The following is a 72,089-nucleotide window of genomic DNA, read 5'->3' as shown; positions in this document are numbered from 1 at the left end:
GGACAGGTGCCAAGTCCTGCTGGAAAATGAAATTTCCATCTCCATAAAGCTTGTAGGCAGAGGGAAGCATGAAGTGCTCTAAAATTTCCTGGTAGACGGCTGCACTGACTTTGGTCTTGATAAAACACAGTGGACCTACACCAGCAGATGACATGACTCCCCAAACCATCACTGATTGTGGAGACTTCACACTAGACCTCACACAGCTTGGATTGTGGCCTCTCCACTTTTCCTCCAGACTCTGGGACCGCGATTTCCAAATGAAGTGCAAAATTTACTTTCATCTGAAAACAACACCTTGGACCACTGAGCAATAGTCCAGATCTTTCTCTCCTCGGCACAGGTAAGACGCTTCGGGCATTGTCTATTGGTCATGAGTGGCCTAACATAAGGAATGTGACAGTTGTAGCCCATGTCCTGGATACGTCCATGTGTGGTGGCTCTTAAAGCACTGACTCCAGCAGCAGTCCACTCCTTGTGAATCTCCCCCACATTATTGAATGGCCTTTTCTTAACAATCCTATCAAGGCTGCGGTTATCCCGGTTGCTTGTGCACCTTTTTCTACCACACTTTTTCCTTCCACTCAACTTTCCATTAATATGCTTGGATACAGTACTCTATGAACAGCCAGCTTCTTTAGCAATGACCTTTTTGGGGCTTACCCTCCTTGTGGAGTGTGTCAATGACTGCCTTCTGGACATCTGCCAAGTCAGCAGTCTTCCCATGATTGTGTAGCCCACTGAACCATACTAAGGGACCATTTTAAATGCTTAGGAAGGCTTTGCAAGTATTTTGTGGTAATTATTCTAATTTTCTGAGAAAATCACTTTTGGGTTTTCATTGGCTTTAAGCCATAATCATCAACATTAATAGAAATAAACACTTCACTTGAAATAGATCCCTCTGTGTGTAATGACTAGAGATGAGCGAACCGGTCGTGGATCGGCTCGAGTTCGGTTCGCCGAATGGAGGTCTCGTTCGAGTTCGGTTCGGCGAACCGCTCGAACCGCATAGGAAACAACGGGAGGCAATCACAAACACATAACAACACCTAGAAAACACCCTCAAAGATGTCCAAAAGGTGACAAACCACTCACAACACAAAACAAACACATGGAAAAGTGACAAAAACAAATTCTCATGCTTAAACAAAACAGCGTTACAAGGAAAAGAGGATGAGACACAGATATAGGCATGGCATGCCCTTCTAAAATCATGTAAAACACCGCAAGGTGACTCCAAGCGGAGTCTCCCTTTTTTCCAAAAATTGGGCCACACAGACACCCCATCAGTGGCAGCAGTTGTGCCCCAGTTGTACACTTCACAGCTAGATTTGCATCAAGCACATTCAAAATTACGCCATCCTTAACCGTCCCCAGGATGACCCCGGGGTAGGTAGCAAAGTCTTTCCTGATCCCAGCTCTGATCATCTTGGATCATTTTTAAAAACACTGTAAGCAAGGGTTACTCCAAGCGGAGTCTCCCTTTTTTCCAAAAATTGGGCCACACAGACACCCACCCCTTCAGTGGCAGCACTTGTGCCCCAGTTGTACACTTCACAGGTAGATTTACATCAAGCACATTCAAAATTACGCCATCCTTAACCGTCCCCAGGATGACACCAGGGTAGGTAGCAAAGTCTTTGCTGAACCATGAATTGTTCATCTTGGCTCCTTTTAAAAAACACAGCAAGCAAGGGTTACTCCAAGCGGAGTCTCCCTTTTTTTCCAAAAATTGGGCCACACAGACACCCCATCAGTGGCAGCACTTGTGCCCTAGTTGCAAACATGATGTTTTGATTTGCATCAAGCACATTCCAAATCCACAAGCATTTACTCTCCCCAGAATGACACAGGGGTAGTAAATTCCTTGTGGATCCATGACTTGTTCATTTTGATGAACGTTAGTCTGTCCACATTGTCACTGGACAGACGCGTGCGCTTATCTGTCAGCACACGCCCAGCAGCACTGAATACACGTTCAGAGACAACGCTGGCAGCTGGACACGACAAAATCTCCAAGGCGTAAGTGGAAAGCTCTGGCCATTTTTCAAGATTTGAAGCCCAAAATGAGCAAGGCTCCATTTGCAAAGTCACCAGATACGGTCCTACTGGTACGGGTAGACTGTTGAAGAGGACGAGACCGTCCCATGTTTGTCAAGTTACAACTGGGAGATTCACTCCCTGCACCTGCACGGTTGTTTGGTGGAAAAGCGGATCTAAGATCGAGTAACAGCTTCTGCTGATACTCCTGCATACGTGCGTCCCTTTCTATGGCTAGAATTATGTCACAAAATTTGGACTTGTACTGGGGATCTAATAGTGTGGAAAGCCAGTACTCATCATCACTTCTAATTTTGACAATACGAGGGTAATGTTGGAGGTAGTGCAGCAAGAAGGCGCTCATGTGTCTTGCGCAGCCATGCGGACCAAGTCCACGCTGTGTTTGTGGCATAGAGGTGCTAACCGTTCTTTCTTCCTCTGACATCTTCCCCCAACCTCTTTCAACAGAAATTTGACCAAGGTCTCCCCATCCGCTGAGTCTTCCATGTCCATGGACAGTTCGTCCTCCATTTCTTCATGTTTTCCTGCACCTTCCTCAACATTTCGCCTGCTACCATGCGCCCTTGTTGATCCCTGTCCCCCATGGTCTCATGCCTGCCGCGTTGATGATGATGAACGTCTGGACCTTGGTGATGTTGTTGTCTCTTGCGCATATGAATCCTCCTGTAGTTCCTCCCCTTCCTGTTGTCCCACCCCCTGACTCCGAATAGTGTTTAGCGTGTGCTCCAGCATGCAAATGACTGGAATTGTCATGCTGATAATGGCATTGTCAGCGCTAAACATATTCGTCGCCATGTCGAAACTGTGCAGAAGGGTGCATAGGTCCTTGATCTGAGACCACTCCATCAGGGTGATCTGCCCCACCTCTGCATCTTGTTGGCCCAGGCGATACATCATGATGTATTGCACCAGGGCTCGACGGTGCTGCCACAGGCGCTGTAACATGTGGAGAGTCGAATTCCAGCGTGTCAGCACATCGCATTTCAGGCGATGAACCGGCAGGCCGAAAGACTTCTGAAGCGATGCAAGTCGCTCAGCTGCGGTGGTTGAACGGCGGAAGTGAGCAGACAGTTTTCTTGCCCTGTTCAGAAGGCCATCTAGGCCGGGATAGTGTGTTAAAAATGGCTGGACAACAAGGTTCAACACGTGAGCCATACAAGCCACGTGTGTCACCTTGCCCAGGCGAAGGGCCGCACCCAGGTTTGCAGCATTGTCGCACACGGCCTTACCAGGCTGCAGGTTGAGTGGAGACAACCATTTACCAAACTCAGTCTCCAGAGCTGCCCACAACTCAGCCGCTGTGTGACTCTTATTTCCAAGACATTTCAAGCTAAAAACCGCCTGATGCCGTTGCGCTCTGCTGCCACCATAGTAATGAGGGGTGCGTGATTCCTTCTGTGCAGTTAGAACGCTGGTGGCCTGACCAGGCAGGCTTGGGGCGGAGGTGGAGGACCCAGACGAGGTGGAGGAGGCAGAAGCAGTGGAGGAACTTGGACAGACAGAGGATTGACACACAAGTCGTGGGGACGGCAAGACGTGTGCAGCAGACCCTTCACCATCTATCACCATAGTTACCCAGTGCCCAGTCAGCGACATGTAACGTCCCTGTCCATGCTTACTGGTCCAAGTATCGGTGGTGAAATGCACCCGTTCACACACAGAGTTTCTCAAGGAAGCGGTGATGTTGTGTGCGATATGCTGGTGTAGCGCAGGCACACCTTTCTTAGAGAAGTAGTGGCGACTGGGCATCTGGTACTGGGGCACAGCGACAGACATAAGTGTTATGATCCGGAACCATGGAAGACCACCACAAATCATTGGCAAAAGGTGACAAGAGCATTGGCAACTAATCTGGCCGCCATCCCCTTACTAACCATCACAACTAGAAGTAGCCGAGGGGTGAACTAACATCCTGTGCACCGCGATCCCAGCCGGAGAACTAACTATCCTAAATGTAGGAAAGATGAATAACTATCTGCCTCAGAAAATAGACAAGAATAGCAAGCCCCCCACATTCAAAGACTGCGGTGATATAGGAAAAACACAATACACAGGTAGATGACAGGAATAGCAAAAGGTGAGGCCCCCCGCTGACTAAAATAGGAAAGGACAGGAAAGGGGACTGATGGTGACCAGAGAAAAACCCTGCAAAATACCAATTTCCTGATAGTACAAAAAGGCCCTCAGATCGCTCGATCTGAACTCCGTCCTATACCAGGTGCCCTTGTCATACCAATGAACAGAAAACAAGAATCATAACAAATTCAACAAGCCACAAACACATGGACCCAAAGGAGCTATACTCCACACAGAACTGCAGGGAGTTCCTCAACAATCCACTGAGGGGGAAAATCCCTGGAAGGAAATAAACTGAAACCAACCACAACAAATGACAAACCCAGATAAGCAAAAGAACCAGACAAAAAATAAAGAGCAAGCACTTATCTGGAGTAGATGTGGTGTAAAGCAGGATTAAGCAGGCTGGAGATACAAAGAACAACTGACATCCGGCAACAGCCTGCAATCAGACCACGACTTAAATAAGCAGAGAGTTAGCAAAGGAAACACCCACTGCACAACACACCTGGTCCAAGTCCAAACCATTCCTGGCCACCAGAGGGAGCCTCCCAGCAGCCAAAACATAACTAACATTCACAACACATAAGGTCTCTAAAATCCTGTGTGTCCACCAGGCGGAAAGGCAGTATTTCAGTAGCCAAGAGCTTACAGAGGGATAAAGTCAACCTCTTAGCTTTGTCAGGGGTCGCAGGAAATGGCCTTTTATTTGTCCACATCTGAGGGACAGAGATCTGGCTGCTGTGTGTAGACTGTGATGAGTAGGGTGTCCCTGAAAAAATGCAGGTTTGTGAGGAAAGTGCAGGCGTAGACATGATGTTACCTTCATCCAACGTTGATGCTATCGATGTCTGAGAAAGCTGTACACACGCACTTGTTTCCCCTTCCAAACCAACTGACGACCTACCAAGCAAACTGCCTGTTGCGGTTACACTGGTGGAAGTTGTGCGTGGAAAACCAGGTGTTACAGCTGTCCCCACAGTCCTAGAAGAGGAAGAGCGCGCAGATGCACTGGAAGGGGCAGGCGGTGGATGGTCCGCTCCGCTAGGCCGCATTGCAGCATGGTGAGCTTCCACTGGGACATATGATATTTATTCATGTGACGATTCATGGAAGAAGTTGTCAAACTGCTGAGGTTTTGCCCTCTACTAACAGAATCACGACAAATTTTACATATCACATGATTTGGGCGATCTTTTGCTATGTCAAAAAAGGACCAGGCTAGGCAAAGCTTAGAGGGCATTCGACCTGCTGAGCCCCCCCGACTAGTGCTCAGAGGCAGAGTGGTGGCTGAGGATGCAGTTGTAGACGTGCTACCAGTACTCCGACTCTGTCTAGGAAGGCGCAAGGTAACTTCGTCGTCAGTAGCATCCTCCTCCACCGCCTCTGTTGACCTCCTCGAGTGCCTGACTGTGGGTTGACAGTAGGTGGGATCTAGAAGTTCCTCATCAAGCGTTGTGTTTGCACTCCCCTCACCCTCAGACCGAGCCTCTTCCTGCCCTGAACAAATATTTAAGTTGTCATCCCAATCTGGTATCTGCGTCTCATCATCATCAGTATGTTCCTCATTGTCTATTACAACAGGTGTTTCAGTTTGTGAATAAGGGTCAACATTATGCTCATGAACTTGGTCATCACGGCCTGAATCTGAGTCACAAAGGTTCTGGGCATCACTGCAGACCATTTCCTGGTCTGCACTCACTGTAGCTTGGGAGCAGAGCTCAACTTTTGCTGCTAAACGCGATAACATTATTACCGGCTATGACAAAACAATATTTCGGCCGCAATTTTGTGTCAAAGTAGCTTGCAAAACGCCTCGCATAAAATTTATGCCAAACTTTGCCCATATATAACTCAAGACCAAAAACCAATAGGAACTGGTGCTTTACCCTGTACAACAAACATCTTCATGACTTTGCATTGCTGCAATATCACGGTCAAAGCATATGTATTTGTGGAAATATTCACACCCACATATGATGACAAACTTAAAAAAAACGAATTTTACCTATTTTTAGGTCAAATTTCCCAAAAAGGGTACCCCTAAAATATATTAATTCTGTTATCATTTGAAAGAGCACATTTTTCTCTACAAGAATCATTGGGGTTTTTTTTGGAGTCTCTCCATTTAAGAAAAGAAAAATGCCACTGAACATGGTGCTATGTATGCACGTAATGCATTGATTTTGTGTTTGATTTTCAGATTCTTATCACATGTTACAGAGTTGTATTGTTGCTAGCAATGTCTATTATAATCAAAAACCTATAAACCTATTGACTATTGTTACATTTTAAAGGGGTGGTTCACCCATTTTTTTTATTTTCTGTCGAAGTTCTACTTACAATTCTAGGTATTTTCTCCATTGGCTTGTGTTTCCATTTCTGGCACTGAGCGGCGCTATGCTGCACGCTCAGTGCCTGTCACATGACCCCCTGGAGCTGTGGCCGCCGGCATCCTCTGACGTCCCGGCATTTCCGGGCTCTCAAACAAGACGGGTACGTCACAGGATGCCGGCGCCACTCAGATTGAGTGACAGGGCTGTGGGCGGTGACTACCGCACGTCACAGCTCAGCATCGAGGGGAGGATCCGGAGGACGTCAGTGTGGAGCCGGCAAAGCGTCCTGCAGATGGTGAGACACGGGGCGCCAGTGTGCAGTGCAGGGGGGGGGGTCTTCAGCTGAATCCCCCCCTGCACGTAAGTATGTGATCACACTGTCCACCCGCCCGCTCTGCTGCGATGTCAGGAGAGCGGCCGGTGTCGGGCAGTGTGATCATCTGCTCCTCCCAGCATCAAGACACTGTCAGGCATGTCACCGCTGTGCTCTGCCATCTGTCCTGCTGCATGGGACCAACTGTCTGCACTCTGTCACCTGCACCACAAGTCACAGAGTGGAGACAGTTGGTGACAGAGCACCTCTGCCCCCCCCCCTCTTCTTTCCCCACTCCTCTCTCTCTTCTCCCCCCCCTCCCTCTCTCCCCCCTCCTTCTCTCTCCCCCCTCCCTCTCTTCTCCCCCCCCTCCCTCTCTTCTCCCCCCCTCCCTCTCTCCATCCCTCCCTCTCTCCCCCCTCCCTCTCTCTCCCCCCCTCCCTCTCTTCTCCCCCCCTCTCTCTCTTCTCCCCCCTCCCTCTCTTCTCCCCCCCTCTCTCTCTTCTCCCCCCTCCCTCTCTCTCCCCCTCCCTCTCTCTCCCCCCCTCCCTCTCTTCTCCCCCCCCTCTCTCTTCTCCCCCCTCCCTCTCTCCCCCCTCCCTCTCTTCTCCCCCCCTCCCTCTCTTCTCCCCCCCCTCTCTCTTCTCCCCCCTCCCTCTCTTCTCCCCCCCCTCTCTCTCTTCTCCCCCCCTCCCTCTCTCTCCCCCTCCCTCTCTCTCCCCCCCTCCCTCTCTCTCCCCCCCCCTCCCTCTCCCTCTCTTCTCCCCCCCTCTCTCTTCTCCCCCCCCTCTCTCTCTTCTCCCCCCCTCTCTCTTCTCCCCCCCCTCCCTCTCTCTCTCCCCCTCCCTCTCTCTCCTCCCCTCCCTCTCTCTCCCCCCCTCTCTCTCTTCTCCCCCCCTCTCTCTCTTCTCCCCCCTCCCTCTCTTCTCCCCCCCTCTCTCTCTTCTCCCCCCCCTCCCTCTCTCCCCCCCTCCCTCTCTCTACCCCCCTCCCTCTCTCCCCCCCCTCCCTCTCTCTCCCCCCCTCCCTCTCTCTCCCCCCCTCTCTCTCTTCTCCCCCCTCTCTCTTCTCCCCCCCTCCCTCTCTCCCCCCTCCCTCTCTCCCCTCTCCCTCTCTTCTCCCCCCCCTCTCTTCTCCCCCCCTCTCTTCTCCCCCCTCTCTCTCTTCTCCCCCCCTCTCTCTCTTCTCCCCCCTCTCTCTCTTCTCCCCCCTCTCTCTCTTCTCCCCCCCTCTCTCTCTTCTCCCCCCCCTCTCTCTTCTCCCCCCCTCTCTCTCTTCTCCACCCCTCTCTCTATTCTCCCCCCCTCTCTCTCTTCTCCCCCCCTCTCTCTCTTCTCCCCCCTCTCTCTCTTCTCCCCCCCCTCTCTCTCTTCTCCCCCTCTCTCTCTTCTCCCCCCCTCTCTCTCTTCTCCCCCCCTCTCTCTCTTCTCCCCCCCCTCTCTCTTCTCCCCCCTCTCTCTCTTCTCCCCCCCTCTCTCTCTCCTCTCCCCCTCTCTCTCTCTTCTCCCCCCCTCGCTCTCTTCTCCCCCCCCTCTCTCTTCTCCCCCCCTCTCTCTCTTCTCCCCCCCCTCTCTCTCTTCTCCCCCCCTCTCTCTTCTCCCCCCTCTCTCTCTTCTCCCCCTCTCTCTCTCCTCTCCCCCTCTCTCTCTCTTCTCCCCCCCTCGCTCTCTTCTCCCCCCCCTCTCTCTTCTCCCCCCCTCTCTCTCTTCTCCCCCCCTCTCTCTCTTCTCCCCCCCTCTCTCTCTTCTCCCCCCTCTCTCTCTTCTCCCCGCCTCTCTCTCCTCTCCCCCTCTCTCTCTCGTCTCCCCCTCCTCTCTCTTCTCCCCCCCCTCGCTCTCTTCTCCCCCCCCTCTCTCTCTTCCCCCCCTCTCTCTCTTTTCCCCCCCCTCTCTCTCTTCTCCCCCCCTCTCTCTTCTCCCCCCTCTCTCTCTTCTCTCCCCCCCCTCTTTCTCTTCTCCCCCCCTCTTTCTCTTCTCCCCCCCTCTCTCTCTTCTCCCCCCCTCTCTCTCTTCTCTCCCCCCTCTCTCTCTTCTCTCCCCCCTCTCTCTCTTCTCTCTCCCCTCTCTCTCCTCTCCCCCTCTCTCTCTCTTCTCCCCCCCCTCTCTCTTCTCCCCCCCTCGCTCTCTTCTCCCCTCCCTCTCTCTCTTCCCCCCCTCTCTCTTCTCCCCCCTCTCTCTCTTCTCCCCCTCCTCTCTCTCTTCTCCCCCCCTCTCTCTCTTCTCCCCCCCCCCTTTCTCTTCTCTCCCCCCCTCGCTCTCTTCCCCCCCGCTCGCTCTCTTCTCCCCCCCCGCTCGCTCTCTTTTCCTCGCTCTCTCCTGGCATGGTCAGTACAGAAATCTCTCCATCGTGGAGGGGTGAGAGGGAGTAATAAACATGGAGTCCCTACTGTGTCTGTGTATTTATTTCTAATAAAGTATTTTTCTCTGTGTGATGTCTTTTTTTTTTTTTTAAACCCTTTGTTGGAGATTCTTAATGGCCAGGTTAAACTTGGCCTGACATTAAGAATCTCGGGCTTTATACCAGCTGTTAAAACATAGCTGGTATTAACCCCTTATTACCCAGCGTGCCACCTGCCACCAGGACCACTGGAGGAGTTGGATACAGCGCCTGAAGATGGCGCTTCTATGAAAGCGCCATTTTCTGGGGCAGCTGTGGACTGCAATTCGCAGTGGGGGGCCCAGAAAGTTTGGGCACCCTGCACTGTGGATTCCAATCCCCAGCTGCCTAGTTGTACCTGGCTGGACTCAAAAATTTGGTGAAGCCCACATCATTTTTTTTTTTTAATTATTTCATGAAATTCATGAAAAAAAAAGGGCTTCTCTATATTTTTGGTTCCCAGCCGGGTACAACTAGGCAGCTGGGGGTTGGGGGCAGCCCGTAGCTGCCTGCTGTACCTGGCTAGCATACAAAAATATGGCGAAGCCCACGTCATTTTCTTAAAAACGTTTTCAGGGAAAAACCTTTATAAAAAAAAAAATGCTTCCCTGCATTTCTATTGCCAGTGAAAGTAACACCAAGCAGCGGGGGCTAGCAGCCAGTAGCTGCTTTGGTTACCCTTAGCAATAGAAAATGCAGCGGGAGCCCACAAAAAATGTGATTTTTTTTTTTTTTTATTTTTAATGAATTTTTTTTAAAAAACAATCGGCATGGGCTTCGCCCATCGAGCACCAGAGCATTTTACTGCTCAATTCATCCCAAGTAATCAGATGACTCCAGTGTCGGTCGATTACTTGTTCTGTGTCCCCCTGCATCCATCGCAGCGTGTACGGGCTGTGAGGTCAGCGGAGTGGAGACAGTGACATGCTCTGCTCTGACACATAGTGTGCTGCATGTCACTATCTTTCTCCACTCTGGCACTTGTTGTGCAGGTGACCGGATGCTACATGTCACTTAGGCTACTTTCACACATCCGGATTTTTGCTCTGCGGCACAATACGGCGTTCTGCAGAAAAACCGCAACCGGCTTTTGTAACGCCGGTTGCGTTTTTTTTTTGCATAGACTTACATTATTGCCGTATTGTGCCGCAGGGGCTTGCGTTCGGTTCGGTTTTGGCCGCATGCGGCAGATTTAGCCGATGCCGCGGCCGGATCGAACGTTCCCTGCAACGTTTTTTGCTCCGGCAAAAAACACCGCATCGCGCCGCATCCGGCCGCTGCGGCGCATTTTTCAATGCATACCTATGGAGGCCGGATGCGGCGCGATGCGGAAAAAACCGCATCCGCTCGCCGCATGCGGTTTTTCCCACTGCGCATGCTCAGTAGCATGACGCAACTGGAAAAAAACGGACGGGCCGCATGTAAAAACTTATGCAAAGGATGCGGTGTTTTCGCCGCATCCGTTGCATAGTTTTCACAGCCGGATTGAGCCGCAGTGCTCAAACCGGATGTGTGAAAGTAGCCTAACTGTCTCCACTCTGAGACTTGTTCAGGTGAGAGTGTATACAGTTGGTACTATGCAGCAGAAATCACAGAGTGGGGCAGTTAGTGACATGTATCATTAGGTCACCTGCACAACAAGTCCCAGAGTGGAGACAGTGACATGCTCTGCTCTGACACATAGTGTGCTGCATGTCACTATCTTTCACCACTCTGGGACTTGTTGTGCAGGTGACCGGATGATACATGTCACTAACTGCCCCACTCTGAGACTTGTTCAGGTGAGAGTGTATACAGTTGGAACAATGCAGCAGAAGTCACAGAGTGGAGCAAGTTAGTGACATGTATCATCCGGTCACCTGCACAACAAGTCCCAGAGTGGATACAGTGACATGCAGCACACTATGTGTCAGAGCAGAACATGTCACCAACTTGCTCTGCTCTGTCACCTGCGATGCTGCATGTCATGTTTTTGCCGCGATTTGGTGCCTTTTTTGCTGCGTTTTTGCTCACTGCGTTTTTAATCAGTGCACAATGCCATTAAAGATTGTTGATGAAAAAAAAAAAAGGTCTGATGTCATTTCCTTATTCAAAATGTTCATTGTATGCAGGAGAGCAGACAGCAGCTGCAGAACTACAAGTCTCAGCATCCTCCATCCAGGACTGTATGCAGTTTTTTACCCAAAAAGAAAAAAAAAATGACATGGGCTTCGCCATATTTTTGTATGCTAGCCGGGTACAGCAGGCAGGTACGGGCTGCCCCCAAACCCCAGCTGCCTATTTGTACCCGGCTGGGAACCAAAAATATAGAGAAGCCCTTTTTTTTTTTAATTATTTCATGAATTTCATGAAATAATTTTAAAAAAAAAATGACGTAAGCTTCGCCTAATTTTAGTGTCCAGCCGGGTACAACTAGGCAGCTGGGGATTGGAATCCACAGTGAAGGGTGCCCAAGCTTTCTGGGCACCCCCACTGCGAATTGCAATCCGCAGCCACCCCAGAAAATGGCGCTTTCATAGAAGCGCCATCTTCTGGCGCTGTATCCAACTCTTCCAGCTGCCCTGATGCCGGGTGGCTAGCTTGGGTAATAATGGAGTTAGGGCTAGCTGTATATTATCAGCTAGCCCTAAGCCCGAAATTCATGGTGTCACGCCAATATTAGACATGGCCACTATGAATTTCTAGTAATGATAAAAAAAAAAACCACAACACACAGAAAAATATTTTTATTAGAAATAAAACACAACACAATTAGTGACTCCATCTTTATTGAAATAAACCCCCCTCCGCAGTAATCCTGGGTTAGGGTCCCGCGCCGTCCAATCCGGATCCAATATCATCTGATCGGTTTTGCTGGAAGGCAAAGCGATCAGATGATGTGTCAGGTTAAACTACGTGAATCACATCATACATCAGCTGATTGTATAAAAGCCGATTATACAATCAGCTGATGCATCAGTAGAAAAAAAAATAAATAAATAAATACTCACGTCTGTGCTGATTAACGGCAGCTCCTGCAGCGGAGTCTGATCCTGGCCCATCACTGCAGGAGCTGCCGGTAATCAGCTAATGAAGTCCCCTGACGGCAGGATCAGCTGATAGCCGGCCGGGCGTGAAAAAGCCGGCGACACCACGAGAATCGATCAGCTGATGCGTCAGGTGACTGCATCAGGTGATCCACTGCCAGGTCCTGCAAGCTTCGTACGTGCCCCGGGGAGACTGCACACAGCCGAAGCGGCGGGACCGAGACAGGGGCTGGAAGCAGGCATGGCACCCGGACCCTGCAGACAGGTGAGTATGATATACACACACACTCACACACACACTGTATATACGCACACACACTGTATATACACACATACACTGTATATACACACAAACTGTATATACACACACACTGTATATACGCACACACACTGTATATACGCGCACACACACACACTGTATATACGCACACACACTGTATATACGCGCACACACTGCATATACGCGCACACACTGCATATACGCGCACACATACACTGTATATACGCGCACACACACTTTCTTCCCCTGGCTGTGTAGAGCTGCTGCTGTCTCTGTGTGATTGATCTCAGTGCATCCACTGGGAAGAGGCAGGGAGGAGGGTTTGGGTGGGAGCAGAGTGGGTGTATTAGACACAGTGGGTGTGTTAGATAAGCTAGACACCGCCCTAGAGCCACAAAGAATTCTGGGACTTGTAGGAACTGAACACAGGAAGTCAGAAGAGAGATTAACCCCATCAGAGCTGGAGCCAGCAATGACCGTGTGCTGCTAGTGCACAATAAAAGGTAATTTTGCTGAAAAAACATAATAGATGTGTTGAGGGGCACATATTAGCAAGATTTATCAGAAAAAAAAAAAATCAGTTTTGGTAACTGGACAACTTCTTTAATGCATATATTATTTATTTTTTAGTGATGGAGAATGAAATTGATGACAAAAAGATTTGCATTTCAAGGGTGTCAAATGACCCTTCATCTTTCATTCCCCATGTAGATGGATCTGTCAGATCAGAAATGCCTTTTGTGCCCGCGAGAACTGATCCGTGGGATCTTAGCATCTTAGCAGGCAATTGCGGAGCCCTATCCCCCTCGTTGGGCTTCAGTTTCACTCTCTGGGCTTGCTGGTGGGACAAGACGTGGAATCTTGTCCGCTGCTGGCTAATTGACAAGGGGCTTAAAGCAGTCCTTGCCCTAGGGTCCAGGCACCCAGACTGTGCACGGCCTCTGGACCGTATTCCCGCTGTCGGCACCGGCGAGCTACAACCCTGCCTCGGTCCACTTAAGCCATGGGTCCCCAATTCCAGTCCTCAAGGGCCGCCAACAGTGCAGGTTTTCAGGATTTCCTTAGTATTGCACATGTGATAATTTAATCACCTGCACAGTTGATGATTCCAACACCCATGCAATGCTAAGGAAATCCTGAAAACATGCACTGTTGGCGGCCCTCGAGGACTGGAGTTGGGGAACCCTGACTTAAGGTCTCCCGTGACTGGATCTCCATCGCCTGTGGCCCTGTCTGCCGACTGCCACCTAGTCAGTAGTCCGGAAGTCCAGGGCCTCCACTCCCCTCTCACTTTCTCCACCAGTACTCAACTCTGTTTTCAACTTCAACTGTCTTGTTCCCTCCCAGAACACCTCAGGACCCCTAGGTGGGCGTCGCCATCCGCAGGGCAATTGGTAAAAGCTGGGTAAAGCGCATCTAATGGATGCAACAATCTTGGGTGGCTGCAGTCTGCTATTTTTAGGCTGGGGAGGCCCAATAAGGATGGACATTCCCAGGCTGAGAATACCAGCCCCATTGTTTGGGCTTTATCATGGCTAGGTATCAAAATTGGGGGGGGGGCACATGCCGTTTTTTTAAATTTAAATAATTAAAAAAGCCACATATGGTTCCTTTTATTTTGATACACAGCCAAGATAAGAGCACGGTTGGGGGCTGCAGCCTTAGGTTTTATCTGTGCTGAGTATCATAATTGTATTATTTATTTTTATACCATGACAATACTGACCCGGAGACAGCACCTGTGAGTGGTTACAGTCAGACCTTGTCACACAAGCTGACTGCAACCAGTCACAGATGCTGGAACTGCCAGTGGGCGGGGAAAACAGTGCATATGCATGAGCAATAATGAGTGGCCCCGGAAGGAGAGGCTGCAGGCAGTTACAGCAGCTCAGAGGCCGGGTAAGTATGAAGAGTTTGCTTCATTCTGATTTTCTTTATTTTTTTTAGATTCCTGATCCGGATCAATATCAGAATCCCGGGTCCGCCATTCGGATACCTTTGAAATCTCACGGATCCGGACTTGTATAGTCCGGGTCCGCCCATCTCAGGAGCCCGGAGGACAAAGATGCCTATACTGACAATAGGCATGATGACGTATCGGTGACGTGTAATCGGTACTGACGTCACCCCGCCCGGTGAGCACTGGTCACCTCCACCGGCTACAACCAATCACACCTATGTTATCAGGGATCGCCCCATACAGGTTACCTGCTGGGGAACCAGGCATCGCAATTGGCTCTGGCATTTACGTCACTGCGCATAGAACGCTGCCGATTGGTTAGTCTTGCCCACGGGTTGTAGGTCTCGGCTTCTGATTGGATGCAGTCGCTGCCCATCACATACAGGTGTTAGCCGCATTGTAGGCGATGAGCAGTAGGTACCGATCCTGCGCTCCGGGTGATCTGGGCTCGGACGTCGCCGCGGTCCATTAGGCGGCCGGGCAGGAAAATGGGAGATGGCTGTACGAGCAGGGACGGCGTTGTGTCTGGCGGCCGCCTTTGTGCTGATACGTAGCTGTACGAGCCTGGACCAGAACCAGACGAGCGTCTACCCGGAAGATCTGAATGTGATCGCCACGGCACCGGCGTACGAGCCCAGGACGAGTGGCGACATCCGAGCGACATCGGCGAGTGCGACACAGCCTGGACCGGAGGCGCCGCCGATAGAGGAGGCCAGCACGATACAGCCGCCGATAGAGAAGGCCAGCACGATACAGCCGGGACTGGTGGCGCCGCCGATAGAGGAGGCCAGCACGATACAGCCGCCGATAGAGAAGGCCAGCACGATACAGCCGGGACTGGTGGCGCCGCCGATAGAGGAGGCCAGCACGATACAGCCGCCGATAGAGGAGGCCAGCACGATACAGCCGGGACTGGAGGCGCCGCCGATAGAGAAGGCCAGCACGATACAGCCGGGACTGGAGGCGCCGCCGATAGAGGAGGCCAGCACGATACAGCCGGGACTGGTGGCGCCGCCGATAGAGGAGGCCAGCACGATACAGCCGGGACTGGAGCCGACAGAAGCTCCCAGCACGACAAAACCGGGACCGGTACTGCCGAGACTGGCACCGACAGAAGCGGCCACAACCACAGAGCCGGGACTGGCACCGGCAGAAGCCCCCAGCACGACACAGCCGGGACCAGAGGCGCCTAGAGAGCCGGTCGCAACGACAGAGCAGGGACCGGTGGCGCCCACAGAAGCCCCCAGCACCGTGCCCGAGGAATTAGCACGGGACCCTGGGACGGTGCACAGCCACGGAGAACCCGTCCTCCCGAGCACCGGCCCCACCGAGACCCCGGGAGCGGCCCGACCCAGCACCGGAGGCCCCGGCAGCAGCACGACTGAAGGTGACTATCGCGATATATGAGCCCTCCCCTGTCCGTGCCTCTGCGCTTTGTTCCGGTGACGTCACAATGCCTGTTGTCAGTGTGCAGGCCGCCGCACCTGGAGCTGGAGGTGTCCCCAGCCCGTATAATGGGGGCAGTGGTGCAGGGAATGGGGGTCCAGGCCTCGGCTCTGCTTCCTGCTCCTCTCCGGACAGTATTAGCCCAGTGGCCAGTCCTGTGTGTCAGGAGCAGACCAGGCCTGGGCCATACTGGGAAACCGGGCCAGTCACACTGCGGAGCTGACCGCTGTGTGCACAGGTGTGGGATCTGTATCATTCATTATACACTGCGTCTTATACCTCCTCGTGCAGTGTCCGTGCGCTGTCCGCTGTGTGCACAGGTGTGATATCTGTATCATTCATTGCACGCTGCGTCTTATACCCCTTGTGCAGTGTCCGTGCGCTGTCCGCTGTGTGCACAGGTGTGATATCTGTATCATTCATTGCACGCTGCGTCTTATACCCCTCGTGCAGTGTCCGTGCGCTGTCCGCTGTGTGCACAGGTGTGGGATCTGTATCATTCATTGCACGCTGCATCTTATACCCCTCGTGCAGTGTCCGTGCGCTGTCCGCTGTGTGCACAGGTGTGATATCTGTATCATTCATTGCACGCTGCGTCTTATACCCCTCGTGCAGTGTCCGTGTACTGTCCGCTGTGAGGACAGGTGTAGGATCTGTATCATTCGGTAAACACTGTCTTATACCCTCTATTGCAGTGTCCGTGCGCTGTCCGCTGTGAGGACAGGTGTGAGAGCTGTATCATTCAGTGCACGCTGCATCTTATACCCCTCGTGCAGTGTCCGTGTGCCGTCCGGTGTGAGGACAGGTGTGAGAGCTGTATCATTCAGTGCACGCTGCATCTTATACCCCTCATGCAGTGTCCGTGTGCCGTCCGGTGTGAGGACAGGTGTAGGATCTGTATCATTCAGTGCACGCTGCATCTTATACCCTCTATTGCAGTGTCTGTGTGCTGTCTGCTGTGAGGACAGGTGTAGGATCTGTATCATTCAGTAAACACTGTCTTATACCCTCTATTGCAGTGTCTGTGTGCTGTCTGCTGTGAGGACAGGTGTAGGATCTGTCTCATTCAGTGCACGCTGCATCTTATACCCCTCGTGCAGTGTCCGTGTGCTGTCCGCTGTGAGGACAGGTGTAGGATCTGTATCATTCAGTAAACACTGTCTTATACCCTCTATTGCAGTGTCTGTGTGCTGTCTGCTGTGAGGACAGGTGTAGGATCTGTCTCATTCAGTGCTTGCTGCCTCTTACACCCCCTCGTGCAGTGCATTGGCTCTGTATATTGCCTATAATGGGCTCACGCTGCACTTGTGCCTGTTATACGCACACAAGCCCCAAGTGTCAGAAATGTGGCTGCAGGGGAAGGAGATTCCCTTTAATAGTCTATCGCCTGTTTTTTTGCTCCCTCCCCATCTGAGATCAAGCAGCATGATATAGGGGCAGAGACCCTCACTGCAGCCGTGTGTCACTTAGTTTTCTGGATGCTGCAGTTTTGATATAATTGATTCTTTTTAGATCTGAGCCTTGTATAGCACCATTTCACTATTGATTGGCAGCTTTGACCTTACACTGTGCATAGGCAGAAAGCTGCTAATCAGTGATGGGTGCGGAGTTATACAAAGCAGTAGGTCTAGGAAGGCATGACAACTAGTCTTGAGAACCTGATAAAACAATGATTTATTGATCCTACAGCACACAGCCTAATAAGTACCACATCCCTGGAATCAGGGTCTCTTTCCCCACATTATGCTGCTCTCTGATTTTAGCAAAAACCTGCTGACTGATTTCATCTAATTTTTAACTGGCCTGAACCTTCTACAGATTTTGGAGATGTCCTCTACTGGTTCAGATGTTTAATGGTCCCACTAGGGCTGTGTGCGCACGTTGCTGTTTTTTCCCCGCGTTTTGGCTGCGTTTCAAACTGCAGCGTGTCATGGTCAAAATGCATACGATCTGCTTCCCCAGCAAAGTCTGAGAAGTCAGCAAATTCCATGCGCACGTTGCTTTTTTAGGCAGCGTTTTAGATGCCAAATATTTGCCAAAATGGATACGTTTACAAAAGCAGAATGTTACTACTTCGCGTTTTGGTTGCATTTTCCACCCATTCAAATGAATGAGGTGTCAGAACGCAACCAAAATGTTTAGCTGTGCACTTGGACTGCATTTTTGTTCCGTTCTGCATGCTTTTTTTGACAAACAAAACGCAGGTCGGTCTCTCCCCCTTCCCCCCCCCCCCCCTCTCATACTCACCGATCACCCGCGCGGCGCTGCACGGCTGTCACACTGCTCCGGCGGCTTTTCCTCTTTTGAAGATGCCGGCCGCTCATTATTCCATCTCGTATTCCCTGCTTTCCCCGCCCACCAGTGCCTATGATTGGTTGCAGGCAGACATGCCCCCACGCTGAGTGACAGCTGTCTCACAGCCGCCGGTGGGCGAGTCTATATCATGCAGATAAATAAATTAAAAAAAAAGCGGCATGCGGTCCCCTCCAATTTTAATACCAGCCAAAGTAAAGCCACACGGCTGAAGGCTGTTATTCTCAGGATGGGGGAGCCCCCCAGCCTAAAAATATCAGCCAGCAGTTGCCCAGAATTGCCGCGTCCATTAGATGCAACAGTCCCAGGACTCTATCCAGCCTGGTGCGGTGGCAATTGGGGTATTAAGTAGTTAGTGGCAGCCCATAGCTGCCACTAAGTCCTAGGTTAATCATGGCAGGCGTCTATGAGACACCCCCAATGATTAACCTGTAAGTGAAAGTAAATAAACACAAACACCGAAAAATCCTTTATTTAGAATAAAAGATAAAAAAAACCACCCTCTTTCACCACGTTATTAAAATCCCCAAACACCCCTCCAGGTTTGGTGTAATCCACACGAGGTCACGCGACGCTTTCAGCTCTGCTACATCGGAAGATGACAGGAGCGGCCGTAGAACACCGCCGCTCCTGTGAACTCCGCAGCAACTGAAGTGAGCCGCGCAATCAGCGGTGACGTCACTCAGGTGATTTGCGGTCTCAGGTGGAGGGCTGCGGGTAACCTGAGTGACTGCACCGCTGATTACGCGGCTCACTTCAGTCACTCAGAGGACTTGCGGTCACCGGTGATCGCAAATCAGGCCGTGGCATACGCACAGAGCTGCGCGATGATAATAAAGTCGGGTGAAGTTCATCCTGATCGCGCGGCTCTATCTCGCAGACAGCCATGCTCTATGCGGATGTAGCAGAGCCGAGTGGGACTGCACTGTCAAATGCATTTTTTTTTTTTTTTGTTTTGTCAAACGCAGTGTTTACAGTTGTCCAGTCTGCCAGAGGGTGCATTTTTTTCTGCACTTGTCAGAACGCAGCGTGCGCACATACCCTAATAAGTCTTCTTCATGGCAAGCCTCCGCGAGCCTGCAGGGTAGGGTGAAATATGCTGCACCCTGGGCTGTCTGATCCTGGATACTCCCATGGCCAATGTTTGTACTGATGAGCGGAGGAAGAAATGGGCGCTGCCACCATCTGATATGGTGACGTCTGCAGCGTGAGCCGCGTGCCTGCCGGAGGGAGCACTGCTCCTTAGTTGTGAAATATCCACATGTTTCAGAGGCCTCAGGTCTTAGTCATCTGGAAGCCAAAGGCCGGCGTCAGCCCGTGGAATGCAATGTTGTCAGATCGCTCCTTGTCCTGGGATCTGTCACTTCTGCACCGTCTGACAAACACAAGATGGAAACTATTCCCAGTATTTAAGGCTCCAGCGATAGGGACTGCTGCAAAATCCACCACAAACTGGCGCCTTTTTTTTTTTTTTTTTTGGTTGCAGATCACATTGCACAAATCGTGTCGAGTATCTACAGCATAACTTTCTTACTGGGCTGCTTGCTGTAGTTTTGATAAAAAATCACTGACTTAGCAGATTATCACTAAAGCACTAGTAAACCTGCTGCAATTCAATCCTTCATATTCCTGATTGTCATCTTTCTGCCTATGCACAGTGTATACTGAAAGCTGCCAATCAGTAGTGTGGGTTGGGTTATACAGAGCCCGGCATTCAGAAAAGTGACAGATCTGCAGCAGATATAACAGGGATTTTATTAAAACTGCAGCAGGCAGCCCAGTAAGTGACACATCACTGGAATCAGGGTCTCTATCTCTACATTATAATGCTCACAGATTCCCCTTTAGGTTAATACATTCCCATATAAGTAATTTTTGGGGCCATCACATAGTGTTATGTTGGCCGACTGACGTCTGGACTTCTGGAGGGCATCTCGGGCAGCGATCTGTGCGCCTGGCATTGATTTCCAGGGGAGCCTCCAGAAGCGGTAACTATCCCATTTAGCCCCCTGGCATCATGAGAGCATGTGGCTGTCAGTGTGAGCATTCATGACTAACATGATCTGCCAAGGAATTATTGGGGTAGAAGATGACTAACCCTCCAAATTTATACCTGTCACATTCTATTTGTTCGCCCGTGGTGCTACAAAAGCTTGCAAATACTTGTTGGCAGGATTTGCTGGATGGCAAAAAAGAGAGGTTTTGTCTTCTTTTGACATCAAACTCACATCAAATAGTTTGTTTTTTTTCTACGTAACACTTTACCGCTTTATTCTTTGCTGTACATTGGTGTGAGAAGCAGCTAGTGCATTTTATCTGTGCTAAATATTGTGCCAGGCTTAGAGGGGTGGTCAGCTAACCCTTTCTTAAATGCTAAAGAAATGCGTATTATCTCTTAGTGGCCACTGATGGCTCTTAGTTGGCTCTAGCTGGCTCTTAGTTGGCTCTAGCTGGCTCTTAGTTGGCTCTAGCTGGCTCTTAGCTGGCTCTAGCTGGCTCTTAGTTGGCTCTAGCTGGCTCTTAGTTGGCTCTAGCTGGCTCTTAGTTGGCTCTAGCTGGCTCTTAGTTGGCTCTAGCTGGCTCTTAGTTGGCTCTAGCTGGCTCTTAGTTGGCTCTAGCTGGCTCTTAGTTGGCTCTAGCTGGCTCTTAGTTGGCTCTAGCTGGCTCTTAGTTGGCTCTAGCTGGCTCTTAAGGGGGCTTTAAACGCAACGACATCGCTAACGAGATGTGGTTGGGGTCACGGAATTTGTGACGCACATCCGGCCTCGTTAGCGACGTCGTTGCGTATGAAACGCAGGAACGACCGTTAACGATCAAAATTACTCACCTGATCGTTGACACGTTCTAATCTCAAATATCATTGCTGTTGCAGGACGCAGGTTGTTCGTCGTTCCTGCGGCAGCACACATCGCTATGTGTGACACCGCAGGAACGACGAACAACATCGTACCTGCGGCCGCCCGCAATAAGGAAGGAGGTGGGCGGGATGTTACGGCCGCTCATCTCCGCCCCTCTGCTTCTATTGGGCGGCTGCTTAGTGACGCCGCACGAACCGCCCCCTTAGAAAGGAGGCGGTTCGCTGGCCACAGCGCTGTCGCTAGGAAGGTAAGTCCGTGTGACTGGTCCCGTGACGCACAACTGACAGTGGCGGGTGCTTTCACCAGCGACATCACTAGCGATGTCGCTGCATGTAAAGCAGCCTTTAGTTGGCCTCGGCTGGCTCTTAGTTGGCCTCGGCTGGCTCTTAGTTGGCCTCGGCTGGCTCTTAGTTGGCCTCGGCTGGCTCTTAGTTGGCCACTGATTGGCCGCAGTTGTAACTGAACAGACGGAAAAGAACAGTTCTGTCTAAAGGCTGCAGCTGAACAATATCACATTATCCCTGGGAGACACCGCTCCGACATCCCTGGAACACAATCTGTCATGAGTATGTGGAGGTTTTTTTTGTTTTTTTTTTTTTCTCCTGTGGCTTTTTAGAATTTATAGAGGGTAGGTGCAGAAATGGACAGCTCCTTTAAATTTTACTCTGGCAGTGACACCCACTGATGACATCGCCATTTTTAGGGCCCATGAATGCATTATAAGTATCCTTCCACTTGAGGCCTGATCAGCGTGCTTGATTTGTACAGTAAGTGCCTAGAAGAAAACCAGTCTTTGTTTCCCATGGTAACCATGGTAACCATTTTCAGTTCAACTTTTACTTCTTAACCTGCTGAGGTAAAATGAAAGCTGCTCTCTGGTTGCTATGGACGACCAGGCCTAGTACATTTACGAGGCATGGTCTGATCATACCACATCTCCTGCGCAGGGGAGGATGCAAAAGAGAATATGCAGACATTACAGCTCGGGATCATAACTGATTCTTTCTGTGAGGTAAAACATTTTTCCTTCTGGTTTTAAAAAATGGTTTACCTCAAAGTAAGTATTATTTGCGATCCTGTGCTGTAATGTCTTTATATTCTTTTGAATCCTTCGCAGCCCAGGAGATGTGGAATGACCCTGTACGGTCAGACACAGCCATTACACAGTACATAGCAGATACACATATATAAGATTATCTCAGCACAGGAACATTTTTATATTACATCCAATTGTAAAAAATATTATTATACCAAGATCTATTGATTAAAATCAAGTTTGTTCTTTTGTGGAAAACCCCTTTAAGGCCCATTCAGGCCTGGTAATGAAGGGTTAATGATATTTGTAGACATTTTTCTTGTAATTACCCCATATCCAGATTACGGATCCGACCAGGATGCTTTGTATACAGAGCTTGTTATATTTGGCTGTGGACGTTGGTGACATCTGGTCATGATATCCGTAAATCCGGCTCTGCTGCAGCAACATGGAAACAGGAGATGACCGTAGTTACAAAGCGGCATTATGTCCTGTGACGGAAAGCGATGGGTCACGTCTGTGTACAAGTCCGATGCATTGTGGCTGTGCCGTAATGAGCCGCTAGCCCTGCTGCACACGCACGCGCACGCACGCACACGCACGCACGCACACGCACACACACGCACACACACGCACACACACGCACACACACGCACACACACACACACACACACACACCTGCTAAGGGTATCTAAGCATTGGTTTCATCCTAGGCTGTTTCTGTCTGTTAGTGGCGCCGATGTGTTTAAAGGGAACCTGTCACCGGATTTGGTGACTATAAGCTGCAGCCACTGACTCGCCCACCCCAGGGCTATAGGACACCCGGTGCCGGGCCGGACTAGTCCGGTGGTAGTCAGTGGTGGCTGGGCCCGGCTCCGTGGCCCTGGTGGGTGTCAGTTGAATATGTGGCTGATATTAAAGTCTTTGTGTTCGTGACGCCACCTGTGGTATGCGGCTATTAAGCCGCCGCTGCTGTGTAAGGCCTCCGGGGTGATGTTATGGCAGCAATGTTGGTACTGCTCCCCACAGGTGGAGCGGAGCCCCGGGGACACTGTTGGTGCTCGTGAAAGTCTATGGTGTTGTGTGGCTAACACGGTGCAAGGCCGACAGGCGGGGAAAGAACCAGGCACAAACAACAGTCTCTTTACCTTTTCCTCTTTTACTCTGGGAACAGTCCAGTCCTGGGAGACCGTTACAGGTGGTGATGGGAATCCGGTCGGCCTGGAAGTACTTGGGGTGATCTTTCTGGCCAGCTGAGTATGAGGCCTACTCCTGTGCTTTGCTTTGTTCTGATAGGACCCTGCTTCTCTAAATCCAGCAAGGGCCCTCTTTGCTGCTGGGACCGATGGTACGTCCCTTCCCTCTGTAGGTTGCTGCGCAGGCCCTCTCTCTGGTGCTTCTCTGCTGGAGCCCACACCGGGCCCTGCTGCTGCAGCTGTACCTTTGGGATGTTTATGGGCCAGGGGCTTGCAGCTCTCCTGCCCTTCGGATTCGGCTACCAGGGGCGGATTTTATACCCTGGTGGCCACAGACTCTGATGTCCGAGTCTCTACGCTGCCTCTCAGCTACTCCTGCTTCTCTGGGCCAAGCTGCTCCAGCTCTAGGCCCCAGATCCACAAGACAGCTCACTCTGCGTCTGTTCACTTCTACTGCTCCCTCCAGACTGAACACTACTTCCTCTCTCAGACCAGGCTTAAGGGGATCCTCCCTGGAATCCCAGGTTCAGAGCTCCCCCTGCTGGCCGGAGGGAGAATTGCGTTGGGTGTTAAACTTGCTGGCCAATGGATCTCCCAATTACCTCCAGGCTCAGCATTAACCCTTTGGAAGGGCAATGCTGTTGTGGCGACCAGGTCCTGGGGCGCCACACTCCCCCTTAGTTAAATTCAGTACTCCCGGACTGTGGAAACAAACATAACATGTTACAACATTTCATCCCATTATGGGAGGCGCAAATACTTTAACGTTACAAACTTAAACATTACTATAAGAGTCCAGTGTGGCTCCCTGCCGGGTGTCCATTACACTGCTCCATGGGGGACCCGCCGCGATCAAACCCCCAACGTAGGCTCTGGGCGTGCGTCAGAGCATTGATGACCCCACTCTATGCACGCCGGACGGGTTTTTCTTCAGGGGTGTTGAGCACACGGGTGCTAACTATGAACAATTTAGGTGTTGGCCACCCATAGTCCAGTGGCCCAATTGTCCATTTTCGCAATCAAAGAAAAAGAAAAACATTTTGTACACAACCTTACAGACATTTTGCATAACTATGTACATTCTAATAAATACTCCTTCTTTTTCCCTTATACAGTTGACTCTCTATACCTTGGAGGGGGTTGTCCCCGAGTGCTGCGTTGGGACCTGCGTAGCTCTGGTGTTTGCCCCTGACTACGTGGTGCGTCTTCTACCTCAGCACTACAGGTGGGCCTAACCCCGGTAGGTAAGCGTGATGGTTGCCTATGTGGTCTAAGAGTCGCCAAGGTTATGACAGGTTCACCACTGACAGGGGGTTGATCCTCCTGTTCCACTGCTGGCGTGTCATCTCGTGTTGGAGCGGACGGTTCTTTAGGTGGATCCGGAACCTTTTCTGTTTCTGGCTCGACCAACTGCGGAAACGTCAAAACTGGTACCACTATGGCATTGTTTATTTGGGTCCAAGTTTTGGGGAATTTTCCAAGGATGGTTTGAATCATCTCCCCTTCTTTCTCTTGACTTTGGGGACTTCCTTGTACTTCTTCCATTTCTCTTTGGATTCTGCACCGTTCAGGGCACGCTTTCAGGCGGTCTCGAGAAATTGCTTGATAGGTCTTGCCTTCATCCTTGCTTATGAGGCATACCTTACTATTGTCAAAGTTGGAGGGGATAATGGTGTAGGGCTCGTTTTCCCACTGATCATCCAATTTATGCGTCCTCCGCTTCTTCTTGAGGACTTGTTCTCCAGGTGCTAAGGGAGTTGCTGGGGCTGTTTGATTGTAATGCTGCTCTTGTCTCGTTCTTGCTTGAGACAGGCTCCTCTCTACGTACTCCTGGACCTTACGGTACCGCTGCTGCCGTTCTGTATCCCAATCCTCTATTTCTTGAACCGCCTCAGGCGACACAGTCCCCATCTCAAAGTCTACAGGCAACTTGCCAGGTCTGGCTCGCATCAGGTAAGCGGGGCTGCAGTTGGTCGAATTTACTGGGATATGGTTGTACAGGTCTACCAGATCTGGCAACTTCTCTGGCCATTGGTTCCTTTCTTCCAGCGGTAGGGTCTTCAGCATATCAATAACCACATGGTTCATTTTCTCGCACAGTCCATTGGTTTGGGGGTGGTACGGTGTGGTTCGGATTTTCTTACAGCCGTACATGTTACAGAACTCTTGGAACACTTCGGCCTCGAATGCAGGACCTTGATCAGTCAGTACCCTTTCCGGATAGCCGTGAGGTCGACAAAAGGATGCCTGGAACGCTCTAGCTGCTGTTCTGGCTGTCTGGTCCTTCACAGGCACTACTACCAGGAAACGAGAGTAATGGTCCACAATGGTGAGGGCGTACACATAGCCTGACCGGCTTGGTGTTAACTTCACGTGGTCCAGGGCCACCAACTCCAGGGGCTGCTTCGTGACAATTGGCTGTAGGGGAGACCTTTGGCTGGCATCATCCTTCCGCCTCAGGTTACACGGGCCACAGTCTCGGCACCACTTCTCGATTATCTTTCTCATGTGCACCCAATAGAACCGATCACGGAGTAGGGCCTCCAACTTCTTCCACCCGAAGTGTCCTGCGTTATCATGATACGCTGCTAGGACCATTGGAGCATCCCTCTGCGGAACCACTATCTGCCAGACAAGTTCATTTGTTCGCCAGTTGACATATCTCTTGCAGAGCTTGCCTTGGTAGGTGAACAGTCGTCCCCTCTCCTTCCACAGCTGCTGGGCTTCCTCTGGAGCGTCTGGGCCAAGATGGGTCTCAGCTTGCGCTAGCTTCTCTTTGACCAATCGCACGGCCGGGTCACCGTTCTGTGTCTCTTCCCAATTATGGTGGAGTAATGGGTTGACCGAGACCTCGTGCTGGCTTGAGCGCTTCACTCCCACAGCATGCTCACACTGGGAAACACCTTGGTGATGGAAAGCCGGTAACTCTATCTCTTCGAGTTCATCCAGGTCTTCTCCAGACTCGGGTAAGTGAGGCATTCTGGACAGCGCATCAGCATTGTTATTCTTCTTGCCAGCCCGATACTTGATGGTAAAGTCAAAGTTAGACAGCCGGGCCATCCATCGCTGTTCCATCGCACCTAACTTGGCTGTTGCCAGGTGTGTCAACGGATTGTTGTCCGTGAAGATGGTGAACTTGGCCGATGCCAGATAGTGCTTGAAGCGTTCAGTCACTGCCCAAACAATAGCGAGGAACTCCAGCTTGAAGGAACTGTAGTTTTCTGGATTCCTTTCTGTGGGCCGAAGCTTCCTACTGGCGTACGCTATCACCCTCTCTCTGCCTCCCTGTACCTGGGACAGAACTGCTCCCAGTCCCACGTTGCTGGCGTCTGTATACAGTACAAACGGTTGGCTGTAGTCAGGGTAGGCCAGAATTTCTTCTCCCGTGAGAGCCCCTTTCAGCCGGACAAAGGATGTTTCTAGTTGGCTGCTCCATTCAAATGGAGGGCTCTGCTTCTTAGCCTGCTTTGGCTGGCCCACCAGGAGATCTTGAAGGGGCGCTGCTATCTTGGTGAAACCATCAATGAACCTTCGGTAGTAGCCCACCAGTCCAAGGAACTGCCGCACCTCCTTCACTGTGGTGGGTCTTGGCCAGTCCTTGATTACAGTGACTTTCTCCGGATCAGGTGCCACACCTTCTGCGCTGACCACATGACCCAGGTACTGTACCTTTGGCTTCAAGAGGTGACATTTGGACGGCTTGATCTTCAGGCCATATTCCGACAAGGACTCAAACACTTCTGCTAAGTGCTTCAGGTGGTCCTCATAAGTCTTGGAGTAGACTATGACGTCATCCAGGTACAACAGCACGGTTTCAAAGTTGTGGTGGCCCAAGCAGCACTCCATCAACCTTTGGAATGTCCCTGGGGCGTTGCAGAGCCCGAATGGCATACAATTGAACTCACAGAGGCCCATTGGTGTCGTGAATGCAGTCTTCTCTTTGTCCGCCTCTGCCACGGGAACCTGCCAATACCCACTGGTGAGATCCAAGGTGGAGAAATAGTTAGCTGACTTTAAGGCTGTTAGTGACTCCTCTATTCTGGGCAGTGGATAAGCATCTTTATGTGTAATGCGGTTAATTTGCCTGTAATCTACACACATTCTAATTGTACCATCTTTTTTCTTTACGAGCACTAGTGGAGCTGCCCAGGGGCTACAACTATCTCTGATAACCCCAGCCTCCTTCATTTCTCGTAACATTTCCTTGGCACACTGATACTGTGCGGGGGGTACAGGGCGGTATCTCTCTTTAATGGGATGATGATCACCCGTGGGGATTTGATGTTTAACCCCTTTCACCTGCCCAAAATCTAGGGGGTGTTTGCTGAAGACCCGCTCATACTCCTGTACCACCCGGTAAACCCCACGCTTCTGGTGCGAGGGGGTGGAGTCGGTGCCTACATGTAATTTTTGGCACCAGTCTTCCAGCTGCCCCTTGGAGCCATTGTCTTCCGCCTGGTCGGACGGGATCAAGGGTTCCACTGCTTTAATGGTATTGTTGCTGACAGTGTACAGTTTTGCTACAGTGGCGTACCGGGGCAATTTGGCCTCCTCCTCCCCACAATTCAAGACACGGACGGGCACTCTCCCCTTGCGGACATCCGCTACCCCTCTGGCTATCAGGACTCCAGGCCTACTGTCTGAATACACCGGTTCTACCAAGGCATGGTAATCCTGACCCTTGAGGCCTATTGCTGCCCGACACCATATCAACATTTCACTTCTTGGGGGTATTGCAATGGGGAGGGGGTCACTTACCCTCACACTGCCAATTTCTCCTCCGGCCAGCTCTACCTGCTGCCTCCTCATCAGGGCTCTGATCTCCCTCTGTAGGGCACGCTGCTGCCCGGAGCTGGCAGTTTCAGACGCCTGTTGCAACAAAATTATCACTTCGGCAATACAATTTTCTATCACATTTGTACCAATGGTTAGCAGTGGGTCAGATTCTTTGCGATCAATATCTACAATTATCATCCCCTGACATGGCAATTCTACCCGCCCCACTTTAATGGTTACTTCTTTGTACCCAATTTGAGGTAAGGGCTGACCATTACTGGCCACAATTGTTAAATCATCATCTGGGCCATGGTCAATGTCTGAATCAGCCCAATATCTTTTGTACAGTTTGTGGGGGATGGTTGTTACCTGTGACCCCGTATCCAGGAGGGCATTCAAAGGGATCCCATCCAGCACAATGGGAAGGACCGGTCGTCCTCCCACATACTTGCTACGGCTGGGGTTTGAGCCGGGCTTCCTTACACCTGGGGGTTGGCTCCTGGCCCCAGGCTCAGCCCATTTAAAGGACAGCGTCGTGCAATGTGGCCCGCCTGGCTGCAGCGGCGGCAGATCGGTTGTCCTGTTGAATCATACCGGTCTGTGTCTCTGCCTCGGGTCGGCGGAATCCTCCTCTGTCGCATCCATGGGACGTCATCTGGGCTGGAGGCCAACTCGATTTTTGCAGGCGAGGGGGTCATTTGTAGAGACTGCACGGTCTTGGCAAGGGCAGCTACAGTCTTGGTCAGCTCCCGGACCTGCTGTCTGAGCTCTGCAGTGGGATCTTTATCCAGGGACTGCGCCTCAGCCCCTGCAGTGGCTCGTGTTGCAGGCACCACCCCGGGGTACATGATAGCAAGAGGCCGGAGGGGTACTGGGTCATTCGGTGTAGATTCTCTCAGTACCCTGATGGCCTGGTCCTTAAACTTTGCAAAGTCCAGAGCAGGGTTCTGCAGGACCAGGATACGCAGCTGGGTCCTGTGGGCATCTGACAGGAGCCCCTCTATGAACTGCTCAGTTAGGAGTTTGTCTTCTTCACGTACACTCTCTGGGTCCACCTGCTTAACTGCTTTCAGGGCCTCTTGCAGGTTTAAGGCATAGTCCCTTAGGCTGTCTGTGGCCCGCTGCTTGCACCCAAAGAATCTCATCTTTATCTCTGCTGCGGTGCGGGTGTCAAAAGTACTCTTTAGCTTGGCCAGTATCTGGGCTGCTGTCCCTTTATCTGTATCAGGCCAGGACTTCGCTTCACGCTGGGCTGCGCCGGCTAGCTGTCCCATTACTATGCCCACCTTCTGGCTCTCAGTCAGCGGATACACCCGGAATAAGCTGTGCAGGCTTTCTCTGAAGTCACTCAAGGTATGGGACTCCCCGGAGTACTGCGGTAGCCATTCTGCTCCCGGTATGTACGGCATTGTGATTGGCATTACCGGCGCTGCAGCGGGGGCCGGGACTGCTTCGGCTGGTGCTGCGGCGTCTCGGGCTATGGCAGCCACCTGCTCTCCCTCTGAGTCGGACATCTTCCTCCCCCTTAGTGAACCTTACCAGGCTCCGTTCACTTTTCAAATTTTCTTCTGGGTCGCGCGGGGTTAACAGCGCTCTGCTCTGATGGCGCGCTCCCTTCGCGCTCTTTGTCAGGCACGCCCCCCTTCTTCCTGCGCTCGGCGCGGCTAATGGCGGCGGCAATTTACAACCAGTACACAGTCTTTTAAGCACAATTCCTGCAGGCGCACAGTACCCGGTGGGACCGGGCACGAAATCCTGTTCACAGCGCCAAAAGTTGACTCGCCCACCCCAGGGCTATAGGACACCCGGTGCCGGGCCGGACTAGTCCGGTGGTAGTCAGTGGTGGCTGGGCCCGGCTCCGTGGCCCTGGTGGGTGTCAGTTGAATATGTGGCTGATATTAAAGTCTTTGTGTTCGTGACGCCACCTGTGGTATGCGGCTATTAAGCCGCCGCTGCTGTGTAAGGCCTCCGGGGTGATGTTATGGCAGCAATGTTGGTACTGCTCCCCACAGGTGGAGCGGAGCCCCGGGGACACTGTTGGTGCTCGTGAAAGTCTATGGTGTTGTGTGGCTAACACGGTGCAAGGCCGACAGGCGGGGAAAGAACCAGGCACAAACAACAGTCTCTTTACCTTTTCCTCTTTTACTCTGGGAACAGTCCAGTCCTGGGAGACCGTTACAGGTGGTGATGGGAATCCGGTCGGCCTGGAAGTACTTGGGGTGATCTTTCTGGCCAGCTGAGTATGAGGCCTACTCCTGTGCTTTGCTTTGTTCTGATAGGACCCTGCTTCTCTAAATCCAGCAAGGGCCCTCTTTGCTGCTGGGACCGATGGTACGTCCCTTCCCTCTGTAGGTTGCTGCGCAGGCCCTCTCTCTGGTGCTTCTCTGCTGGAGCCCACACCGGGCCCTGCTGCTGCAGCTGTACCTTTGGGATGTTTATGGGCCAGGGGCTTGCAGCTCTCCTGCCCTTCGGATTCGGCTACCAGGGGCGGATTTTATACCCTGGTGGCCACAGACTCTGATGTCCGAGTCTCTACGCTGCCTCTCAGCTACTCCTGCTTCTCTGGGCCAAGCTGCTCCAGCTCTAGGCCCCAGATCCACAAGACAGCTCACTCTGCGTCTGTTCACTTCTACTGCTCCCTCCAGACTGAACACTACTTCCTCTCTCAGACCAGGCTTAAGGGGATCCTCCCTGGAATCCCAGGTTCAGAGCTCCCCCTGCTGGCCGGAGGGAGAATTGCGTTGGGTGTTAAACTTGCTGGCCAATGGATCTCCCAATTACCTCCAGGCTCAGCATTAACCCTTTGGAAGGGCAATGCTGTTGTGGCGACCAGGTCCTGGGGCGCCACACCACCACCAGTGGGCTCTTATATACAGCATTCTAACATGGTGTATATAAGAGTCCAGGCCGCTGTGTAGACCATAAAAAAACACTTTTTATAATACTCACCTAAACCAGTCGCTGTGGTGGATGTGGCTCAGATGGGTGTCTTTGTCCTCCGGTGTCGGCGCCGCCTCTTTCGGCCATCTTTGTCGCCACTTCTGTTGTCCTTTTGAAGTTGCGGTGCATGATGCGTCCGACGTCACCACACTCACCGGCATTCCGGTCCTGAGCAGGCGCACTTTGATCTTTCTTGAGCAGGGCTGATCAAAGTATTGTAGTGCGCCTGCGCGGGACCGGTGAGTGTGTATGACGTAGGACGCGTTATGCACACAGGCTTCAGAAGGATAACGAAGATAGCCGAAAGAGGAGGCGACGGCACCGGAGGATGAAGACGCCCATCTGAGCCACATCACTGCAGCAACCAGTTTAGGTGAGCATTATATAGTGATTATTATGTTCTGACAGTGGCCTGGGCTCTTATATACAGCATGTTAGAATGTTGTATATAAGAGCACACTGGTGGTGGCCACAGCTTATAGGCCGAAAAAACGGTGACAGGTTCCCTTTAAAGATACAACTAGGGCTAGATGGAAAAAACATATGAAGCTCTCCTATGTAGATAGATTGGACCCTATAATGGATAGCTATGCATAGAAGAGAGCAACACAAGGAAATATATATGAGTGTCAGACTACCAATAGATCACTAGTGATCACACATATGGAGACAGAAGAAACCAGCCTGTGAACACTCCCCTATACAGAGTCAGGGTGAAGAAGGTGCTTGCCGGAATGGCGTCCACCCCAACGTCAGTTTCTGCTGTGAAGCCTTTGTCACTGGGAGTGACCGTCATCCATACTGGGCTGGGTAGAAGGAGGATGACGATCACTGCAGAGAGGAGGCGCCGGACCGGAGAGCAGCAACACCCATCGGACCGCCCTTAGGTGAGGTATAATAAAGGTGTTTTTTTATATTATACAGAGCGGCCTGGGCTCTTATATACAGAATTCCAGAATATTGTATATAAGAGATCACTGGTGGTGGCTGTAGTTTGTAGTCTCCAAATCTGGTGACAGGTTCCCTTTAATCTCGCATTGTTGGCCGCCAAATTCTGGAAAGCTTTTGGTGTCTGCATGTAACCTGCATTTAGGGAATGGCAGGGTGTGCTGCATTGTTTAGTGCATCAGACAGCCATTCCTGCTCATCAATCCATTTTTTTGCCCAGACACGAGCAGCAGGTAGGACAATATACAGCAGTACTGAGCGCTGGAGTGAGGTAAATGACTTGGTAGAAAGCTCCGCACGCTACTTCTGTCATCCTTTGCCTGTTCCTCCCTCTGCTCCTCTGTCCCTTCACAATCCTCCGACCATAAGAGTTAAATGGTTATATCAAATGACTCCACAATGAGCCTGCAGTCAGTTTTATCCAAACAAGGTGGATTTAAGCTATTTTATCAGTCTAAATGACAAGTTTAAGAGGCATGTGTCATGGCGGCATCTGACTCTGTTCACACCACAGAGTCTGACAATCAACCTGAGATCTATTAGTTGTTCACCCTGTCACAGGCATCGGCGGTGTTTGGCTTCACTGCTCTCCAGTACAGCAGGAGTTAATTCCTGCTGGCTTGTGAATGGTTGCCAGGAGCTCAGGGTACTAATGACCATTCACAGCCGCCTTCACACTTTATAAGGTTCTGGATCCTGTTGCTGGGCGCCAGATATAGCTTCAGCATTGCTCCTATGTATCTGTCCTTATTGCTGTGATCTAGAGCTTGGTGGCATATTGTGTGCTGTGGAAATATCCCTGTTTGTATTGTCGGGGTTGTATTGTTGGGTTTGTATTGTCTCTCCCTTGTGTCTGGTTGCAGTGTGCATGAGTCTTGGTTCTTCTCCCTGTCTGTGCTATTTGTGGGGTTTCCTTCTCCAGTCCCAGCTCTCTCCTGGGGTGGGGGAGATGGGGTGTAAGATCAGGGATCAAACAGGAGTTAGGGACATGCTGAGGGCCCAGACCTAGTTACCATCCAGCTTACCTCTGGGATAAGGGACAGCTTAGGGTCCCTAGTTTGTGTCTCAGCTTAGAGGTCCATCTTCTGTACAGAGTAACATAATTCAGCAGATACCAAGAGGAGTAAGGGCCCTGCACGAAATCTTACAATCTAGGAGGAAATAAGGGAGGCACAAAAGGTAAATGGTAAAAAAAAAAAAAAATGCCTGTCATATATGGTCCAGCCACCGATATAATTGGGGATTCAAATACATCTGCATGAACTGGTCGCCATCCAGAATATGTACAAGTACAGATACAGAGTGGTCCCCTGTATCATTGGTGGCATATCCTCCATGTACTTTCTTACAGAGTTGGAAGAAAATTTTTGTAGAGAGCAGAATGGGACTAGTTAGATAAGTGAGGTGATAGGCTAGTCTAAAGAAATGCGGTTTTAGGGCCCGCTTGTAAGTGTGGATGTTGGGAATTACTCAAATTCTTCTTGCTAGAACGTTTCAGACTATTGGCGCAGCTCACAAGAAGTCTTGGAGACGGGAGTGGGAGGTTCTAATTACTGAGGATGTCAATCTTAGGTCATTACTGGAGCAGAGGGCATCAGTAGGGTGATAGGGATGAGGGAGGAGATGTAGGGCGGTGCGGAACTCTGAAGCACTTTGTGGTGATGAGTTTATATAGGACTCTGTAGTTGATGGGCAACCAGTGCAATGACTGGTACAGGATGGATACAGCAGTGTAGTGGTTGGAGAGGAAAATGATCCGGGATGGATTGGAGAGGGAGAGCGATTAGTAGAGAATTGCAGTAATCCAGTCGAGCATGAATCCGAGTGACGGTAAGAGCATTTCCACAGTCAATGGTAAGAAAAGGTTGAATTTTAGAGAGGTTTTTGAGGTGGAGATGACATGAGATGCGAATGATCGGATGTAGGGGAGAGATCGGAGTCAAATATAACCCCAAGACAGCGGGCGTGCTGCTGGGAGTAATGGAAGGACCACACACACAGAAATGGTAATATTGGGTTTGGGAAGGTTGGGAGAGGGAGGAAACATGAGATGTTCAGTTTTTGACATGTTCAGTTTTACATAGAGGGAATATATGATGTTGGAGACAGTGGATAGACAATCATTTTGTAGTAATACAGGGGTCATGTCTGGAGATGATGTGTATAATCGGGTGTCATCAGAATACAGATGGATCTGGAAACCAAATCTGCTGATTTTGTCCAATAGGAGCAGTGTATAGAGAAAAGGAGGGGGCCTAGGACTGAACCCTGGGGAACCCAGACAGTAATGGGAAGAGGAGCCGGCAAAAAATAGTGAAGGAGCAGTCAGAGAGGTAGGAGGAGAACCAGGAGAGAGTGGTGTCCTTGAGCACAATAGAGCCGAGCATAGAGGGGGCGCTGGTGATCCACAGTATCAAATGCAGCAGAGAGATCCAGGAGGATCAGCAGGGAGTAGTGACCATTAGATTTAGCGGTTAGTAGATCATTGGAGACAATAGTGGGAGCACTTTGCAATTTTAAAGGGGTAGTCTGGTCTAATTCCACAAGCCTGCAGTCACACTAGATAAGTGGGCCCATTGAAATTCAGTTCTGCAGGTTCAGACGGACTTTACAAAAGGCTCGGTTCTGGAACCAGACTTGACCTAAACCCCAATGCAAGTCACTGACTTGGTGGTTCGGCCCTCTGCCCACATATAGCCAGCCATAAATGGAGCATTTCCAGGTACTATGATGCTCGCTCGAGTGGTCCGCATACGTCAATCATTCAAACACTGTTTTTTTTGTAAAGTCTGTGTTTGGTATATATTACCGAACTTCACTTTTCAGGTTCATTCATCTCCATGTGCGAGTCTTCACTGTCTGCTGTGAGGAATTGCCATTTTTGAAGCCGGAAGCAGCGGTCACGTGACCACAAGCGTGCGATATACAGACTCCTGGCCACATTCCAACTAGCAGGGTGCGGCCTGTATTGTGCAAGACTGCGCCTATCAGTCGGCTTCTGGCTGGGAGTATAGATATCACATGCTTGTGACATTGACAGATCTGACATTGGCAAGGTGACTGCAGACTTGTGGACAACCCCTTTTAATGGTCGATCTGATATCTAAGTATAGGCAATATCTATGTGATAACTTTTCTGGTACCAAGGTTGAGGTATGGATGTGAGTTTTTAGTTAAGAGGAGCCCAGGAATACGTTTTTCTAGGGTTGTCTTGGGCAAATTTGTTAACCTTTTGTGATACAGTCAAGATGCAAGAATTGTGGTGATTTACACATTTCCATTATTGTTTTTGTCTCTTTAGATCTAGTTACCGAGAGTCCTGCAAGGCCGACACCGACGTTGGATGGCCATGTCCCCACCAGTACGAGACATGTCCCCACGAGTACGAGACATGTCCCCACCAGTCCAAGCACACCAGCCTCAACGACAACAGCGGAAGTCCTTCTATCAAGCAAAACTTTCCTAACTACAACCTTACAAACCTTTTATATCACAAGTTCCCCCGATAACAGTACGTCCGCCGTAGCGGATATGTCATGGACCCAATTCAATATCATCATCCTGACAGTCATTATAATCGTAGTGGTTCTTTTAATGGGATTTGTGGGGGCCGTGTATACGTATAGAGAATATCAGAGCCGGAAGCTGAACGCTCCTTTTTGGACCATCGAACTGAAGGAGGACAACATCAGTTTTAGCAGTTACCACGATAGCATTCCCAACGCGGATATCTCTGGTCTCCTGGAAGATAACGCCAACGAAATCGCTCCAAACGGCCAACTCGCATTGTCTGCCCCTTTACACAGCTATAAACCCTAAACACAACCTTGTATACCTGGTATCGCTAGGTCAACACGACTTGAGGATTTCAATTTAATATCTTCAAGAACTGTATGAATTTAGCAACTAACTCAATGTTCAATATTGGACGTGGCATTTTGGATTTTTCCCTTAATAAAACCAAGGCTTGGATTTCATTTAAGGGAAAAGATTAAGCCAAATGGTGTTCTTTTGGCTTAGGATTAATTAATGGGTTTTTTTTTCATTTTTTGTCCATTCCATGTTCTATACTGTCTTCCACCCTTATTTTCAGGAAAACCATCTTTCAAGACTAGAAGTAACCCAACAATTGTCCATATAGAAAATTATTAACCCTTTTCTGATTTTAGAAGCGAGAGTACATGCTGAATTTGGTGTTACGTACAGCAGTGGTTATGTTTCAGTGACAGCAAGATCACAATTTTGGTTGGGACTAGAGCTGGTTTCAATAGCTGCACATTAACCCCCTTAGATGCCACTGTTATTAGTGACAGCGGCATGTGAGGAGTTTGACAGAGGGAGAATGCTCCTTCTGTAAGTCCATCTGCACCCCAGCAGTGTAATATCACGGCGCTGATGGGTTGCTCTGGCAACCAGAAGTATAAAAATAGGCTATAATATATTGCAGACCCATCAGATCTGAGGACTAATGGGCCACAATATTAGCAGGATCAAGTTGTGCTGCGCAGATCCTGTGTGTGCTGGGTCTGGAGTTGCTTTGATCTCTGCACATTAACTCCCTTAGATGCCACTGTCCTTAATGACAGCGGAATGTGAGGCGTTTGACAGAGGGAGAGCACTCCTTGTAAGTCCATCTGCACCCCCGCAATGTGGTCACATGGTGCTGATGGGTTGCTCTGGCAGCCAGAAGCATAAAAATAGGTTGTAATATATGGCACACCTATCAGATCTAGGGTCCAATGGGCCACAATTTTGGCAGGATTAGGTTGTCCTGAGCAGATCCTGTGTGTGCTGTGACTGGAGCTGGCTGTGATCTGTACACATTACCCCCTTAGATGCCATTGTTAGTGTCATTGGCATGTGAGGATTTTGACGGAGAACGCTCCCTCTATACGTCTATCTGCACCCCTGCAATGTAGTCACATGGTCATGATGGGTTGCTCTGGCAACCAGAAGCATAAAAATAGGCTGTGATATATGGCAGGCCCCTCAGATCTGAGGTCTAATGGGCCACAATTTTGGCAGGATCAGGTTGTGCTGAGACTGGAGCTGGCTTCGATCTCCGCACATTAACCCCCTTAAATGCCATTGTCTTTAGTGACAGCGGGCATGTGAGGAGTTTGACAGAGGGAGAGCTCTCCTTCTGTAAATTCCTCTGCACCCCTGCAATGCGGTCACACGGTGCTGACAGGTTGCTCTGGCAACCAGAAGCCTAATAATAGCCTGTAATATATGGCAGATCCATTCGATTCGGGGTCTAGGGCTACCTGTCCAAGGATACAGTTACGTGACATGGAAATCACAGTGACACATCTAATGCTCTAGCTCCCTTGTGGGACTAATAAGTATTGGAAAAAAATGTAGAAAAATAGAAAAAAAATATTTAAAAAATCCCCCAGTTTTAGTAGTAAAGTTTTATTTGAGAAAAAAAATTATACTTTTTTTTTTTTTTTTTTTTTTAACGTTGCATTTGTACTGTAAAACTATTAATTATCCCATATGTTAACTAAAACTGTCGGGTTTTCTTTTTATCTCATCCTACAAAAAAAAAAAAAAAAGTCGTATCCAAAAATAGTGCCAATAAAAAACTACAGGTTGTTACAAATACACCAGCTGTCATACAGAAAAATGAAAAAGTTTTATAGCTCTCAAAACTAGGAAAAAAAAAATGTTCTTTTGCATAAAAAAAAAACCAAATGCATATGTTACAAAAAGGTACCAATGACAACTACACAAGAATAAGCCGTCACACCGCTCCATCGATGGAAAATCGGAAACTTCTGGCTGTCAGGATATAGTGACATGAGTAAATTATTATTTTTTTTTTGTTAAATATATATTTTTGGTAACTGTATTTATTGTACAAAAGTAAAACTTTTATTTGCGCAGCACAGCGAACGATGTAAAATTTATACCTCCAAAAAAAGGGAAAAAAAAAATTCCAGAATTGCTGTGTTGCTTACATTCCTGCCCAAAAAGGGTTAATAAGTTATAGGTGCCGCAAAATGCGGTCACCAACAAATACAACTTTTTTTTCGGAAAAATAAAAAGTGGAAAAATAACTAATGGTTCGGTGGAAAGGGGTTAAGGAAGGTTTAATTGTTAGGGTTAATTATCTAAATGGGAATGCATCCCAGAAGGAGGCGATTTTGTGGAAGGAACGATCCATTGTTCTGTCCGTTGTAGGGAACGAAGGGTTGCGCGGGACTCAAGGTTTCAAAAAGCAAATTGAGAACAGTCATGTCTTGTCTCCTCGGGCCCTGCATCGGACATAGCATTGTGTTGCAGCCTAAAGGATTCCTTTTAAATTCTCGGAAAATGGACAACTATAATGTCGTATGCAAATTCCATACTAATTTCTTCCTTCTAATCCTTTAAAGGGAATCAGTCAGCAGGTTTTTGCTATCTCATCTGTAGACATAGAAATTCTGAATCCAATGATGCATCACTTAGATTACTGGCTGCAGCTGTTCTGACACAGAATTATTAGGTTTAGTCATGTAGCTGAGCCCAGGGAGCTTTCCTGCCCCCTCAATGTCAATGGACAATCACAGCAGCTAGCCTTAGCAATGATAATCACCAAGTGATAAAGCCTTTAATTTAAGTAAGCAACAGCACACAGCCTGATAAGAAAGGCATAGTTGATTTTTGGTTTTCAACCCCTACAGCATGCTGGCTTCAGCTTACATAGCAAAAACCTGCTGACAGATTCCCTTTAAGGCAACGTCCAGAGCCACTCACCTCCACATAGGAAGTAGTGAGCTTTGCCGATGACTAGTGATGAGCGCGCACTAGGGTGCGTGGTACTCGAAATGAGCTGGTTGGACGGGATCAGCTTGAGTACTGAGTTTAATGGAAGTCAATGGGAAATGCAATCTTGCGTAAAATTTTTTGCATTTTCCATTGACTCCCATTATACTCTACACTGGTTGAGCCCATCTGATTTGCTCAGTTTGAGTGCCGAGCATCTTAGTGCTCGCTCATCACTACCAATGACATTATGATTTGCATATCTACAAAGACATGTACCTGCGTCTCATAAGGAACAGGACATACCTGCTTATTGTGCACGTGCCTTGGCAGGTATGCAGGTCATAACAGCGGCGTCAGTCACTATTGCTGCATAAGTGAGCAGTTGTGGATATTGCCACCTAAACCCTTTAAAGGGAATCTGTCACCAGATTTTTGCCAGATAATTTGAGAGCTGCATGATGCAGGGACAGAGACCCTGATTCCAGTGATGTCACTTACTTGGCTGCTTGCTATTAATTTGATAATCTGTTCCTTTATAAAAGTGATTTTATCAATAGAGGACTAGTAAATCTGCTGCCATGTAGTTCAACCCTGCCCCCACCACTGATTGGCGGCTTTATGTCACACTGTACATTTAGATTTCTGCCTATCAGTGGTGTGGGCCGGGTTATACAGAAGTCCGCATTCAGAGAACTGGTTGATCTGCAGCAAGTAAGTGACACATCGCTGGAATCAGGGTCTCTGCTCTCAGATTGGGTCTCAAAAACCTGGTGACAGATTCCCTGTCTGGACATAACCAATCTTGACCTTTAGACTCAGCCTAATATATATCTGAAATCTGACGTGTCACTTTCTGTTGTAATACCTTTGGAATGCTTCTACTTACCCAAGTGATTTCCAATTATCTCATGACGCATTGTACTTTCTATAAATAGCAAATTTAGGTCATGTTTTGTGTTTATTTATTAAATAAATCAAATTTACATAAAATTTGGAAACATTTTGAGCTCTCAAACTTTTTTTCTGACTTAAAACTGATAATTATTTTACGTAATATGACCAAGAATTCTCTTACCAGGTTTCTACATTGGCATCGCTATTTCCTATTACGGTATATATATATGTATGTATATATATATATATATATATATATATATATATATATATATATATATATATATATATATATATATATATATATATATATATATATATATATATATATATATAATATAAAATATATTATACACGCACACATACATACATACATATATATATATATATATATATATATATATATATATATATATATATATATATATATATATATATATATATATATATATATATATATATATATATATATATATATATATATAAATAAATATGTAATATTTCTTTGTCGCTCCATTGGGAGACCCAGACAATTGGGTGTATAGCTTCTGCCTCCGGAGGCCACACGAAGTATTACACTTAAAAGTGTAAACCCCTACCCTCTGCCTATACACCCCCCCGTGCATCACGGGCTCCTCAGTTTTTATGCTTTGTGTTGAAGGAGGCACACATGCACGCAAGCTCCACAATTTGGTCAGCAGCAGCTGCTGACTATATCGGATGGAAGAAAAGAGGGCCCATAACAGGGCCCCCGGCATGCTCCCTTCTCACCCCACTCTGGTCGGCGGTGTTGTTAAGGTTGAGGTACCCATTGCGGGTACAAAGGCTGGAGCCACATGCTGTTTTCCTTCCCCATCCCTTAGGGGCTCTGGGTGAAGTGGGATCCTAATCGGTCACCAGGCACTGGGACCGTGCTCCCTCCGCAGCCCCTGGGGGAATCTGCTGGACAGGAGACCGGGTATCGTCAGGGACAGGCCCTACTCCTCTGAGGTACTCTGTGTCCCCTTGGGGACGGCGCATACAGCGCCTGTCTAATGGACGCTGCAGCAGCTGCTGGTTGTGTTGGTGCGCCGGGACTACCGCGCTGACCGCGCTTGTTTGCCGGCCGCGCTTATAACTTTAGTCCCCGGCTTTTGCGGCCTAGTACCGCATATTCCCGCCCCCGGGCCTGCCAGTCAGTGGTAAGGGCGGGACGCTGCACTGGACGTCAGCGCTGAGGGCTGGAGCATACTTTGTATCCTCCTCCCCCCTCACTGAGCACCGTGGGGCACCAGATTCCCGCACTTTCTAAGGCACGCCCACGACTCCCTCCTCCTCTCAGAACGCTGGCAGCCATTCCTATCAGCACTTCTGACGCTGGAGAACTTCAGAGACGAGCTCCACAGCTCTGGGAGGCACAGGCAGGGAATCTGGTGGTCACACAAACGCTGAGGGCGGTCGGTAAGCAGCACCTGTTACTAGGTGCTTGCCCCACTGGGTGCCGAAGTGTATATTTATATGCTTATATTGTATACATTTACTCTGTACGGCCGCACTAGTGCTTTGGCTATATACCCTCTCTGATTGCTCTAAGAGGAGACAACAGCATGTCGTCCGCAAAAAGCAAGGGTGCCAAGGCACAGGCTTACTTTGCAACCTGTACCTCATGTGCGGCTATGCTACCTGCAGGTTCCACCTACCCTCATTGTGTGCAATGCTCGGCCCCTGTGACACTCACTCAGCCGGAGCCTCTGCCACTGGTGGGACCCTCGGCCCAGATGGAACCACCTGCTGCCACTGTCCAGGTGACAGGGACAGAGTTTGCAGTATTCGCTGACAAACTTTCTGAGTCTATGGATAGATGGTCTGCTAAGATACTAGAAGCTTTGCAGTCCAGACCTGTAACACAGGCCCCGGGCACTGTTGAATCATTGCCCTCAGTCCCCCCTCGGTCGGCGCAGCAAAGTGCTCCTGGGGCGACTCATAGGTCCCACGGTGAGGACTCTGACACAGACCGCAGTCCCAGACCGGCTAAGCGGGCTCGCCGGGAGCTTCCCTCGACTTCATCACAGTGTTCAGGGTCTCAGCATGAGGACTCTCTGGAGGACGAGGCGGACGTCGCAGCTCAGGGCTCTGATTCTGACGCCGCTCTCAACCTTGATACACCTGAAGGGGACGCCATAGTAAACGACCTTATAGCGTCCATCAATCAGGTGTTGGATCTTTCTCCCCCAACTCCTCAGATTGAGGAGTCAGCTTCTCAGCAGGAGAAATTCCATTTTAGGTTTCCCAAACGTACACGGAGTGCGTTTCTTGATCACTCCGACTTCAGAGATACAGTCCAGAAACACCGAGCTTTTCCAGATAAGCGCTTTACTAAGCGCCTTAATGACACACGTTATCCCTTCCCCCCTGACGTTGTCAAGGGTTGGACTCAGTGTCCCAAGGTGGATCCTCCAGTCTCTAGACTGGCGGCTAGATCCATAGTTGCAGTGGCAGACGGTGCATCACTCAAGGATGCCACTGACAGGCAGATAGAGCTCCTGATGAAATCCATCTATGAAGCTATCGGCGCGTCCTTTGCTCCGGCATTCGCAGCCGTATGGGCACTCCAAGCTATCTCAGCTTGTCAGTCTGAGATTAATGCAGTCACACGTGCCTCTACTCCGCAGGTTGTGTCCTTAACCTCTCAGGCGTCGGCGTTTGCGTCCTACGCCATGAATGCTGTCCTGGACTCTGCGAGCCGTACGGCGGTAGCATCCGCCAATTCGGTGGCAGTCCGCAGGGCCATGTGGCTACATGAATGGAAGGCAGACTCTGCTTCCAAAAAGTTCTTAACCGGTTTGCCATTTTCTGGCGAACGCCTATTTGGCGAGCAATTGGATGAAATAATTAAACAATCCTAGGGAAAGGACTCGTCCTTACCCCAGTCCAAACCAAACAGACCTCAACAACTGAAGGTACAATCGAGATTTCGGTCCTTTCGGCCCTCAGCCAGGTCTCAATTCTCCTCGTCCAACAGGCCACAGAAGGGTCAGAGGAACTCTGATTCATGGCGGTCTAAGTCACGTCCTAAAAAGACCGCCGGAGGAACCGCTCCCAAAGCGGCCTCCTCATGACTTTCGGCCTCCCCAAACCGCATCCTCGGTCGGTGGCAGGCTCTCCCGCTTTTGCGACGCCTGGTTGCCACATGTCCAAGACCGATGGGTGAGAGACATTCTGTCTCACGGTTACAGGATAGAGTTCCGCTCTCGTCCTCCGACTCGTTTCTTCAGAACATCTCCGCCCCCCGAGCGAGCCGACGCTCTTCTTCAGGCGGTGAGCACTCTGAAGGCAGAAGGAGTGGTGATCCCTGTTCCCCTTCAGCAATTGGGTCACGGTTTTTACTCCAACTTGTTTGTGGTGCCGAAAAAGGACGGATCTTTCCGTCCCGTTCTCGACCTCAAACTGCTCAACAAACACGTGAAAACCAGGCGGTTCCGGATGGAATCTCTCCGCTCCGTCATCGCCTCGATGTCCCAAGGAGACTTCCTAGCATCAATCGACATCAGGGATGCTTATCTCCACGTACCGATTGCAGCAGAGCATCAGCGCTTCCTGCGTTTCGCCATCGGGGACGAACACCTTCAGTTCGTGGCGCTGCCTTTCGGCCTGGCGACAGCCCCACGGGTCTTCACCAAGGTCATGGCAACAGTGGTAGCAGTCCTACACTCTCAGGGACACTCGGTGATCCCTTACTTAGACGATCTCCTTGTCAAGGCCCCCTCTCGGGTGGCATGCCAACACAGCCTGAACATTGCTCTGGAGACTCTCCAGAGATTCGGGTGGATCATCAATTTCCCAAAGTCAAAATTGACACCGACCCAATCGCTGACATATCTCGGGATGGAGTTTCATACTCTCTCAGCGATCGTGAAACTTCCGCTGGACAAACAGCGTTCACTACGGACAGGGGTGCAATCTCTCCTTCGAGCCCAGTCGCACCCCTTGAGGCGCCTCATGCACTTCCTAGGGAAGATGGTGGCAGCAATGGAGGCAGTTCCATTTGCGCAGTTTCATCTGCGTCCACTTCAATGGGACATTCTCCGCAAATGGGACAGGAAGTCGACGTGCCTCGACAGGAACGTCTCCCTTTCTCGGGCAGCCAAGGCCTCCCTTCAGTGGTGGCTTCTTCCCACTTCTTTGTCGAAGGGGAAATCATTCCTACCCCCATCCTGGGCTGTGGTCACGACGGACGCGAGTCTGTCAGGGTGGGGAGCGGTCTTCCTCCACCACAGGGCTCAGGGTACCTGGACTCAGCCAGAGTCCTCCCTTCAGATCAATGTTCTGGAGATAAGGGCAGTGTATCTAGCCCTAAAGGCGTTCCAGCCGTGGCTGGAAGGCAGGCAGATCCGAATTCAGTCGGACAACGCCACGGCGGTGGCATACATCAACCACCAAGGCGGCACACGCAGTCGGCAAGCCTTCCAGGAAGTTCGGCGGATTCTGCTGTGGGTGGAAGCCACAGCCTCCACCATCTCCGCAGTTCACATCCCGGGCGTAGAAAACTGGGAAGCAGACTTTCTCAGTCGCCAGGGCATGGACGCAGGGGAATGGTCTCTTCACCCGGACGTGTTTCAAGAGATCTGTTGCCGCTTGGGGAAGCCGGACGTCGACCTAATGGCGTCCCGGCACAACAACAAGGTCCCGGCATTCATGGCACGGTCTCAAGATCACAGAGCGCTGGCGGCAGACGCATTAGTTCAGGATTGGTCGCAGTTTCGGCTGCCGTATGTATTCCCTCCTCTGGCACTACTGCCCAGAGTATTACGCAAGATCAGGTCCGACTGCCGCCGCGCCATCCTCATCGCCCCAGACTGGCCAAGGAGGTCGTGGTATCCGGATCTGTGGCATCTCACGGTGGGTCAACCGTGGGCACTACCAGACCGTCCAGACTTACTGTCTCAAGGGCCATTTTTCCATCTGAATTCTGCGGCCCTCAACCTGACTGTGTGGCCATTGAGTCCTGGATCCTAGCGTCTTCAGGGTTATCTCAAGAGGTCATTGCCACTATGAGACAGGCCAGGAAACCAAGTCCGCCAAGATCTACCACAGGACGTGGAGGATCTTCTTATCCTGGTGCTCTGATCAGGGTTTTACTCCCTGGCCATTTGCATTGCCCACTTTTCTGTCCTTCCTTCAATCCGGAATGGAAAAGGGTTTGTCTCTCGGTTCTATTAAGGGACAAGTCTCGGCGCTCTCTGTGTTTTTTCAAAAGCGTCTAGCCAGGCTTCCGCAGGTCCGCACGTTCCTGCAGGGAGTTTGCCACATAGTCCCTCCTTACAAGCGTCCGCTAGAACCCTGGGATCTGAACAGGGTGCTAACGGCTCTTCAGAAACCACCTTTCGAGCCAATGAGAGATATTTCTCTTTCACGCCTTTCGCAGAAGGTGGTCTTCCTAGTGGCAGTCACATCACTTCGGAGAGTGTCTGAGCTAGCTGCATTGTCATGCAAAGCCCCCTTCCTGGTGTTTCACCAGGACAAGGTGGTTCTGCGTCCGGTTCCGGAATTTCTCCCTAAGGTGGTATCCCCTTTTCATCTCAATCAGGATATCTCCTTACCTTCTTTTTGCCCTCATCCAGTTCACCAATGTGAAAAGGATTTGCACTTGTTAGATCTTGTGAGAGCACTTAGACTCTACATTTCTCGTACGGCGCCCCTGCGCCGCTCGGATGCGCTCTTTGTCCTTGTCGCTGGCCAGCGTAAAGGGTCGCAGGCTTCCAAGTCAACCTTGGCTCGGTGGATCAAGGAACCAATTCTTGAAGCCTACCGTTCTTCTGGGCTTCAGGTTCCTTCAGGGCTGAAAGCCCATTCTACCAGAGCCGTGGGTGCGTCCTGGGCATTGCGGCACCAGGCTACGGCTCAGCAGGTGTGTCAGGCGGCTACCTGGTCGAGTCTGCACACTTTCACGAAACACTATCAGGTGCATACCTACGCTTCGGCAGATGCCAGCCTAGGTAGGCGAGTCCTTCAGGCGGCGGTTGCCCACCTGTAGGAAGGGGCCGTTTTACGGCTCTATTACCGAGGTATTCTTTTACCCACCCAGGGACTGCTTTTGGACGTCCCAATTGTCTGGGTCTCCCAATGGAGCGACAAAGAAGAAGGGAATTTTGTTTACTTACCGTAAATTCCTTTTCTTCTAGCTCCTATTGGGAGACCCAGCACCCGCCCCTGTTCCCTTCGGGCTGTTGTTCTTTTGTGTACACATGTTGTTCATGTTGAATTGTTCTGGGTTCATGGTTTCAGTTCTCCGAACATCCTTCGGATTGAAATTACCTTAGACCAATTTATAAGTTTCCTCCTTCCTGCTTTTGCACCAAAACTGAGGAGCCCGTGATGCACGGGGGGGTGTATAGGCAGAGGGGAGGGGTTTACACTTTTAAGTGTAATACTTTGTGTGGCCTCCGGAGGCAGAAGCTATACACCCAATTGTCTGGGTCTCCCAATAGGAGCTAGAAGAAAAGGAATTTACGGTAAGTAAACAAAATTCCCTTCATATACGCACATACACATATATAGATGTATGTATATATATGTGTGTGTGCGTGCATGTATGTGTGTGTATAATATATATACACGTATTATTTATATAATATATTTTTTTTTTTTTTTTTTTTTAAGGACTCTCAGAAACTTTATGTTTTGCAGTAATTGTTCTACACCTTTTAAAATTATTTTAATTTGGGGGTGGAAGGGAGACTACACCTATATACTGTAATATACAGCGGGTGACAATTATTGAACACGTCACCAATTTTCTAAGTAAATGTATTTCTAAAGGTGCTATTGATATGAATTTCCCACAAGATGTCGGTAACAACCAATCCAATCCACACAGGCAAGGAAATCAAACCATAGATGTCCATAAATTACGTGATGTTACATCCTCGCCAGGGGTAATAGGAGAAAAAGCACAAGAACAATCAGCCGATAAAGGCAGAAACCTTGTTCTGAATAGAGATTTTTTTATTATAAAATATATATATACCGTATTTTCCGGCGTATATGACGACTTTTTAACCTCTGAAAATCTCAAAAGTCAGGGGTTGTCATATACTCTAGGTATCGTCTTTAGGGGGGAAATTATTAGGTACCATTCCATATTTTTTGGATTATAAGTGTCTGGCGGCTGTCTGTGCGGGTGGCTCTCTGTACGGCTGGCTGCATCGCCGTGCGGTCGACCGGGTGGCTAGCTGTGCTGGTAGCAGAAGCTGCGGTGGCTGTGCAGCGGGTGTCCCAGATGCTCTGGCTTCAAATCATGGTGCCGGAGTCAGTGTGTGCGCAGATGGAGGTCTCAGCTGAGAGCTCCATCTGCGCACACACAGTTCCGGGCACTATTTCTTTGAAGCCTGGACCACCAACAGAGCATCTGGGACACCACACAGCAAGCACAGCTTCTGCTGCCAGCACAGACCCACCGCTGCCAGGCACAGACCCCACCAGCACCGCCCCTGCCTCCTGTGACCCCGCTCCACCACCGCTGCCAGGCACAGACCCCACCAGCACCGCCCCTGCCTCCCGTGACCCCGCTCCACCACCGCTGCCAGGCACAGACCCCACCAGCACCACCCCTGCCTCCTGTGACCCCGCTCCACCAACGCTGCCAGGCACAGACCCCACCAGCACCGCCCCTGCCTCCTGTGACCCCGCTCCACCACCGCTGCCAGGCACAGACCCCACCAGCACCGCCCCTGCCTCCTGTGACCCCGCTCCACCACCGCTGCCAGGTACAGACCCCACCAGCACCGCCCCTGCCTCCTGTGACCCCGCTCCACCACCGATGCCAGGCACAGACCCCACCAGCACCGCCCCTGCCTCCTGTGACCCCGCTCCACCACCGCTGCCAGGCACAGACCCCACCAGCACCGCCCCTGCCTCCTGTGACCCCGCTCCACCACCGCTGCCAGGCACAGACCCCACCAGCTCCGCCCCTGCCTCCTGTGACCCTGCTCCACCACCGCTGCCAGGCACAGACCCCACCAGCACCGCCCCTGCCTCCTGTGACCCCGCTCCACCACCGCTGCCAGGCACAGACCCCACCAGCACCTCCCCTGTCTCCTGTGACCCCGCTCCACCACCACTGCCAGGCACAGACCCCACCAGCACCTCCCCTGTCTCCTGTGACCCCGCTCCACCACCACTGTCAGGCACAGACCCCACCGGCACCTCCCCTGCCTCCTGTGACCCCGCTTCATCGCTGCTTTCCCCCCACGGCAAGACAACACCAGAGTATAAGATGGACCCCATTTTTTTATTTATTTATTTATTTTTTACCTTTTTTTTCATCTCTAAATTTGGGGGTCGTCTTATACGCTGGAAAATACGGTGTGTATGTATGCGTGTGTATATATTAATGAAAATGCTTTAATGCTTTTAGCTGATGGAAAAAAAGTATTGCAGACAGTGAGGAGGAATGCAAATGTGTGTATATGTAGAGTATGTCACAAAAGTGAGTACACCCCTCATTTTTGTGAATATTTTATTATATATTTTCATGGGACAACAATGACACTTTTTTATACAATGTAGAGTAGTCAGTGTGCAGCTTGTATAACAGTATAGAATGACTGCTCAAGTACAGGCGCTCGGTGCATCATGGCATGGCCAAACAATTAAAGGGAACCTGTCATCAGATTTGACGACTATAAGCTGCGGCCAGCACCAGTGAGCCCTTATATACAGAATACTGTATATAAGAGCCTACGCCGCTCTGTAGAACCTAAAAATCACTTTTAGAATACCTACGGGGGAGGTCCGGTCCGATGGGTGTCACTGCTCTCTGGTCTGGCACCACCTCTCTACAGTCCGGCGCCTTCTCTCTGCTGCGATCTCTGTCCACTTTCTACCTAGCCCAGATGGATGATGTGTCCTACGTCATCCACACAGGCCAGCATTGAGGTCCTGCACAGGCGCACTTTGATCTGTCTTGATGAGAGCAGATCCAAGTACTGTGATGTGCAGACGCGAGGAAAGGTCAAAGACTTCCTGCGCATGCGCACTACACTACTTTAATTTACACGTCATCCATACTGGGCTAGGTAGAAGGAAGACGGCAATCACAGCAGAGAAGTGATGCCGGACTGGAGAGCAGCAACACCCCTCAGACCGGTCCACCCCCTAGGTGAGCATTATAAAGGTGATTTTTACATTCTACACAGCGGCCTGGGCTCTTATATACTGCATTCCAGAATGTTGTTTATAAGAGCCCACTGGTGGTGGCCACAGCTTATAGGCCCCAAATCTGGTGACAGGTTCCCTTTAAAGAGCACCTTCCCACCTGCTTGTTTTCCCTCCATCTTCACTCCCACTCTTCTTTGACAGCTTTGGGCTTTATAAAGACAGAAGGGTAGAGACAGGGAAAACCAGCAGGTTTGGCCCTGCCATAATGCACCAAACGCCTGTACTTGGTTTGACAGTCATTCTGTGCTAACAGTCCCTTTAACTGGGAAAAATTTTTTTGCATGCCATTTGATGACAACATACAGGTTCCTAAACTCTACCATACACATTAGATGTCTGTCTGCTAAATGATGGCTTGTGCTGATCGGTCATCTGACACCCATCTCGTCCGACTCTCCCATACGCAGGAGCACTTGTTAGGTCAAGCACTCCTATGTTCTTCATGAGAAAGCTGCCGACAGAGAAGTCTAGCTACTAGTGTTGAGCGAGTAGTTGACTAGTCGTACTCGCTATGTGTTAGGGCCAGGTGGACGGGCAGACCCAGGAGGTGGATCCACTGGGCTGAACACCTCACCGAGGGCAAGGTGCTCGGTAGCCGGAACACTAGCAGGACAGTCCGTTTAGAGGAGTGGAGTAAAGAAATCCCTGGGACCACGGGGTCTCTGATGGTAGTCCGGGTGACGGAGCTCTGGTTCGGAGGCCGAGATGTCGTCAGGCAGAGTCCGGAACCAATGGAGCGAGAAGACGGGTCACCACAGGGATCGCAGATGGCAGGAGCTGACCGGATGGCAGGCTGTCAGCGTTCGGGGTTCAGGAATCGTCAGGACCGGTTGGCGAGACAGGATCGGCTCTAGGAGAGAGATATGTGAGTATATCACAGACACAAGGAGACCTGACTCCTAGCTTAGGAAACACGAAGAACAGGCCCCGCCCACTTGGACATTAACCCCCTTTATACCCTGCACCTGTGTGTTCAATATCCTGTCAGTGGATGCTGGCCCTTTAAGAGAGGGTAAATGACCGCGCACGCGCCCTAATGCGCATGCGCGAGGCCCGGGTGCCAGAAGCCAGGGCAGGGAGCGGTGAACAGGAGGCAGGGGAGCCGGCCTGGAGTAAAGCTGCCGACGGGCGACGGGAGCGGGGACCGGGCCGCCTGGGGAGTGCAGGTGATGGGGGCTGGAGGCTGTGGAGCGACGGACGCCTGACAGAGGAGCCGGGGAGCGAGGCAGGGAAGCCGGGGAGCATGGCAGATGAGCCGGGAAGCGTGGCAGGTTAGCCGGGAAGCGAGGCAGGGGACCCGGGGAGCGTGACACTATGCTGTTAGCGAGTACTGTCCGCTACTCCCATATTTGTTACGAGTAGCGGGTGCAATATAAGTCAATGGGAAATACTCGCTAAGTAGCGAGTAACACAAAAGTCGTACTACTAGTTACTTGCACGAAAAGTATGGCCTTCAGGTTACTCGCTACTTAGTGAGTATTTCCTATTGACTTACATTGCGCCCACTACTCGTAACGAATATGCAAGTAGCGGACAGTACTCGCTAACAGCATAACGATTACGAATAGTCAACTACTCGCTCAACACTACTGGCTACGTCTTATCTCTGAAAAAAGAAAATATCCAATTGACATCTTCTCGGCAATTGGTTGGCCACAACCCCCGTACACAGAGTGTCGGTCAAAGGTGTCGCGATTGACAGGTTCTGCGGACATTAGTCTAATATGAATGGGAGATTTCATAAGTGATCTAGATTGGTATGATTATGGGAGAGTCCTCCTTTAGATACTTGGGAATGTAAATTTTTTTTAGTTCTAAACCTCAATTGTGTGCGGCGGCAATAGGTGGTTCTGCAGTCATCACTGTGAGAATACAATCCGTTTTGTTCTTATAGAAACCATCTTGTCTTATAACTGAATGATGTCATAGGGCTCATCTAACACTGATGGGTGGGGAAGTTTCACATTTCTATACACACCCCTGCAGCTCTTATTGGTGCATAGTTCTTACAGGTTATTTCTTTGTTTGGGGTACTATATAAACTGGTCACATGATGTAATAAAGCAGAAATGTTCAGTTCACCACAGAACGTTTGTGCTGCAATGATTTCCCAAGCGCTTGTTAAACAAATCTTATTAATTTGGAGTTCCATTGGTATAGAAGGAGTGTATTTCGCTCAAATTACCATCCTGGACTTTGGTGATCCAAGTACTCTCTGGTAGACCCTGGGTCATGCAGTGGACATATTGTTGGGGTACCATCCATACACAGAAACCCAAGAATACCCTATCACCTAGGTCACAGCAGACTCTGTGACGTAGCATGTCACCAAGTAGTCAAAGTTAAAAGGCTTTTTCAAACTTGGAAGTTATCCCCTATCCACAAGATAAGGAATAACTTCCGATCATTGTGGGTCTGACTGCTGTGAGCCCCAACCACCCCAAGAATCAGGGCTCTGAGCAGCTCTGTGTGATTGGAGCACTGGTTGATCAATGTCCAATGTTGCTCCATTCATTGTTAATAGGACCGCCAGAGATGGCCTAGCATACGCTTGGTTGTTTATTTTTCTCTCCCACCAGAATAAATTCACGTGGTCTACTAGTGTTCAATTCACAAGGGGGTAGAGCCCCAGGCTCCATATAAATGGGACGCCAGAGATCGGGAAGTAGAGAATAACTCTTAAAGTCACTTATATGTGATACTGGGAAGAGACTTCCCACTATTTTGGAGATTATGCTAGGTAAGAAATGTAACCTATACTGAAAATGTTACTAATGATAACACTGGGGAACAATTTGAAAAAAAAAAATTTCTGTTGAGTTAGGTTTTTGAGCAGATTATACTAAAATTGGCATGCTGATTCCAAAAATGCAGTCAGTTTTTTTCTATCACGTCAAGTTTTTCCTCCTCAACTTACCTGCCATAGAAGCACAATTGCACTGATTTCTGTCATAAGACTTGTTATCTGAGTACAATTCGACTCATATAGAGCTACGTGGCAACTTGTAAGAGTAGTCACAACTGAGACAGTGTGGTGAGAGGTGTGTGCAGCTCCCAATACGTCATAATTATCAATATCTTTACACAAAAAATGTATCATAGTAGGAATAAGTAGGATTTGTGATAGCTTTTCTCTTTACATTGGGCGCTTAGTTGTAATTTATATATCTTTTATGATTTTTTTCTTTGTTAGTTTTCAAAGCTTGTAACTTTCCATCTCAGTGTTTTATTTACTTATGTACAGATTTCCTTTGTTTCAGATCATGTCTGCTCCTTCTTCCTCTCGTTGTAAATGCCTAAACAACCCTGACTCCTTCTGCTATATTTGTGGTGTTTTCACCATTCCAGTTCAAAGGGCAAACATCAGTGCATTTGTCAAACAAGCATATTTTGCATATTTTAAAGTAAAACTCGGTGATCAAGATAAGCCATGGGCCCCTCACATAGTGTGCAAGCAGTGTGTCGAGAGTTTACGGATGTGGACCAAAGGAACACGTGAAAAGTTGGGATTTGGTATCCTCATGGTGTGGAGAGAGCAAAAAAGTCATTCCACAGACTGTTACTTCTGTTTAGTGAAAACATCAGGATTTAACAGGAAAAATAAAAGTAAAATAGAATATCCAAATCTACCGTCAGCTATCAGACCAATGCCTCATTCAGCTGAAATTTCAGTGCCAGTTTTCGAAAAGCTACCATCTCTAGAAGTTCTGAGTGATGTTGACGAACACAGTGACAGCAATGATGCAGAATTTGAAATCCACAAGGATTCAGTTCATAAGGGATTTGATCAGCACGAGTTAAATGATTTAGCATGTGAATTGGGCTTATCAAAAAAAGCTTCAGAATTACTAGCATCAAGGCTGAATGAGAAACAGTTACTTGAACAAGGAGCGAAGGTATCATACTTTCGTACTAGAGAAAGTACATTTTTGCAGTACTTTCGGTGTGACAGCGGTTTTGTGTTTTGCCATAATGTTCCTGGTTTACTACAATAATTAGGGCTTTCAATGTACAATCCCAATGAATGGCGACTGTTTATTGATAGCTCAAAGCGGAGTCTTAAGTGTGTCCTTCTACACAATGGCAATTTATTTGGTGCAGTCCCTATTGGGCATTCTGTCTCTGTTCGTGAAGAACATGGAGATGTAAAGAGAGTTATTGAAATATGACACACACAATTGGATCATCTGTGTTGACCTTAAAATGGTTTGCTTCCTTCTTGGTCAGCAACGTGGGTACACAAAGTATCCCTGCTTTCTCTGTATGTGGGATAGCAGAGCTCGAGAAAAGCATTGGGTTGAGTCGAATTGGCCTCCAAGATCTGGTCTTAAACCTGGAGATCCTAACATTCTACATCAGCCACTTGTTGACAGGAAGAATATACTATTGCCACCTCTGCACATAAAACTAGGTCTCATGAAGCAATTTGTAAAAGCATTGCCAACTGACGGCGACTGTTTTAAGTACATCATGTTGACACTTCCTGGACTGTCCATTGAAAAAATCAAGGCTGGTGTGTTTGATGGTCCACAAATTCGACAGCTCATCAAAGATGAACATTTCACCGGGACTATGTCAGATCTCGAAAAGAATCCTTGGTTATCATTCAAAGACGTCGTCAAGAACTTTCTTGGAAATACACGTGCAAGTAATTGCAAAGAAATTGTTCAGAAACTATTGGAGAGCTACAAAGCGCTTGGTTGCAACATGAGTATTAAACTACATTTTCTGCATTGCCATCTTGCCAACTTTCCGGAAAATCTTGGTGCGGTTAGCGATGAGCAAGGTTAACGATTTCACTAAGATTTGAAGGTTATGGAAGACCGTTACCAGGGTAGATGGGATGTACATATGATGGCTGACTATTGCTGGAGCATCAAACGTGATTGTCCTCAAGTTAAACACTCCAGAAAAAGCTATAAATGTACATTTTTACCTTAAATACTTGCATATATATATCCTTTGTAAAAAACATGATAGTGTTAAAAAACATATTTGTCATGCCTATTTCTTATATATTTCATTTTTTTTCATATTTGTACTATTTAAAAAAAGTAAAACACTTTTTAGGTACAGTAGTTTACATATTTTTGAGAAGACAAAAATCCTATAGTTCAAAAACTTGACGTGATAGAGAAAAACTGAGATCATTTCTGGATTCAGCATCCAAAAATTAATTAAGAACAGTTGTCTGACCTAACTCCTAAAAAATTGCGTTCCCCAGTGTAATGTATGCCCCTTGGCTAGCCATGAGCCATTTCACCCAGATGCTGAGATACTAGCTGTGGGGGAGGCCATTCATGAAACTTGACATTTTTCTCTTAGATGTAGTAGCTGGTGATACTGAAGACAAAGAGGAAATTCCTGATATACCGGAATTGGAGATGTCATGTGGCAATGGCGCAGAACTCACATATTGTTAAAACACCAGAAAAAATGCATACAAGATAAAAGCGGGACTCATCGGTGAAATGGAAAGACCACATTGTAGCCTCTTGCACTGGACCATGATAAACTTCGAGATCGGTGGCATGTGGTCACTGGATCACCTGTAGCTAGACGCCTGGCTCGTAGCCTATTGTGTAATCGCCTCCTGATGGTTTGTGTAGATGTGGTTTGATGCCTTAATCTTGGTATGTGACGTCCATTTTCACTTGCAGTACAGAATGGATCACTAAGCGCCATTCTTTGAATCTCACAAGACCATATGGCAATGGCATGAAGAGGACTTCATGAGGGAACGTCAGAAGAATCCTACTCCCAGGATTATGGTGTGAGGTGGCAGAATGTAGGGTAGCCATACCCCTTCTAGTCTTCACTCAGGTACACTAACAGCTCAAGGTTACGTTTATTTGGTCATAGAACCAGTAGTACGGCCATTTATCCAAAGTGTCCAAGGAGTCCAAAATGGCGCATGTTGCTCGTACTACTGTGAGCAGCCTATATGGTCTAAATGTGCTACCACGACCTGCAGGATGTCTGGACTTGTCTCTCCTCGAGCACATCTGGGACATTATTGGTCGACAATTTCAAAAAGAGCTGCCAGTAGCGGATCTTGATGATTTGCCCAAGTGCTTTCTGCGTGGCAGTACATCCCCAAGACAACCATTAATAACCTCATTGATAGCACCCAAGGAGTGTAAGTGCCGGGATTTCTGCAGTTTTAATAATGAAACGAGATGTTTTGAAAATTTTGTTTCCCTTTTTCTTATTTGCAGAACAGTAAAATCTATTCATCCTGTGATTTCCATAATTACACAACTTTTGCTTCTTGGTGTTGCAGTTACAATGTTGAGGAGTGTGTGTCTTGGATTGTCATAACTCATTATGGTGGTGGTCATATACATTTTATCTGTTCACCATTAACTATGCACTGACTGTCATGAGTGACAGACAGTTATGTGGTGTCTGGTAATAGAAGGTCAAAGTGTTTGGCTGCACAAAATGCTCTCTGGCCTATCATATGTATTTAGTATCCTATGTATCTCCTCTGCTTTATTTTTATCTCTTTCCCTTTAGGACCGTACACAGTTCCTCACCTTTTCAACTGTTTTTCATCAGTACTTCCTTCCACCCTCATTTTCCCATACTAAGTGCTGGTGATACCCTTTACAAGTCATTAGTGCAAACAGTCTGCTTGCATTCTTCTGGTGTCACCTGGTTGTTTGCAGTTCCTTTTCCTGAGGAATCTGAAGATAAGTTGTTGTTTCCTTCACTTGTACTAATAGCCTCGTGTGTCCTTTAGCGTTCAGTGGGGTTGACTAAGCACTCATCCCTTCCCCTCCCTACCTAGAGCCCAGATATAGGGTCAGCCTAAGGTCAGGTATCCTGCTTGGCGCATAGGTGAGGAAGCTATCTAGGACGGTGAGGGAACCCAGGGACTAGCGGTAGGTTTGGTCAGGAGTCACCATCTCCCCCCTCCCTAGACACAGGGTTTCCCTTACCTTTCGCTGTATGCTGGGTACTTCCCTGTATCTAGCATGACACTGTCTTATCTTATACTGTCATTTTATTGCATATTCTTTTTCATGAGTATTAGGTTTGCATCCAATATACAGTCATGGCCGAAAGTGTTGGCCCCTTTGAAATTGTTCCAAAAATTTAAGTATGTCTCCCAGGAAATTATTGCAATTACCTACGTTTTTTTGTTATACACGAGTTTATTTCCTTTGTATGTATTGGAACAACACAAAAAAAAAACAGAGAAAACATAGACACAAAGCTCCAAAAACGGGCCAGACTTCAATAATGTGTTTAATTCTGTTGGATAGATTTGGTCACAGTAGAACTCGGCAAAAAGAGGGAACGTGAGATTGGATAAATCAATAAACTAATTAAGATAGTATATCTGAAGGGAGCTAAGCCCAGAGGGAAGGTTATAGTAAATTACTAGCTATAGTAGCCGGCGTTCCTGTCTCTCTCTCTCCCAGTCTCTGTCTGTCTCTGTCTCTCTCTATCTCTTTGTCTGTATCTTTCTATCTCTGTTTCTCACTCTGTCTGTTTCTGTCTTTCTCTTTCCCTGTCTGTCTGTTTGTTTCACTGTCTGTGTCTCTATCTCTTTCCCTGTCTGTCGCGGTCTCTGTATCTCTTTCCCTGTCTGTCACTTTCCCTGTCTGTTTCTTTCCCTGTCTTTCTGTCTGTGTCTGTCTCTTTCCCTTTCTGTTTGTTTCCCTGTCTATCTGTGTCTGTCTGTCTCTGTCTGTCTGGCTCTGTCTCTTTCCCTGTCTGTGTCTGTCTCTTTCCCTGTCTATCTGTGTCTGTCTGTCTCTTTCCCAGTCTGTCTCATTCCCAGTCTGCCTCTTTCTGTGTCTGTCTCTCTCTGTCTGACTGTAGCTCTCTGTGTGTCTCTCTGTCTGTATTTCTCTGTCTCTTTCTCTCTATCCATCTCTCCACAGAAATCATATTACATCATACATAAGCTTCTTATACTAAATATGTCCTTTGTTGCCTATAGCAACCAATCACAGCTCCTATTACTGACCTGTAGCTCCCCGCTCCATTGACTTTAGTGTAAGCAGTTTTATTTGAAGAGTAACTGTAAAGCGCGGGGTTAAATTTTCCCCTCAAAACATATTCTATGACTTTCCTTGAGTCACATGGGGTGTTTGTGCAAAATTTTGTGATTGTAAATGCGATGGTGCGGATTCCTTTAGTGGACGTACACACATACACATACACACATACACACACACATACACACACACACACACACACACACACACACACAGACTCAGCTTTATATTTTAGATTTCAATGATGTGTAAATATCTGAGAGGTGTTGGGTAATTCCCAAATGTCAGTGGTATGTGGGCTGTGTGATCCACTCACCAGGGCTAGGACAACATTTTAGGCTTTCTGGACATATAGTCTAAGATCCAGAGGAAAAAGTCAGAATTTCTTTGACTAAACACAGTGATAGTGTGGAGATGGATGATATGGGTTGCTTTAAAAGTTGAAACAACATTTTGTATAAGAATGACAACAAAATTGATAAATTGGGTACAAAGCAAATACTGATTGTTGGGAGAACTCTATCAGACATGTCCAATTTCAGTCTGCCGATTATATTGTTTTCCTGAAGATAAGCCGTCGATCGACATGTCAGCCGATGCCCTTTTCATAGAGGATACAGTAGCGCTTAGCGGAACGAGCACTCCTGTGTATGGGACAGTCGGCCAAGATGGCTGTCAGCCAAGCATTATTCAGCTGACAGCCTTCTTATGTATATGGGGGCTTTGAGCTAAGTTGGCAGCAGTACTCAATGTCAAGCTGCAGCTACAAAAGCATACAGATTTTAGAAGGCATAAAAAGAAAAATGCATTATTATTACCCCTTTATAAATTCCTTTTATATCAAATCTAGAATATGGGATCCGGTTTTGGCCGATATATTCTAAAAAGGATATCATCGGAAGTAGAGAGTTCTTGATTTTTAAAGAAGGCTTTTCAGATCCAATCTCATGTACATGTGTGGTCAATACAAAGGACTAGGAAAGGCAAGGCAATTTAGACATCTGAATAGGAAAGGATTCTTTACACCTAGAGCTGACCAACTGTGAAATGGCCCTCTACCCGAGCTAGTAACGGCAAATTTCATATCAGAATTTATAACAAAATTGCCAAATCATATTGGGGTTTATAAACAGTAGGCCCTATTCACATGTCCAGTTATCATCCAATTGTAATTGATCTTTCAAGCTCTTTCCTATAGAGCTTGTAAGCACTGCTGAAGTTTACCATATGGCTGAATCCGATCAGCATTGGTAAGCCTTGTGATGCTGCAGAGGCAAACCTGAGTGCACAGTTCAAGCCGGGGGGGGGCTCATCAGAGCTGTCAGTCATCAGGAACACATCCATCCCCCATGCCAAACAGGAGATGAGACTAATAGGAGAAACTGCACACTGCAGATTTTTTGCATATATTTCTATTAAGATTCAATTAATGTAACTGGGGTTGTTTCTGCTGCAGGATTGTGGTTTGGACAATCTATATTCAGATGGATGTGAATTCGCCCTAACAGTTTCATTAGACCTTGCACCTCTCCCCTCCCCGTGCAGCACCTATCAGGAAGCCGGTTTTTGTTGTTCCCTTCTGTTTAGTAACATCCTGCCCAACAACTGACAGTGAAAGAATGTGGTTATTAGTCACCGAGTTGTGAAACAATGTATGAGCTAATCTGAGAAGAGCACGCAGGTTTTCTCATTATTTTCAACCTTTCATTTTCCACAATCAAGTCAATAGGAAGTTTTTTTTCTTCTTCTTTAAAGGGAATCTGTCACCAGATTTGTCCCCTATAAAATGCCACCATCACCAGTGAGTCCTTATATACAATATACAGCGTTCTAGAATGCTGTATATAGGAGTCCAGGCCGCTCCATAGAAGAACGGTCAGGTCCAATGGGTGTCGCAGGTTTGGTCCGGCACCCCTCTCTTCCTGTGTGTATGTGGCGCCCCTGAGGCTTCAGTCGCCACAGGGTACTGCATCTCACTTAAGGTTCAGTACTCATCCCGGGTAAGGAGGAGGTTATTCACAGGTGTTTATCACAATCACACAACACACACAGTTTAGGTGTTTTCCCACTGGGACTTTCTGGTTGCTAGGACAACAGGCTGGGAGGCGGAGGAAGCACTGGTGAAGTAAGATAACACACAGACATTTACCTCAGAACAGTTACAGACTCAGAACAGTCTGGGACAGGAGAAAACGCAATCACTGAGGGGAATGCTTCAGAGCTTCCTCAGGACCGGCGCTGAGGGGAGTGCTTCAAATAACCCTCAGGGAAAGAGAAGATTCACAGACAGGAACATAAAGAGACGCAAGAGTACATGGTCGCTGAGGTGTGAATTAGAAGCTCCCTCGGGACCGGTGCTGACTGGGTGCAGAGCCCCAGGTTAGAGGGGACTTTATGGCCTTTTAACAAATCTGCCGGGTGAGGAGATTCCAGGTTTCCTTCACCCATCTCAAGTGCCCGGGGCACAGCAACAAAGAGAGCCAGGAGCTGGGACCACGGTCAGGCCCAATAAGGACTCGCGTTGCCTGCCAGACGGGCCAGCACTTAAACACAGAACAGGAGTCCCTGAGGAGCTTTATGTCACAGGGATTCAACGCACAGCACAAGGGGGAGAGAGCTCACATTCCACGGCACCGGCTTTGACCTCTGAATATCCGGGATCGCCTGGAGCCCATGACAGCGGGGCTGGCATTCCAAGGGAGGCAGTAAAAAGTGAGTAAATGAGAACTTGAACTGCACCCCTTGTGTCATCCCTTATTACCGGCGCCGACCGCATCATACCTCACCGCCATAGGCGAGACTATCACTCCCAACATCCCGTGGCCTAGCTCTACCTGTGGAGAGCTGAACGAACTCTGCTGCGTCACACCATCAGCCCCGGGAGAGAGACTTCCCGTAGCAGCGGCTAATTCTCTGGCGGCATACCACAGGTAGCGTCACGAAAGACTATCCCCAAAGATCAACGCCATTCTTATTGACACCGCCGGGGTCACGAAACCGGGCCCGGCCCCTGTGACATCCCAAACCCTACACCAGTCCGGTGACGAGTAATCCCCAAGACCCCGTGGGGCGCGTCATGTACATATGTGTGTACATGAGAGTTCTGGAATCTCATAGGTTTTGCTGTTACTATAAAAAGTAGCTTTTTATTTGCATAAAACCAATGGAAAAAAAAAAACACAGCAAAAACACAATGTGTGAACATGACCTAATTCCTCCCTCCTCTTCCTCTCCTATCCATAAAATCTCATAATCTCCATTGACCAAAAAGTTAAAAAATTACAGGTCTCGAAAAAAATCGGAAAAAGGCGACACAAGCGAAATTTTAGTTTTGTTTTTTTTTATTTTTTAAATGTACAATTTTCCTTTCACCACTTAAATTAAAAACTATCCAAGTTTGGTGTCACCGTAATCGCACTGACCTGAAGAATCATAATTCCAGGTTATTTTTATTGGCCATTGGTAGAAAAAATACCCCCCCCACCAAAGGTTATAAAGAAATTGTGTTTTTTTCTTGTAATTCCACTGTTTGTGGAATTGTTTTCCCCATTTTACAGCACATAACATGAAAAAGTGGATGGTGTCATTCCATACACAACTTGTGCAGCAAAAAAACAAGCTCTCATATAGTTATATAGAAGGTAAAGTAGTTTTAGTTTCATTTTTCCACAATGAGCTCAATATGTGGTCAGAAGTAAAGGGAGGAGGACATAGCTGTTTATAAAAGTTAATCTAATGGGAGGACACTGCTGCTTGTAATCTGAGTCTCTTACTGCATACTTCACAGAAACAGCAGCAGCCAAACTGCCCAGAGAAGGCTGTATAACTGATGGACTACTGCTCCCTTATATACAGGGCTCATTCTGATTTTGCCACATATAGTGGGGGAAATAAGTATTTGATACACTGCTGATTTTGCAAGTTTTCCCACCTACAAAGAATGGAGTGGTCTGTAATTTTCTATCATAGATACACTTCAACGGAAGACAGAATCCTCCCAGAAAATTCAGAAATCACCTTGTATGATTTTTAAATAATTAGTTTGCATTTTATTGCATGAAATAAGTATTTGATCACCTACCAACCAGCAAGAATTCTGTCTCTCATAGACCTGTTATTTTTCTTTCAGACGCTCCTACTGTGCACTCACCTGTATTAATTGCACCTGCTTGAATTTGTTACCTGTATGAAAGGCACCTGTCCACACACTCAATCAATCACATTACAACCTCTCTACCATGGCCAAGACCAAAGAGATGTCTATGGACACCAGGGACACAATTGTAGACCTGCACAAGGCTGGGATGGACTACAGGACAATAGGCAAGCAGCTTGGTGAGAAGGCAACAACTGTTGGCACAATTATTAGAAAATACAAGAGACACAAGATGACTGTCAATCTTATTCGGTCTTGGGCTCCATGCAAGATTTTGCCTCGCAACATAAGGATGATTCTGAGAAAGGTCAGGAATCAGCCCAGAACTACACGGGAGGACCTGATCAATGACCTGAAGAGAGCTGGGACCAGATTACAATTAGCAAAACACTACACCGTCATGCATTAAAATCATTCAGGGAACGAAAGGTCCTTCTGCTCACGCCATCACATGTCCAGGCCCACTTGAAGTTCGCCATGACCATCTAGATCAGTGTTTCCCAAACTCCAGTCCTCATGGCCCCCAACAAGTCATGTTTTCAGGATTTCCTTACTATTGAACAGGTGATGGAATCATTATCAAGTCATCACCTGTGCTATATTAAGGAAATCCTGAAAACATGACCTGTTGGGGGTTGTGAGGAATGGAGTCTGGGAACCACTGATCTAGATGTTCCAGAGGAGGCATTGGAGAAGGTTATGTGGTCAGATGAGACCAAAATAGGACTTTTTGGCATCAACTCCATTTGCCAAGTTTGGAGGAAGAAGAAGGATGAGTACAACCTCAAGAACACTGCCCCAACTGTGAAGCATGGAGGTGCAAACATCATACTTTGGGGTGCCTTTCTTCAAAAGGGACAGGACGACTGCTCTGTATTGATGGGAGGATGGATGGGGTTCTGTATCGTAAGATTTTGGCCAACGACCTCCTTCCCTCAGTAAGAGCACTGAAGATGGGTCGTGGCTGGGTCTTCCAGCATGACAATGACCTGAAACACACAGCCAGGGCAATTAAGGAGCGGCTTTGTAAGAAGCATTTCAAGGTCCTGGAGTGGCCTAGCCAGTCTCCAGACCTGAACCCAATAGAAAATCATTGGAGGGAGCTGTAACTCAATGTTGCCCAATGACAGCCCCGAAACCTGAAAGACCTGGAGAAGATCTGTATGGAGGCGTTGCCAAAACCTCTGCTACAGTGTGTGCAAACCTGGTGATGAACTATAGGAAATGTCTGACAAAGGTTTCTACCAAATATTAGGTTCTGTTTTTCTATTGTATCAAATACTTATTTCATGCAATAAAATACAAATTAATTATTTAAAGATCATACAATGTGATTTTCTGGATTTTTTTTAATTCTGTCTGTCACAGTTGAAGTGTACCTACATTAAAAATTACAGACCTCTACATTCTTTGTAGGTGGGAAAACTTGTAAAATTGGCAGTGTATCACATACTTATTTTCCCCACTGTATATAACTATGTTCAGTATGAAGTAGAGGCTCTCTTGTGTTGTTTAGATATTTAGATACTACGCTCTCTCAGGCCTCCTCCACACAATGGTATCTCTTAGCTCAGAAACAGGAACCTTTGCACTGCGGTTATTTGAGGCATGTTCTACCATGCTGAATGCATTTTGGCAAATCATCAAGATCCGCTGCTGGCAGTTCCTGTGCAATTGCCAACCAATGATGTCCAAGATGTGCCCGGAGAAAAGTTTGGAGACGCTGCAGGCCATGGTAGCATGTGTAGATCATAGGGGATGGTCATAGTAGCACAACCAACATCCGGTCTGGTGTTGTCATATTGAAAAACGTCTCCTTGAACACTTGGCGAAATGGCCATACTACTGGTTCCAAAACCAAAATAATGTAACGCCGAGCTGTTAGTGTAGCTGGGATGAAGACTAGAGGAGTTCGGTTACTGTACATTATGCCACCCACACCATAATCCAAGGACTAGGACGGTGTGACGATCTCACGTCAAGACCTCACATGGCGTTGTCCATATGGTCTCTATAGCCATAGGTGTATACTGACACTGTATACAATTTTTCATTGTTGTCTGTGGACAACATTTATCTATGATGTTACACATGTTCCGTAACAAGAAGCTCATGAATCTGAACAAATACACATATTTCTTACAAAAACGAATCTCATGATTTAGAAGAAATATCTCAAATGCTAACAGGCACAAGCTCTGACATGTCAGACACGTGATATACTTTTCAGGTGAAAAATGCCTTTCTTAGGATACACACACACAAGATTCGCAGAAGACAAGTGTTATTGAAATATATTATGTGGAATTAAAGAAAAAATCCAAGTGCTATAAACACAACTGAGAATTATACAGTACATGGAACATGTGGTCACTACATTAGACAACAACAATTGGCTATTAGGAAGGTTTTCTGGCTTTGTTTTCATAAGGTAAGAAACAGGTTAGCTGAAGTAATAAGCGCCAGATGAATTGGAGGCGAACGTCTATCAATGAATGAGGAGGTGTACATTTTTACACTATTTAGGACAACTGTTGTATTCAAATTAAAAAATAGATTAGGGACCCCAAAAATAGAGATTACCTTGGTGTTTGGTTTTGGGGCTCTTTTGCATTGATCAATACAATGACTAAACATCTCTCATTCCTATTATTCATAGCAGTTATGCACATTCCATTTTCATGTTTTTCACTTTTTTCAGATAGTCCATTGTATTTTTCAGTCTAGTATTCCCATAGCAGTTCTGCTTTTCATTATTCCCCTGTACATTGTGACTGGTGTGCAACTCTTTATCCTGTTGTTTAACTGTTGTATTCAGACTTCAGAGATTTTTCCTATAAGCAAAAAAAAATAATCAAATTTTCATGAACATTTTGGATTGGAGTTTCATCAGTGTTTGGTCAATATTTCGGTTTTTGCCATCACAGTTTCATCAGAGATTTTCTTATCTGAAAAATAATTGCAAAGTTTCTCCAATACATTGCAATGTTAAAAACAGACAGCAAACGGATTGCACTCTGATGTCATCCCTGTGCTGTCAGTGATTACACTCTGATGTCATCCCTGTGCTGTCAGTGATTGCACTCTGATGTCCTCCCTGTGCTGTTAGTGATTGCACTCTGATGTCCTCCCTGTGCTGTCAGTGATTGCACTCTGATGTCATCCCTGTGCTGTCAGTGATTACACTCTGATGTCATCCCTGTGCTGTCAGTGATTGCACTCTGATGTCCTCCCTGTGCTGTTAGTGATTGCACTCTGATGTCCTCCTTGTGCTGTCAGTGATTGCACTCTGATGTCATCCCTGTGCTGTCAGTGATTACACTCTGATGTCATCCCTGTGCTGTCAGTGATTGCACTCTGATGTCATCCCTGTGCTGTCAGTGATTGCACTCTGATGTCATCCCTGTGCTGTCAGTGATTGCACTCTGATGTCATCCCTGTGCTGTCAGTGACTGCACGTGCTGTCAGTGATTGCACTCTGATGTCATCCTTGTGCTGTCAGTGATTGCACTCTGATGTCATCCCTGTGCTGTCAGTGATTGCACTCTGATGTCATCCCTGTGCTGTCAGTGACTGCACTATGATGTCATCCCTGTGATGTCAGTGTCTGCACTCTGATGTCATCCCTGTGCTGTCAGTGACTGCATTATGATGTCATCCCTGTGCTGTCAGTGACTGCACTCTGATGTCAGCCCTGTGATGTCAGTGATTACACTCTGACGTCATCCCTGTGCTGTCAGTGTCTGCACTCTGATGTCATCCCTGTGCTGTCAGTGATTGCACTCTGATGTCATCCCTGTGCTGTCAGTGATTGCACTCTGATGTCATCCCTGTGCTGTCAGTGATTGCACTCTGATGTCATCCCTGTGCTGTCAGTGATTGCACTCTGATGTCATCTCTGTGCTGTCAGTGTCTGCACTCTGATGTCATCCCTGTGCTGTCAGTGACTGCACTCTGATGTCATCCCTGTGCTGTCAGTGACTGCACTCTGATGTCCTCCCTGTGCTGTCAGTGACTGCACTCTGATGTCATCCCTGTGCTGTCAGTGATTGCACTCTGATGTCATCCCTGTGCTGTCAGTGATTGCACTCTGATGTCATCCTGTGCTGTCAGTGATTGCACTCTGATGTCATCTCTGTGCTGTCAGTGATTGCACTCTGATGCCATCCCTGTGCTGTCAGTGATTGCACTCTGATGTCATCCCTGTGCTGTCAGTGATTGCACTCTGATGTCATCCCTGTGCTGTCAGTGATTGCACTCTGATGTCATCCCTGTGCTGTCAGTGTCTGCACTCTGATGTCATCCCTGTGCTGTCAGTGTCTGCACTCTGATGTCATCCCTGTGCTGTCAGTGACTGCACTCTGATGTCATCCCTGTGCTGTCAGTGATTGCACTCTGATGTCATCCCTGTGCTGTCAGTGATTGCACTCTGATGTCACCCCTGTGCTGTCAGTGATTGCACTCTGATGTCATCCCTGTGCTGGAGTGATTGCACTCTGATGTCATCCCTGTGCTGTCAGTGATTGCACTCTGATGTCATCCCTGTGCTGTCAGTGATTGCACTCGGATGTCATCCCTGTGCTGTCAGTGATTGCACTCTGATGTCAGCCCTGTGCTGTCAGTGATTGCACTCTGATGTCAGCCCTGTGCTGTCAGTGATTGCACTCTGATGTCAGCCCTGTGCTGTCAGTGATTGCACTCTGATGTCAGCCCTGTGCTGTCAGTGATTGCACTCTGATATCATCCCTGTGCTATCAGTGACTGCAATCTGATGTCCTCCCTGTGCTGTCAGTGATTGCACTCTGATATCAGCCCTGTGCTGCCAGTGATTGCACTCTGATGTCATCCTGTATGGTCAGTGATAGCACTCTGATGTCATCCCTGTGCTGTCAGTGATTGCACTCTGATGTCATCCCTGTGCTGTCAGTGATTGCACTCTGATGTCCTCCCTGTGCTGTTAGTGATTGCACTCTGATGTCATCCCTGTGCTGTCAGTGATTGCACTCTGATGTCATCCCTGTGCTGTCAGTGATTACACTCTGATGTCCTCCCTGTGCTGTCAGTGATTGCACTCTGATATCAGCCCTGTGCTGCCAGTGATTGCACTCTGATGTCATCCCTGTGCTGTCAGTGATTGCACTCTGATGTCCTCCCTGTGCTGTTAGTGATTGCACTCTGATGTCCTCCCTGTGCTGTTAGTGATTGCACTCTGATATCAGCCCTGTGCTGCCAGTGATTGCACTCTGATGTCATCCCTGTGCTGTCAGTGATTACACTCTGATGTCCTCCCTGTGCTGTCAGTGATTGCACTCTGATATCAGCCCTGTGCTGTCAGTGATTGCACTCTGATGTCATCCCTGTGCTGTCAGTGATTGCACTCTGATGTCCTCCCTGTGCTGTTAGTGATTGCACTCTGATGTCCTCCCTGTGCTGTCAGTGATTGCACTCTGATGTCCTCCCTGTGCTGTCAGTGATTGCACTCTGATGTCCTCCCTTTGCTGTCAGTGATTGCACTCTGATGTCCTCCCTGTGCTGTCAGTGATTGCACTCTGATGTCCTCCCTGTGCTGTCAGTGATTGCACTCTGATGTCCTCCCTGTGCTGTCAGTGATTGCACTCTGATGTCATCCCTGTGCTGTCAGTGATTGCACTCTGATGTCATCCCTGTGCTGTCAGTGATTGCACTCTGATGTCATCCCTGTGCTGTTAGTGATTGCACTCTCATGTCCTCCCTGTGCTGTTAGTGATTGCACTCTCATGTCCTCCCTGTGCTGTTAGTGATTGCACTCTGATGTCCTCCCTGTGCTGTCAGTGATTGTACTCTGATGTCCTCCCTGTGCTGTCAGTGATTGCACTCTGATGTCCTTCCTGTGCTGTCAGTGATTGCACTCTGATGTCCTCCCTGTGCTGTCAGTGATTGCACTCTGATGTCATCCCTGTGCTGTCAGTGATTGCACTCTGATGTCATCCCTGTGCTGTCAGTGATTGCACTCGGATGTCATCCCTGTGCTGTCAGTGATTGCACTCGGATGTCATCCCTGTGCTGTCAGTGATTGCACTCTGATGTCCTCCCTGTGCTGTCAGTGATTGTACTCTGATGTCCTCCCTGTGCTGTCAGTGATTGCACTCGGATGTCCTCCCTGTGCTGTCAGTGATTGCACTCTGATGTCATCCCTGTGCTGTCAGTGATTGCACTCGGATGTCATCCCTGTGATGTCAGTGATTGCACTCGGATGTCATCCCTGTGCTGTCAGTGATTGCACTCGGATGTCATCCCTGTGCTGTCAGTGATTGCACTCTGATGTCCTCCCTGTGCTGTCAGTGATTGCACTCTGATGTCCTCCCTGTGCTGTCAGTGATTGCACTCGGATGTCCTCCCTGTGCTGTCAGTGATTGCACTCTGATGTCATCCCTGTGCTGTCAGTGATTGCACTCGGATGTCATCCCTGTGCTGTCAGTGATTGCACTCTGATGTCCTCCCTGTGCTGTCAGTGATTGCACTCTGATGTCCTCCCTGTGCTGTCAGTGATTGCACTCGGATGTCATCCCTGTGATGTCAGTGATTGCACTCGGATGTCATCCCTGTGATGTCAGTGATTGCACTCGGATGTCATCCCTGTGCTGTCAGTGATTGCACTCTGATGTCCTCCCTGTGCTGTTAGAGATTGCACTCTGATGTCATCCCTGTGCTGTCAGTGATTGCACTCTGATGTCATCCCTGTGCTGTCAGTGATTGCACTCTGATGTCCTCCCTGTGCTGTTAGTGATTGCACTCTGATGTCCTCCCTGTGCTGTCAGTGATTGCACTCTGATGTCCTCCCTGTGCTGTCAGTGATTGCACTCTGATGTCCTCCCTTTGCTGTCAGTGATTGCACTCTGATGTCATCCCTGTGCTGTCAGTGATTGCACTCTGATGTCATCCCTGTGCTGTCAGTGACTGCACTCTGATGTCCTCCCTGTGCTGTCAGTGATTGCACTCTGATGTCCTCCCTGTGCTGTCAGTGATTGCACTCTGATGTCCTCCCTGTGCTGTCAGTGATTGCACTCGGATGTCCTCCCTGTGCTGTCAGTGATTGCACTCTGATGTCATCCCTGTGCTGTCAGTGACTGCATTATGATGTCATCCCTGTGCTGTCAGTGACTGCACTCTGATGTCAGCCCTGTGATGTCAGTGATTACACTCTGACGTCATCCCTGTGCTGTCAGTGTCTGCACTCTGATGTCATCCCTGTGCTGTCAGTGATTGCACTCTGATGTCATCCCTGTGCTGTCAGTGATTGCACTCTGATGTCATCCCTGTGCTGTCAGTGATTGCACTCTGATGTCATCCCTGTGCTGTCAGTGATTGCACTCTGATGTCATCTCTGTGCTGTCAGTGTCTGCACTCTGATGTCATCCCTGTGCTGTCAGTGACTGCACTCTGATGTCATCCCTGTGCTGTCAGTGACTGCACTCTGATGTCCTCCCTGTGCTGTCAGTGACTGCACTCTGATGTCATCCCTGTGCTGTCAGTGATTGCACTCTGATGTCATCCCTGTGCTGTCAGTGATTGCACTCTGATGTCATCCTGTGCTGTCAGTGATTGCACTCTGATGTCATCTCTGTGCTGTCAGTGATTGCACTCTGATGCCATCCCTGTGCTGTCAGTGATTGCACTCTGATGTCATCCCTGTGCTGTCAGTGATTGCACTCTGATGTCATCCCTGTGCTGTCAGTGATTGCACTCTGATGTCATCCCTGTGCTGTCAGTGTCTGCACTCTGATGTCATCCCTGTGCTGTCAGTGTCTGCACTCTGATGTCATCCCTGTGCTGTCAGTGACTGCACTCTGATGTCATCCCTGTGCTGTCAGTGATTGCACTCTGATGTCATCCCTGTGCTGTCAGTGATTGCACTCTGATGTCACCCCTGTGCTGTCAGTGATTGCACTCTGATGTCATCCCTGTGCTGTCAGTGATTGCACTCTGATGTCATCCCTGTGCTGTCAGTGATTGCACTCTGATGTCATCCCTGTGCTGTCAGTGACTGCACTCTGATGTCATCCCTGTGCTGTCAGTGATTGCACTCTGATGTCAGCCCTGTGCTGTCAGTGATTGCACTCTGATGTCAGCCCTGTGCTGTCAGTGATTGCACTCTGATGTCAGCCCTGTGCTGTCAGTGATTGCACTCTGATGTCAGCCCTGTGCTGTCAGTGATTGCACTCTGATATCATCCCTGTGCTATCAGTGACTGCAATCTGATGTCCTCCCTGTGCTGTCAGTGATTGCACTCTGATATCAGCCCTGTGCTGCCAGTGATTGCACTCTGATGTCATCCTGTATGGTCAGTGATAGCACTCTGATGTCATCCCTGTGCTGTCAGTGATTGCACTCTGATGTCATCCCTGTGCTGTCAGTGATTGCACTCTGATGTCCTCCCTGTGCTGTTAGTGATTGCACTCTGATGTCATCCCTGTGCTGTCAGTGATTGCACTCTGATGTCATCCCTGTGCTGTCAGTGATTACACTCTGATGTCCTCCCTGTGCTGTCAGTGATTGCACTCTGATATCAGCCCTGTGCTGCCAGTGATTGCACTCTGATGTCATCCCTGTGCTGTCAGTGATTGCACTCTGATGTCCTCCCTGTGCTGTTAGTGATTGCACTCTGATGTCCTCCCTGTGCTGTTAGTGATTGCACTCTGATATCAGCCCTGTGCTGCCAGTGATTGCACTCTGATGTCATCCCTGTGCTGTCAGTGATTACACTCTGATGTCCTCCCTGTGCTGTCAGTGATTGCACTCTGATATCAGCCCTGTGCTGTCAGTGATTGCACTCTGATGTCATCCCTGTGCTGTCAGTGATTGCACTCTGATGTCCTCCCTGTGCTGTTAGTGATTGCACTCTGATGTCCTCCCTGTGCTGTCAGTGATTGCACTCTGATGTCCTCCCTGTGCTGTCAGTGATTGCACTCTGATGTCCTCCCTTTGCTGTCAGTGATTGCACTCTGATGTCCTCCCTGTGCTGTCAGTGATTGCACTCTGATGTCCTCCCTGTGCTGTCAGTGATTGCACTCTGATGTCCTCCCTGTGCTGTCAGTGATTGCACTCTGATGTCATCCCTGTGCTGTCAGTGATTGCACTCTGATGTCATCCCTGTGCTGTCAGTGATTGCACTCTGATGTCATCCCTGTGCTGTTAGTGATTGCACTCTCATGTCCTCCCTGTGCTGTTAGTGATTGCACTCTCATGTCCTCCCTGTGCTGTTAGTGATTGCACTCTGATGTCCTCCCTGTGCTGTCAGTGATTGTACTCTGATGTCCTCCCTGTGCTGTCAGTGATTGCACTCTGATGTCCTTCCTGTGCTGTCAGTGATTGCACTCTGATGTCCTCCCTGTGCTGTCAGTGATTGCACTCTGATGTCATCCCTGTGCTGTCAGTGATTGCACTCTGATGTCATCCCTGTGCTGTCAGTGATTGCACTCGGATGTCATCCCTGTGCTGTCAGTGATTGCACTCGGATGTCATCCCTGTGCTGTCAGTGATTGCACTCTGATGTCCTCCCTGTGCTGTCAGTGATTGTACTCTGATGTCCTCCCTGTGCTGTCAGTGATTGCACTCGGATGTCCTCCCTGTGCTGTCAGTGATTGCACTCTGATGTCATCCCTGTGCTGTCAGTGATTGCACTCGGATGTCATCCCTGTGATGTCAGTGATTGCACTCGGATGTCATCCCTGTGCTGTCAGTGATTGCACTCGGATGTCATCCCTGTGCTGTCAGTGATTGCACTCTGATGTCCTCCCTGTGCTGTCAGTGATTGCACTCTGATGTCCTCCCTGTGCTGTCAGTGATTGCACTCGGATGTCCTCCCTGTGCTGTCAGTGATTGCACTCTGATGTCATCCCTGTGCTGTCAGTGATTGCACTCGGATGTCATCCCTGTGCTGTCAGTGATTGCACTCGGATGTCCTCCCTGTGCTGTCAGTGATTGCACTCTGTTGTCATCCCTGTGCTGTCAGTGATTGCACTCTGATGTCATCCCTGTGCTGTCAGTGATTGCACTCTGATGTCATCCCTGTGCTGTCAGTGATTGCACTCTGATGTCCTCCCTGTGCTGTTAGTGATTGCACTCTGATGTCCTCCCTGTGCTGTCAGTGATTGCACTCTGATGTCCTCCCTGTGCTGTCAGTGATTGCACTCTGATGTCCTCCCTTTGCTGTCAGTGATTGCACTCTGATGTCATCCCTGTGCTGTCAGTGATTGCACTCTGATGTCATCCCTGTGCTGTCAGTGACTGCACTCTGATGTCCTCCCTGTGCTGTCAGTGATTGCACTCTGATGTCCTCCCTGTGCTGTCAGTGATTGCACTCTGATGTCCTCCCTGTGCTGTCAGTGATTGCACTCGGATGTCCTCCCTGTGCTGTCAGTGATTGCACTCTGATGTCATCCCTGTGCTGTTGGTGATTTTCAGTGACTCAGACATTTATGGGTGATTTTGACCCATGATTTGGATCAAAAACGGACATGATTTCCACAGACACACGGTCCATGGAAAAATACGGATATGTGAAGAGCCTATAAGGGGCACTTGTTCTATCTGTAAAAAAAACAGAAATTGAACATGTACAGTATGTGAAAACAGACCATTTAAACGAGGTCTTAGCTGGCATTTCGCACATTTCTGTCACAGCGTTGCATATTATGGTATGCACTCTTTTATTGAAACCATGTCTCCTTATCAGCTAAGCTGCAGAAAGTGTCTAAAACACATAAATATGGTGCAAGTCATCAAAGAAAAATTTTCATACCAAATATACCAGAATGCATTTAGCTTGATAACTTTTACACTTTGTGTTCCTTAGTGCTTTAGTCCACCTGCAGGGTTTGTGACCAGTGAACTGTTTGTAGTCGCTCCCTGCTACAACTCTTTCCATGCTGTGCCCCAGTAGGTGCAGGAGGCTGGAGTCAGGATCTCACATGCATGATCCTGCAACAGCGCGACTGCTCATAAGATATTTTTCAGTACAGCTCAGAGAGACATAATGTGACAGCACATGTGACTGGTGCCTGCACAAACACACAGGCACGTCATTAATACAGTGAATAAAACGCATAAAGATAAATAAGTACCACCCAAAAACTATCTTAATAATATGAGGA

At 48.7% G+C, this 72,089-nt stretch overlaps 1 protein-coding gene across 2 annotated transcripts; it reads left to right on the top strand.

The window, feature by feature from the left end:
* Nucleotides 1–14,781: 14,781 nt before the first annotated feature.
* Nucleotides 14,782–39,695, top strand: MEGF9 (multiple EGF like domains 9). 2 transcript variants are annotated; one of them, XM_075324072.1, is made up of 3 exons: nt 14,782–15,292; nt 15,323–15,818; nt 35,246–39,695. In XM_075324072.1, exons 1-3 carry the CDS (start codon nt 14,927–14,929, stop codon nt 35,761–35,763), a joined length of 1,380 nt encoding a protein of 459 aa, XP_075180187.1. In that variant the 5' UTR covers nt 14,782–14,926; the 3' UTR covers nt 35,764–39,695. The 2 variants fall into 2 exon arrangements, with proteins under 2 accessions (XP_075180187.1, XP_075180186.1); XM_075324071.1 differs by having other exon boundaries at nt 14,783–15,818.
* The last annotated feature ends 32,394 nt before the right edge of the window (nt 39,696–72,089 follow it).

Source organism: Anomaloglossus baeobatrachus, chromosome 9 (genome assembly GCF_048569485.1).
Source record: "Anomaloglossus baeobatrachus isolate aAnoBae1 chromosome 9, aAnoBae1.hap1, whole genome shotgun sequence".
In the NCBI taxonomy this organism is placed as follows: Eukaryota; Metazoa; Chordata; class Amphibia; order Anura; family Aromobatidae; genus Anomaloglossus; species Anomaloglossus baeobatrachus.
Note: the sequence above shows the minus strand (reverse complement) of the source record. Positions and strands in the feature narration are given on the sequence as shown.

What these genes read in the sequence shown, in the direction of transcription:
- MEGF9 (XM_075324071.1), top strand. Translation starts at nt 14,927, where the DNA reads ATGGCTGTACGAGCAGGGACGGCGTTGTGTCTGGCGGCCGCCTTTGTG. An exon ending in CGGCAGCAGCACGACTGAAG is followed by an intron (nt 15,819 to 35,245) that starts GTGACTATCGCG and finishes TTGTCTCTTTAG; the next exon opens with ATCTAGTTACCGAGAGTCCT.